This window comes from Spinacia oleracea, chromosome 2, assembly GCF_020520425.1.
Source record: "Spinacia oleracea cultivar Varoflay chromosome 2, BTI_SOV_V1, whole genome shotgun sequence".
NCBI classification, from domain to species: domain Eukaryota; kingdom Viridiplantae; phylum Streptophyta; class Magnoliopsida; order Caryophyllales; family Amaranthaceae; genus Spinacia; species Spinacia oleracea.
The window spans coordinates 53,131,369-53,203,457 of NC_079488.1; the positions used below are offsets into that span (position 1 = coordinate 53,131,369).

Consider the following 72,089-nt stretch of genomic DNA (forward strand, 5'->3'; position numbering starts at 1 on the left):
TCTCCATCAGCCTCATCATCATTGACGGCCCTGGCCATCATCATCATCATGCCCGTGACCGCAAGGGCCCTCTCCATACCCACCTTAGTAGTGAGTGGGTGTGAAGGTGCCCCTAGCTCCCGGGACTCCATATCCCTCTGCCGGATATCCAAACCATGAGGGGTGCTGGGCCTCCTGAGGCACGATACCCTCCCGAGCAAAATGGTCATAGATGGGGAACATGGCCCTCTGGTGATCACTCTCAAAGTGATCAAAACGAATCTCTAGCCTGTCCATGCGCTCCTCCAAAGACCGGTGCTCCCCATGTGGAGCAGGACTACCACTCTGTCTCGCCTCTCTCTCTCTACGCCCGCCCCTACGGAAGTAGGTACGAGGCACAAGCTTGGGCTGGGGCTAGGGTAGGGGTGGTGCCTGCTCACCTATATACAGATAGTGGGGCTGGCCCCTCTCAAAACGGGTGAGCCCTGAAGTGTCAGGTAGAGTGAAGAGGGCGTTCCTATGGAACATCCATGGCATCTGACCAGGACGAAGTGTCCCGTACTCAGAGTGTACCCTGTAAAGACTCCCAAAGTACTCCAAGTCCAGCAGATTGTTTCCCGGGACCACATCATGGTCACTCTCAGCAAAATTTTCCACCGCTACGGCAATGTGGGTGTGAGGGGGTCGAAAAAGCACGAGGCTAATGCATGACCTCGTCCCTTGTGGGTGTGACATCGTCAGATCAAGTGTAGTTAGATTTCCTGTGAGTTTACACCCAATCGACTAGTAATATAGGAGTCGCCATTCAGTTTTTAACGACAATGAGAAAAACTGATAAAACCCGGTTATCGTGACATAAAGGGAGTGCAATTATGTTCGACCACGACGGCCATAGGTTCCCTTGTGATCCCTGGTGTGGGGATTGCTCAACGTACACCCGCAGGGCAGAGATTGAGAGTTCAGGGGACTGTAACTACCGAGAGGAGTGCTCATCGATAACTCCAGAGGAAGGTTATCCTTACTAGCTCAGCATAAATAATTGAAGGGACATGCGTTAACTATTACACTATTCTGAATTGATTTTAGCAATATGCAACACATAATACTAAATCGATCGTGATTATCTTGTTTAGATTGATTTAAGGTACCTAGCATGATAGTTCAATTGTCCAAGATATTATCTTTATTAGGCGTGATAGATCAATCAAATTAATAGTTTAACAATTTTATAAAACGGTGATGAAAGCGATTAAATCATGCGAAGGGACACATTACGACGCACCCTTGAGAGGTGCGTCGCGGTTCTCAGAAAACTAACCACTTGGATTTGCTATTTCTCCTTATATCTAACGAATCTCGGGTTTCTGAGCAGTGTTCCAGTATTTAGGCTTAATTCTTCAGCTACAAGGGACAGGATACGTTTTGTTCGACTTTTGGGTCGATTGTGACAGAACGCGGGATCAATTTCGCAGCGTGAGGCTTAGGCTTAGGGTTGGAGTCAATACTCAGATTATGAATTGTGTGTCCTCTCTTCGTCGATTATGAGGCTGTATTTATAGGGAAAGAGTTGGTGGAAAGATAGAACTTTAGAATCCGAACCCAAAGAGAATGTGGAGACAACACGTCCCAGGTATTTTCAGCGCCCAGGGCTGGGCACCGAAGATTTCGGCGCCCAGACCCAGGCGTTGAAAATAGGGTCTGAGCCGAGCCTTTTGTCAGATTTGGACTTTTAATCACGGAGCTTTTGAGACTTATCCGAATTTCTTAGTGCGTATCAACTTATGACGGAATGCGTCTGGACCCGTTACGAACTCTGGGTTCGTTAGGAATTTAATTAATACGTAACTCTTATTTTCGAATTATAACAGGAATAGAATTCCTTTGCCAATTCTATCTCTTTTAGGACTTTATGTCGGAGTGCAACACTTAATTCTGACAGATTTCTATCTTTTATGTCTTGTCACTTTTAACAACTACTTCTTATGGCAGTTACCATTTTTAGCATGTTTCTATAAATAGCAGTTTTGGCTGAAATGAAGAGGGTGATCGAGATTCGTTATTTTATAGGAGATGCGTTGCCAAGCGGAGATTTATGTTCTTATCATCGAACCTTCCCTTTCGGAAATGGGGACAAAGTAGGTGTCTACAGTTAGCCCCCACTTTGACTGAGTCTTGGAGTAAGACGATGGTCAAAGTGTTAGACGGAGTGCGTCATACAAGCCATGGTGTATGTGACCTGTTTTGCGAAGGTCTCACGAGCCCCCGAGTGATAACATTTGACTTAAAGGTCATCACTTGAAGTGTTAACATATTCCTCACGTGTCATTGGAATTTGTTAAGTATAGGAACTCCCTCACTTTGTCATTGGAAGTACCTACAGATGTATAGAAACTCCCTCACTTTGTCATTGGAAGTATCTACAGACGTTTTTGAAATCAAAGCTATAAAGTGCAACCAGGCCTGGCCAAGCCCGATCACGAGGTAAAAAAAATGTCTTTGAAGATTCTCATTTCCAAGGTTAGCTAAACGAGAAAACCCTCTTTGTTTTTATAAGACGTAAAACGAAGGAAAATCCAGCACATCGCTCTTTTTTGGAAAAGCGGAAAACCAATCCTTTGATTTTTGGAAAAGGGAAACCATCTTTTGATTTTTGGAAAAAGATAAATAGTTATGCCCTGAGCCAGATGCGGGTTTTATTCGTTGGTCGCCGTGACCCCGTCTGGTACCTGGGAGAGCGGGTACGTATGCAGACCGTTGGAGTCTTCTCGGTGCCTCATCCTCCACCTGCGACCATGTTGGCCACCCGTTCGATAGGCGAGGCCTGGAGGGTTCATTCGAGGGCGGGCGTCCCGGCGACGGAGTTGGTGATAGCGGAGCTAGCTACCATCAGTTCATCCTGGATTCTCTTCGTCTCCCGGAGCCTGGCGCTGTAAGTCGCTCTTTTTATTCTCATTATTTTTGCTGTATTCCCACACTCGTGCCCATGTATTCATGTTTCGTGTTTCGTGCAGGAGCATCCTGATCTTTTGTTAGGGGGATGGGTGCCTCCGATGCTCGGATCTCATACATTGGGGAGGGTGGATCCGAGGTTGTGGAGATTATCCTGGAGGGCCGGGTTTTCCCTCCGCTCCCTGAGGGAGTACAGGCGGTATGCACCTTTCATTTATGCATCTTTCTTATTCTCTTTTTGTTTTCTTTTGTTATTGACATTCCCATTTTAGGTCCCGGCCCGTGCGACCAATGCGATGGTGGGGGTGATCAACCGAATGAAGTCTGCATTGGTTCGGGCCCGATCCGCACTTTCTTGCAGGAGCCCCCGCTCTACTCAGGTGATGTGCCTGCTTTTTGTACATTTTCTTTGGTTGTCTTATTCTCGTCACTTATTTTTTCTTTTTGTTTCTACAGACAGAGACAGGGAACGCGGCCCCGAAGAGAGAGAACGGGAACGGCACTCGCCCTTACGGCATCGCCGTACTGACGTGGGGACGAGTACTTCTGGGGCACGACCTGAGCGAGGGCGTGGACGGCGTTCCATGTCAGTGGCTCGCGAGTCTAGCCCCGAGTTGCAGCCGCAGCCTCAGCGTTGGGAAGGTTCAGCCTGGGGGTCCTCGCACCATGGGGGGTGGACGGGATGGACCGGTGAGGCTTGGAGGGGTGAAGCCGAGGACGAGCCTTAGGCTTACTTCCACTTTTGTATTTTATTCATTCTTGTATTTCGCATGTACATATGATTTATTATATATATATACGTTTTTTTTTCTTTTGCGAATCTTTGGTGCAAGAATGTTTGAGCCTTCATTGGGCTTGCTAGGTTGCCTTTATCACATGAGGTCTCAACACGTAGCATTATGACGGTACTAAACTTTCAAACCAACGACAATTTTTGAAAAAAGAAAGTATTCCATATATTGTAAACAAAAATGAGTTCGTACAAGAGTGCACACGTACTAGACTAGCCGACTACTTGGGGGTATTACATATGTATATTTTCTTATGTCTATATTTGGGGTTTTTGTCCTTGTCAACTCGTGTCATACTCCTCTGTTGGGTTTGTGCCTTCATAAGTTTCTTGTGGCTATCATTTTCTATGTATCTTTGGACTTTTAGCTTTGCTCGTGCATGGGTCGGGGTATAGTGCCCTTTGTAATGTCTTTCCCTCTCGATGTGTTTCATGACTTTATTATTCCTTTTTTTTATATTGGACCGCTTCCTTGGTAAGGATTGCCTACGTATCTTTGTCAGAATCAGGTCGTGCGTAGTTCTTACTATATATGCTTTTTTTTTTTTGAAAAGGGTGTTTATTACACGTCTGCTACCCCCCCAAGTGTTCGTGATTCTTTTGGTAATTCGAGAAAGAAGTACGAACACTTGCAGAAGCGGGAGGACTGCTGGCAGAAGAGAATGACGCCCAGGTATGGGCGTTGGAAAAGATCGGCGCCCAGGCCTGGGCGTGACAAATTATGGCGCCCAGCCCTGGGCTTTGAAACTCAATTCTTGCGAGCTTTTCGTTTTCGTTTTTTTTTAATTTTAGTGAGTCTTATGCCGTTTTGCTAGAGTAGTGTGCAGGATGCTTGCTTATGAGTTTAATGTATATTACTAAAATGCCTTAACTCCGGACTGAACTTTATTAAATATTATATTTTTTCAATTGGTCTAAATTCGTGAGGTTAGCGAATTCCGCTCCATATATGTCAGCCAATTGGACTGCACCGCCTGGCAGGATGGTTTTTACCAAGTATGGTCCGGTCCAATTAGGCCGGAATTTTCCTCGGGGGTCCGTGGTAGGTGCACGGACCTCTTTTAACACGAAATCACCTTCTTTGATATTTTGAGGTTTGACTCTTTTATTGAATTGTCTTGCGATACGCTTTTGATACACTTGCACGTGATGTAAAGCTCTCAATCTCCGTTCGTCTAAAAGGACGAGCTCGTCGTACCTAGCTTGGGCCCAATCGGCCTCGGGTATCTTGCTTTCTAGGACGATCCGGAGGGAGGGAATTTCCAACTCGATTGGTTGGACTGCTTCCATTCCGTATACCAGGGAGTAAGGTGTTACCCCAATCACTAGAGGAAAAAACCTTATAAGTTGCTCATCAAAAGTTGCCCTTATACAACAAGAGCAACTTATAATGGTTAAAAAAATCAAAAGTTGCCCTTATCTAACAAGAGCATCTTTTAATTGACAAAAAGTAAAACAAAAAAATTAAAAAGTAAATCTTTTGTACTGAAACTTGATATTTCTCCCCTTTTCTTCTCGCTGCTCCCCTTTCTCACTACTTCTCGGTGTTTGCTCGGTGCTTCTCATACACCACCCCCCAAAAAAACCATTGTTTCTTCTCCACCACCCCCCAACAAACCACCACCGCATCGTGGCTGCTGTATCCCCCCTCCCACCTGCGTTTCTCCCTCCAGCTGTGTGCCTCTCTTGCGTTTCAGAAAGCCGCCCCCGCAACCGCCTCCTCTCTTCTCCTCTCCCGCGCGCACCACCGCTGTTGCTGGCTCCCGTCCCACTGGACACTGCTAGGTTATTTCTGCAATTTTGTTAATTATCACCAATTTTGTTAATTTTGTTTTGCAAATATGTTAATTATCACTAATAAATACTAATGAGTGAATTATAACCACCATATAATTGTGTTAAATTTGTTAATAATTGCAATTTCGTTAGTTATTTTGTGAATTAACATCCAGTTATAATCACCAGTCAATTTTGTTAAATATTTTGTGAATCAACCATCAGTTATTTTGTTAATAATGTTCAAGCATGTTGTTACTCTGGTTGTGTGCTGTTATTATTCCAAATTCATGACCAAAATATCAACCGACACTGTGGGATTTACATTGAACGTAATGGGTAGAGGTACGAATAATGATCAAAGTAGTACAAGATCAATTGTACAAGGTTCATACATATGGAGACAGTGTGATGGGGATCATCACATTATGTGACATGTCCGGTCGTTGTTGTTTATGGAGGGATCAACAGGAAAAGTTTTGTTGCTTAATATGACAGTCTGAGTTCTGGTGAACTACTGTTCATTTGGAACATAAATTTCAAGTCTGGTACTAGTACCTGTAATCCCAGACTTATTCATGCTCAAAGGTATATTAAGAGTCTAGTTCTGCCTTTCCTAACTGAAGATGATGATCGAGGCAATCAAGTAAACCATAACAACTGCTATAAATTCTCTATCATTGTGTTTTTCTAGTATGTCACAGAACCTGAACATGAAAAAATAGTCTGACCGTTTCATTGGTAATGGAATCAAGTTCGGTCAGTCGCTAATCCAACAGCTTGCATATCAGTTTGCTTGTTACATTTTCTAAGTGTTTGTTGAACTATATAGCAACATCTTTTATTCAGTTAACCCTTATTTTCCCCAAGGCTAACCAATTTAGCACCATGAGTATAGTACCATAGTGTATAAGTTGAGAAATCAAGAACCTTCTCTCTGCCGACAATATGGACTCCAAAGTTCTCTACTGTACATGTTCTCTACTACTGTCTGATTTTTTTCAGTTGGTTGGGTTGTTGTTTTCTGTTGGTATGTTGCTTGTTGTTTTTGGCTTATTATGGGTCAACGTGTTGCTGCTGCTCTAGTTGGGAGTTCTTTTGGTTTGTTTTACTTCGTTTAATTTTGTAGTTTGCCTTTCGTTGTGATGGAGTTGGAGGTTTCTTCCTTGTAATTACTTTTGTGCTATTCTTGTTTAGATTGCAGTAGAAAATTTTCACTTGATATAGTAAACAAAGAATTAGCTAATTAACATGCTAACATTTATGATTGATTTTGTCTTAAATATCTTTATAGGGATATGATTCAACTTGGAGCTATTGAGTTGGGCTCTGCTGTGGATTAGTCAGGTACAAAACAACTTACCTTAACAGTTTCTATTTTATAATTAAATTCATGTTTTTATATGATTAAAGGCTCCTCTTCTTTATCTAAAGCGAAGAAAAGTTGGAAAAAACAACTGATTGGTTGTTGTTGCATGTTCCGAGTCACTCGCCACTTGCACTAGCCGGCCAGGTTCAAATTCTTATTACCAGGTGCAGCTATTATTACCAGGTGTGTCTTTTTTCTCATCATCACAGTTATTATTAAAAAAAAAGAATGCCATCGTGAAAGGCCAAGGATTCTCTCCTATCAATGTGGCTTTAGCAGAAGAAACACATCCTCACTATAACACGACGCCAAACACTAAGGTTACACTTCATTTGTAGACCCGATCAGATCTGAAGTGTGCTTGGTTTAGTTCAAATGTATTTTCTTAGTTCCCGCAGTCTTGTAGCAGACTGATCAGAACCTAGAGCTTTGATTTTGTTCAGTGCATCTTTGGTTTCGGGTTAGTTCAGCAAATGGTGAAGGTTAGATGGGTTTTGGAGGCTGCAGTCCAGGGTAATTGAATTCTTAGTGTTGTTTTCCCGTTCTGAGTTGGTTTGTCTTGGTCTAATTGGCTGCCTCATGTAGAAGTTGAAGGCAGAAGTGTGGCCTTGTTTTTCAGGGTAATTCACATGGCATATAATCGGGCAGAAGAATATTGATGCATTAGATTATTACAAGTGCTAGAAAAGACTGTATGGAACTCATAATGGTAATTGTCTAGATTATGATAAATTCAAATATGCAGAGGAAAGTATCAAATAATTCCAATTGTAGAACAACTGGAAATAAATCAAATATTAGATATTCAGAAAATAATACAGAGATTTGAGTAACTTGACTTACGCAAAATGTGATTGTTTATGAGGAGAAATTTCTAAATGAAAATTGTTAATGATAATCAAATTTTGAGATTGTTTCTAAAATTTTATCTGTAATTTGGTGTAATATTTCCTCTTTTTTGGAAATTGAGTTGTGTTTTTGAATTTGAGTTCTGTGAATTGAGTTTCACTCAAGGTTGAATTGGTAAAAAATCTGAATTTGGGCATCAGATTCTGCTGGTAACTGCATGTAAGGTTAAAAAACATTTGCTAGTAACTGTAAGGTTAAAAATCCAGTAGGTTTTAGATGAATTGGGCTCTAATTAAATCTGAATTTGGGGATCAGATTCTAGGAATTACCTGGGAAGTTGGGAGAGTTTTTGAGCTTGAAGGGTTTATTAAGGATTAATGGTTGAGAGTTTTAAGGTATTAGTATAATCTGGATAATGAGAGTATTTTGTCTACTAAGTTACAGGTTGGGGACAGAAACTTCAATACAGTTGTGCTATCACTAGGACTAGGGGATAGGTACAGACAAGTACGGTTTCTAGGTGGACTATCCTCTAGTAGCTACTATACAACAAGTCAACAGCAGTAGCTACTAAAACTTAATGAATCCTTGCACTCGGGAGTAGCTACTATACAACAGCAGCTCCCTACGAAAATGTACATACCTTAGAATTGTTAAACGACCACAACTGCAGATCAGCAGCAGCAGATCAGCTGCTGAACAGATCAGAAACTGATCAGTTCAGCTGTTGATCTGCTGCTGCTGATCTGCAGCTGAACAGATCAGAAACTGATCTGTTTCGCTGCAGATCAGCAGCAGCAGATCAGCTTTTGAACAGATCAGAATCTGATCAGTTCAGCTGTAGATCAGCAGCAGCAGATCAGAAACTGAACAGGTCAGTTTCTGATATGTTCAGCTGCTGATCATATGTCTTGCGCTCGGGAATATATGCTTGGGAATATACATGTTAACTAACATTTCCATGTTTATTTGTTTGTGTAGAACCAATTCCAAATTTTGTCTTTAATCTAGTGCGTCAAACAAGAGGGTGGGGTCGAGTGTGGCTATTACGTGATGAAATTCATGCATGACATATTCAAAAGTTGCAAGGAAGTTCAAGATCTGGAAAAGGTACATAAAATAGCTTATTTATGATGTATTATTAGGCTAGAAATTAGTTAAAAAAACTATTCGCCTATAATTGGCATGAACCGTCGAAAATGCCATTTTGGACCAAATATGACCTATATCGTCCCAAATGAGCCTTATGCGTGCATAAAGAATTTGAAATGAGTCTTATAAACATATAACTAATCATATGAATCATGAAAAAGATTTAGAAAGTGTCCTTAGGTTCATTTGTTAGTAGTTGGGATCGAAAATGCCATTTTTGGCCAAAAATGACCTATATCGACCCAAATGACCCATACACGTTCATAAATATCATGAAATGAGTCTTATAATCATATCATTAATCATATGAATAATGAAAAACGTTTAGAAAATGGAAATAGGTTCGTTTGTTGGTAGTTGGGATCGAAAATGCCATTTTTGGCCATAAATGACCTATATCGACCCAAATGACCCTTAGGCGTGCATAAAGAAGTTGAAATGATTCTTATAATAATATAATTAATCATAAGAATCATGAAAAACATTTAGAATATGGATATAGGTTTGTTTGTTGGTAATTGGGATCGAAAATGCCATTTTTGACCATAAATGACCTATATCAACCCAAATGAACCATAGGCGTGCATAACGAACTAGAAATGAGTCTTATAATCATATAAATAATCATATGAATCATGAAAAACGTTTAGAATATGGAAATAGGTTCGTTTGTTGGTAGTTAGGATCGAAAATGCCATTTTTGACCATAAATGACCTATATCGTCCCAAATGAGCCTTATGTGTGCATAAAGAACTTGAAATGAGTCTTATAAACATATAACTAATCATATGAATCATGAAAAAGATTTAGAAAGTGTCCTTAGGTTTATTTGTTAGTAGTTGGGATCGAAAATGCCATTTTTAGCCAAAAATGACCTATATCGACCCAAATGACCCATAGACGTTCATAAATATCATGAAATGAGTCTTATAATCATATAACTAATCATATGAATAATGAAAAACGTTTAGAATATCGAAATAGGTTCGTTTGTTGGTAGTTGGGATCGAAAATGCCATTTTTGGCCAAAAATTACCTATATCGACCCAAATGACCCTTAGGCGTGCATAACGAAGTTGAAATGAGTCTTATAATAATATAATTAATCATAAGAATCCTGAAAAACATTTAGAATATGGATATAGGTTTGTTTGTTGGTAATTGGGATCGAAAATGCCATTTTTGACCATAAATGACCTATATCGACCCAAATGAACCATAGACGTGCATAACGAACTTTAAATGAGTCTTATAATCATATAACTAATCATATGAATCACGAAAAACGTTTAGAATATGGAAATAGGTTCGTTTGTTGGTGTTTGGGATCGAAAATGCCATTTTTGGCCAAAAATGACCTATATCGACCCAAATGAACCATAGGCGTGCATAACAAACTTGAAATTAGTCTTATAATCATATAAATAATCATATGAATCATGAAAATCGTTTAGAATATAGAAATAGGTTTGTTTGTTGGTAGTTGGAATCGAAAATGCCATTTTTGACCATAAATGACCTATATCGACCCAAATGAACCATAGACGTGCATAACGAACTTGAAATGAGTCTTATAATCATATAACTAATCATATGAATCATGAAAAACGTTTAGAATATGGAAATAGGTTCGTTTGTTGGTAGTTGGGATCGAAAATGCCATTTTTGACCATAAATGACCTATATCGACCCAAATGACCCTTAGGCGTGCATAACGAACTTGAAATGTGTTTCATAAACATATAACTAATCATATGAATCATTAAAAAGGTTTAGAATGTGGATATAGGTTTGTTTGTTGGTAGTTGGGATCGAAAATGCCATTTTTGACCATAAATGACCTATATCGACCCAAATGAACCGTAGGCGTGCATAACGAATTTGAAATAAGTCTTATAATCATATAACTAATCATCTAAATCATGAAAAAGGTTTAGAATGTGGATATAAGTTCGTTTGTTCGTAGTTGGGATCAAAAATGCCATTTTTGGCCATAAATGATCTATATCAACCCAAATGACCAATAGGTATGCATAACGAACTTGAAATGAGTCTTATAATCATCTAACTAATCATATAAATCATGTAAAAGGGTCAGAATGTGGAAAGAGGTTCGTTTGTTGGTAGTTGGGTTCAAAAATGTCATTTTTGGCCAATATAATTGTTTTCGCGACCAACATAATTTTTGTTTTCGCATATGAAACTTAATTTAATTTATTGGTTTGCATGTACGGTGTTCTTTTAAAGGTTTTCAAAACTCCAAGAGAGGGGCCCTTTACCAAAAAGGAGTTGGATGAAGTTCGAGACAAGTGGGCTATTTACTTCAACGATTGTGAACTACCCTCAGTGTAATAAATAGAGAAGACTTGTAGTTATTCGTGACTCTTACATTATTTTGTTATTTATCGAGTTAATTAATTACATTTGAATTATTTTGGTAATATTTTTGGAAATTTGAAATTTATATTATTTTTGAGAATGTCAAGCTGATGTTTGATGAAACAGGAATTATATTGCAAAATCAGAAATTATATTGCAGAATATTAGGAATTATATTGCAGATTTTTTTTTTTTTTAAAAAAAAAAAAAAACTCAAAAGTTGCCCTTGTTTGCAACAAGAGCAACTTGCAGCTTATAAGGTGCCCTTGTTTGCAACAAGGGCAACTTATGTGCAGCTTATAAGGTGCCCTTGTTGCAACAAGGGCACCTTATAAGTTTCACATAAGGTGCCCTTGTTGCAAACAAGGGCACCTTATAAGATTATAAGTTGCCCTTGTTAAGGGCAACTTTTGATAATTTTACAAAAGTGACCCCCCCATTGGTGGCACTTACGAAGGGCAACTTATAAGCCACTTTTAAGAGTAACTTATCAAGTTTTTCCTCTAGTGAATGGAGGTGCGGATTGAGGTTCGATAACCCCATAATGCAAAGTGTAATTTGTTGGGCCAGTCTCTATAGTTTTCGGCCATTTTTTCAATTATGACTTTAATGTTTTTGTTGGCCGCCTCTACCGCGCCGTTCATTTGTGGCCTGTAGGGAGAGGATTTATGATGTTTGACATGATATTTTTCGAGTAGGTCTTGGACTTCGGCCCTAAAGTGGGAACCTTGGTCGCTTATGATTTCGTGTGGAACCCCGTACCGACAGAATATGTTCTTTTCAAGAAAGCGGGCTACATGCTTGGCCGTTAATTTCGCGTAGTAGACTGCCTCTACCCATTTAGTGAAGTAATCAATTGCGACTAAAACGTACTCGTGTCCCCCTACACCTGTGGGTGTTACTTTGCCAATTATGTCTATACCCCAGGTAGAAAAGGGCCATGGGGAAGTGAATGTGTATAGCTTTGAGGGAGGTAAGTGGTTAAGGTTACTGAAAATTTGGCATTTTGGACAGGTTTTCACAAAGTTATGGCAATCGGTTTCCATGGTGGTCCAATAATACCCTGAGCGGGATATTTTTCGGGATAGCATTTTGCCGTTCATATGAGGTCCGCACACGCCGTTATGGTATTCTTCCATTAGTTTTTGAGCTGGGTTTTGGTGAACACAAAGTAGCTTGATTTTATTTGGCGTGTATTTGTACAATTCTCCCAAGATTACGCTATATTGTGATGCGAGGAGGCGTAGGGCCCTTTGTGCTCGCGGGGAGGTGTTTGGGGGGAATTCCCCACTTGTTTTATAACGAAGGATGTCCGTATACCATGGTTCTTCTTCGGTATTTTTAGGTTCGGAGTCTATGGCACAGCAATAAGCCGGCTCTTTTCTTCGTTCGACCCGAAGGATCATTCCGTCCCACTCATTCGGGATGTTGAGCATCGAAGCTAACTTTGCTAGTGCATCCGCGAATTGGTTGTCGTCTCTTGGTAAGCATGTATACTCGATTTTTTCAAATTGCTCGACTATTTTGTCTAAGTGAGCTTGGTATTTTGAGAGACTAGTGCTTCAGACTTTTCATCTTTTGGATATGTGGTTGATTATTAGGGAAGAATCCCCGAAGACTTGTAGATGTTTGACTCCGAGGCTAACCGCGGCCTCTAGCCCGACTATGCAGGCTTCATACTCGGCGGCGTTGTTTGTGGCCTCGAAGTCAAGTTTGACGGAAATTGGTATATGGGCCCCTTCGGGACTGACTAGGAGAACTCCGACTCCGCATCCCTTTTGATTGGATGCTCCATCGAAGTATAGTGTCCAACAGTCGTCTCGTACCATCAAAAGTTCCTCGTCAGGGAGGAGGTAAGCTTCTGTGGTTTCCTCATTTGTAGCATGTTCGGCCAGGAATTCGGCTACCACTCTTCCTTTGATCGTTTTTTCTGGCATGAATTTTAGATCGAATTCTGAGAGCATGACTAGCCATCTGGATAAGCGACCGTTTAGCGCGGGCTTTTTGAACATGTATTTTAAGGGGTCTAGTTGTGACACTATATGAACGGTGTAGGCTAATAGGTAATGTCTGAGTTTTTTGGACGCCCAAACGAGGGTGAGGCAGGTTTTCTCAAGTTCTGTATATCTCGTCTCGTACTGTATGAACTTCTTGCTCAAGTAGTAGATGGCTCGCTCGGATCCATGTACACACTGTGAGAGCATAGCTCCCGCTGCAGTATCGGTGACGGTGAGGTATAGACGTAAAGGAATTCCGGGAAAAGGAGGGGAAAGGACGGGTGGTTTGCTTAGGTATTCTTTGATTTTATCGAAGGCAATTTGGCATTGTTCATCCCATTCGGCTTTTTCTTCTTTTCTTAACTTTTTAAATATTGGCTCGCAAGTCATGGTAAGCTTAGAAATGAACCTACTAATGTATTGCAGCTTTCCTAGGAAACCCCTTATCTGTTTTTTAATTTTGGATGGGTCAATCTCGATTCCCCGTGTACTAACCACATATCCTAGTAACTTTCCGGAGGTTACCCCGAACACACATTTTTGTGGGTTTAGTCTCATGTTATATTTTAGGATTCAGGTGAAGAATTTCCTAAGTGTCGGGAGGTGACCGCGCCGGTCTTTAGATTTGACGATCATGTCGTCTACATAGACCTCGATTTCTTTGTGTATCATGTCATGAAGTAACGTGGTGGCTGTTCTTTGATAGGTGGCCCCCGCGTTTTTCAAACCAAAAGGCATTACAGTGTAGCAATATGTACCCCAAGGGGTAATGAAGGTTGTTTTTTTCCATATCTTCTTCTGGCATAAGTATTTGGTTATATCCTGCGTACCCATCCATAAAGGAGAGAAGCGCATGTTCCACTGTGTTGTCTACTAATATGCCAATGTGAGGTAGAGGGAAGTCATCTTTGGGACTGGCTTTGTTGAGATCTCGAAAATCTACGCACATTCGCACTCGTCCGTCTTTTTTAGCTACGGGGACAATATTGGCCACCCATTCTGGGTAGTTGGAGACTTTTATGAAGCCCGCGTCTAGTTGTTTAGTGACTTCTTCTTTTATTTTCAAGGCTATTTCCGGCTTAAGCCGTCGTAGCTTTTGTTTTACTGGCGTCATTTTCGGATCCAGCGAAATCCTATGCTCAGCGATTTCCCGATCTATTCCGGGCATGTCTTTGTAGGACCAAGCAAACACACCCTCGAATTCCCGTAAAGTGGAGATTAGATCGGTTTTTTCAATGGGAGTTAAGGTGAGGCCGATTTTAATGATTTTAGGATTTTCTTCTGTTCCAATATTTACCGATTCTGTATCCTCAATTATGGGGGTTTTGAGTTCTTGTTCATTTACAGCTTTTATTAATTCGGTATATTCTTCTTCTGGCTCTTTTTCGTGTTCATTAGTGGCGAGGCATTCTGCATTACTACTCGAATTTTTAAGCGGCATATACTCAAAAGTTTTGTTCATCTTATTAAAGTCGTGAAGCATTACATCAAAAAGATCTCCCGGAGTGGATATTTCCGGGTCTAGACTAGTTTTGGTAGGGATTACAATTTTATTAGGTTCAGACTCGGATTCAGACTCGGATTCTTCACACATTAGGCCTTCTCCCGCAGATATCTTGAATTTCATTCCTCGAGCATTAGTCCATTTGAAGGTCTTGCGCCACCCTTGTTTGGTTTGGTCGATCTTTATGGGTGATGGGGCGATCAGTTTAGTGGGATCAAATAATTCATCTTGAAGGGCCAATGCCATGATTTCTGTTTTGCTCCTTGTTCTTTTCTTCTCTAACCCAAACAATAGCCCGAAAGCATGTGTGTTGGGGAAGGCTTTTGGCATTGTGTAGCTCTTTGAGGCGAGTGGCCTTTTAGAACGTAGAGGGTCGTGTCCCAGAGCATGCATCTATTGGGTTTGTGTGACCTCTAGGAGTGGATGTTCAGGATATGCCACTTCCATTGTGATCCTTGATGGCTATCACGACTAGGTATTCAGGGACTCTGATTTAACATTATGGAGTAGGAGACACATTAGTTTATTTTATGAGTTGGTCTTCTAGACACTTTATGACTACCCTTAAGTCGGACTAGTACATTTGGACTATTGTGTGTGCACTCTATATTTTCGAAAATCTTTACCCGTGTGACATTCAAAGTTATTTTAATTAGCTTGCTCGGTTTTGGTGCCGAACATCGCCGTCATAGGAGGCCTAATGACGACATAAAGAGTCGTTTATTTTATAAGTCGTTCTTAGAATCGAGTGCTTTTTCATACGTCCTCGTAGCAAATTTGTTACGAATTTTTTATTGCTACGTATATTTTGTGCGCGGGCACCGAAGCTGCGGTGCCTGGCCAAAAGGCCAAGCAGCAACTTCAGCGCCCAGCGCAGGGCGTGAAAATATTTGGCGCCCAGCCAGGGGCGCTGAAAAAGGCGTCCCTGACTGGTACTCGTATTCTGTTCGCGTATTATTCTTTTGTGCATGCGACTTAATTTTGCGTGCTTGCCTAATAACGTCCTTTACGCGTTGTGCAGTGTTGTGGGATCCGTCACAGGCCATCCTAGGCTTCGCTTATCTTTGTGGCGATAGCCCGGGATTGCGGAACACGTATCTTGGTATAACTCTTTGGCCAATCGGTGTTTATGAATGTTTGGGCAATTTTTAAGGTCGTTGGTTTTCTAGCGTTATTTGTCACACATAATCACAATATAATCACATAATTCGCTACATATAACTAGCATTACAACATGAAGCAAAAATAATATGTCATGTAGTTTATGATAGGCTTCTATGGGTAATATTTGCGCCTGGCTTGGTACCGCTTCTATCGTAGATCCAACACATGCCCCGGTCGAGGTAGTGCATTCAACAGACGAATTTCGTCCCAAGAGGCCAATCACGATGTAAGCCAAGGGGGCATGCACCAATGAGAGGGACCTTGGTGGGCGAGCGATTGGGTTTGGGACAGGTGTACTACTAGCGACAAGTGCCGAGTGGACAACATTCGAAGCATATGCACCCCCCGGTAGGCGATGGGTATCCTTAGTCCCAACTCCCGAGATGAAACATGCCAAGGGAGCAGAGATTCGTTATGCGGTTCTGTCCGTTCACATTAATATGCTGATTTTTAGGTCATCCCAACTTGATAAGGAAATAAACGCGGAGTAGGATCGTTTAACCCTTCGGCTATTTTGATTACCTACGAGCACGAGTATTTCATTAACGTTCCCCAGCAGAGTCGCCACTGTGAGGGGGTCGAAAAAGCACGAGGCTAATGCATGACCTCGTCCCTCGTCGTGACGTCGTTAGATCAAGTGTAGTTAGATTTCCTGTGAGTTTACACCCAATCGACTAGTAATATAGGAGTCGCCATTCAGTTTTTAACGACAATAGAAAAACTGACAAAACCCGGTTATCGTGACATAAAGGGAGTGCAATTATGTTCGACCACGACGGCCATAGGTTCCCTTGTGATCCCTGGTGTGGGGATCGCTCAACGTACACCCGCAGGGCAGAGATTGAGAGTTCGGGGGACTGTAACTACCGAGAGGAGTGCTCATCGATAACTCCAGAGGCTGGTTATTCTTACTAGCTCAGTATAAATAATTGAAGGGACATGCGTTAACTATTACACTATTCTGAATTGATTTTAGCAATATGCAACACATAATACTAAATTGATCGTGATTATCTTGTTTAGATTGATTTCAGGTACCTAGCATGATAGTTCAATTGTCCAAGATATTATCTTTATTAGGCGTGATAGATCAATCAAATTAATAGTTTAACAATTTTATAAAAGGGTGATGAAAGCGATTAAATCATGCGAAGGGACACATTACAACGCACCCTTGAGAGGTACGTCGCGGTTCTCAGAAAACTAACCACTTGGCTTTGCTATTTCTCCTTTTATCTAACGAATCTCGGGTTTCTGAGCAGTGTTCCAGTATTTAGGCTTAATTCTTCAGCTACAAGGGACAAGATGCGTTCTGTTTGACTTTAGGGTCGATTGCGACAGAACGCGGGATCAATTTCGCAGCGTGAGGCTTAGGTTTAGGGTTGGAGTCAATACTTAGATTATGAATTGGGTGTCCTCTCTTCGTCGATTATGAGGCTGTATTTATAGGGAAAGAGTTGGTGGAAAGATAGAACTTTAGAATCCGAACCCAAAGAGAATTCGGAGACAACACGTCCCAGGTATTTTCAGCGCCCAGTGCTGGGCGCCGAAGATTTCGGCGCCCAGACCCTGGCGTTGAAAATAGGGTCTGGCCTAGCCTTTTGTCAGATTTGGACTTTTAATCACGGAGCTTTTGACACTTATCCGAGTTTCTTAGTGCGTATCAACTTATGACGGAATGCGTCTGGGTCCGTTACGAACTCTGGGTTCGTTAGGAATTTAATTAATACGTAACTCTTATTTTCGAATTATAACAGGAATAGAATTCCTTTGCCAATTCTATCTCTTTTAGGACTTTATGTCGGAGTGCAACACCTAATTCTGACAGATTTCTATCTTTTATGTCTTGCCACTTTTAACAACTACTTCTTATGGCATTTACCATTTTTAGCATGTTTCTATAAATAGCAGTTTTGGCTGAAATGAAGAGGGTGATCGAGATTCGTTATTTTATAGGAGATGCGTTGCCAAGCGGAGATTTATGTTCTCATCATCGAACCTTCCCTTTCGGGAATGGGGACAAAAGTAGGTGTCTACAGTGGGTGACTAGGCCCCCAAGGGCGATATCGGTCAGATAGCGGTGGGTGGTAGTAGCAAGGAGGTGGCTGGCCAAATGATGGGCCAAGTTTATCCTATAACCATCATCCCCATCCAACAAGTATCCCCCAAGCACCTCCAGTTCTGTGCTCCTCACATTCTCCTTTTGATCCCTCCCGAATATTGTAAATGATATAAACTGGAAAAAGACAAAGGGGACAGGGTGTTGCACGCTAGAGGCGTGTAAATGCTGCATGCTAGAGGGATTGAATTGCCCCGTCAAATTCCCCCAAACTTGACTATGATTATGCCCCTCCCCGGGGTACCTAGTAGGCTCAACAGAAAAACCAAAAATCGCACCAAAGTCCTTAATCGTCATATCAAAACTCCTATTCATCAACCGAAACGACACCCTAGTAACATCTTTGTATCCATTTCTTTTTACATTAAAAGAGCTCAAGAATTCAAGAGTAAGATTTCTAAATGTCAACCTAATGATGGAATACATATGCTTCATGCCCACCCCATAGAATAATTCTTTAACATCCCTCTCAATCCCCATATCATTTAGAGTTTTCTGACAAATAAATCAGGTAAGGACTACCTTCCGAAGCTTGAGGTGTGCAAGCCGAGCTTGTTGTTCCTCACTAATGAGGACAATGTCCGGGAATGCCGGATCGGGTGCGAATTATGGTGGTGGTGGTGCACGGCTTGTGGAAGCCTCCTCTTTCCTCCTAGATGCTCCCGTGCAAGTCCTCTTTGGCCTAGAACCCATGGTTGATGAATTGTGAGTTTTTGAGGTTTTTTAGTGAAATTTGGGTTTTTTGTAGGGAGTGAGTGAGAGTGGAATTGGTTTGGTGGAGGTTGAAGAGGGTGTTGTGAGGATGATTTTGATATGTGGAGTAATGAATTTGGGTAAGAGATGAGAGAGATATTAAGCTTTGTAGATCTTAGGGTTTGGGGTTTAATGGAGGATGTGAGAGAGTGAAGAAGATGAAGGAAAAGGAAAGTGAAGGAATTGAAGGCTTTCCCGTTTTTGTCGACCTTTCCCCTCTCGCCCGCCGGGCCGACACCCGCCCGTCGGGCCAAATGCTTGAAATCTGCCCGACGGGCACAGGTCCGCCCGCCGGGCAAAAATTGACCCTTTTGATTCCATCAACACGCGCCCGGTCGGGCGGCCTTCACCCGGTGCCCACCGGGCGATTGGCGATTTCTTCCTTCTTTGCCTTAGAACAACTCCATATCAAACCGCCCGCCGGGCATCCTGCTCATTTTCCTCCCGTCGGGCCTATGGCTGCCCGGTGGGCGAGGGAAACTGGGACGCATAATTTTCTCCTTTCGCCCGACGGGCGAAACTCGTCCAGTTTCCACCGGGCGAAATTCTACTTGCTCCGTATGACTTATTTTTGACATCCTCGAACTTGGGAAGCTAAAATCTGCACATCATTAAACATCCAAACAGTAAAATTCCCTTGTCTCACCTCTCCAATGCTAAGAATTATACTAAAAACACACAAAATAAATAAAAGGAAAATTAGATTACACTAAAAAGCGGTAAATGGATAGTTAAGTACTCATCCCCAAGCTAGATTGATGCAATGTCCCCATTACACAACCCCAATTTACGGCGCAAAAACGAAAAGAAGGGACGAGGGTTATGACAACTTATCGAATGGGGGCACTAAAGATGGTGCCATCTATTATCGATTCAGTTGCTTTGGGTGAGCTATGTAGCGCATAAGGGGAAAAGTCGCGACCCTGATCATGAATACGGTGCCCACCGTTGACAGAGTTTTCGGCCTTTTGGGTTACAGGGTCGTCAAGTCTTACCCCTTTTTGAGTCCATGTCAAGGAGTTGATGCTCCGGTCACCTCCACCTGCAAAGCAATTCGAAACATGTACTTTCTCTGAAGAGTCGTTAGAGGTAGTGTGAGTCAGTTTATCATTGAAATAATCATTAGACACATTTGCACCACAACATGACTCCTCTATCATGGGACCCTTCACAACATGGGTTAAATTGAAAGTAACTTTGTCATCCCCCACATTTAAAGCCAGCTTACCATTTTTTACATCAATGACTGCCCCTGGAGTGTGTAGGAAAGGTCTACCTAATATAATGGGAATCTGTCTTTCCTCTTCCATGTCCAACACAACAAAGTCAACAGGTATAAAAAATTTACCAACTCTAACAGGCACATCTTCTAGAACACCTATGGGGTATTTCTCAGATTGGTCAGCCATTTGCAGAGTTATGTTGGTAACTTTTAAATCACCCATGTTCAATTTAGTGCAGACAGATAGAGGCATGACACTAACACTGGCACCTAAATCACGTAAAGCTTTGTCAATAAAAAGATTGCCAATGTTACATGGGATATAGAAACTCCTAGGGTCCTTCAACTTGGATGGAGACTTATTTTGCAGCAAGGCACTGCACTCTTCAGTAAATGCAACAGTTTCCACCTCACTGAATGCTCTCTTTCTAGTCAAGATGTCTTTCATGTATTTAGCATATGCAGGTACTTGAGTAATTAATTCGGTGAAGGGAACTGTTACCTGTAGGTTCTTTACCACTTCTAAGAACTTACCAAATTTCTTGTCTAGCGTGTTCTTAAGCTGGCGGTGAGGGAAGGGAAGTTTGATAGGTGGGACTTGTATCTCAACTTTCTTCTCTACCTTTGTGCTAGCTTCCTTCTCCTAGACCACCTTCTCTCCTTCTTCTAGCACGGCATCACTGACAGATGCTTCAACATTTCCTTCAATAGTCATAGGCGGCCCATCATACTCATATCCACTCCGCAAAGTGATAGCATTTACAGTCTCTCTATTCTCAGGCTGTGAAGGGAGATGACCTTGGGGTCTCCCTGCAAGAGTAGTAGCCATTTGTGCCAACTGTGTATCGATGATCTTATTATGGGCGGTAAGAGCATCAATCTTAGCATCCTTCTCACTCAGAGACTTTTGCATTTGCATCATCATATTTCGCATCTCTACTAACATATAGGATCCGACTGAGCAGCTTGAGGCTGTGATTGTGGATATTGTGTCTGTTGTCTAGAGAACCCAGGTGGTCCACCAAACTGCTGATTATAGTTGGGTCGTGGTTGGTAGGGTTGTGGTGGTGGTGGGTGTTGAACCTGGTGTAGGTTCTGAACATTCATACTCCTATAGGAAAGTGGGGCGTTATTTTTTTACCCCTCATTGTAGGAATTGGAGTATGGATTATTCTGCTTGTACGCCTGAAATGCGTTGCATTGCTCAATGGAGCTTCTACACTCTTGCGCATAATGACCCTGCACCCCCCACAACTATCTTAGAAATTCACAAATTGGGCACTCATTGCAGCGACACTAGCATGTTGGGTGGATTGAGATGATGAAGTTTGCATATTATCAAGTTTGTAATGTAGGGCGGTCAGCTGAGCAGTAAGTTGTTCAATAGAATTCATCTCATTCACAAATTGGGCACTCATTGCAGCGACACTAGCATGTTGGGTGGATTGAGATGATGTAGTTTGCATATTATCAAGTTTATAATGTAGGGCGGTCAGCTGAGCAGTAAGTTGTTCAATAGAATTCATCTCATGCTTACCACCCCTATCAGCAAGGCCTCTAGGATTCCCATATTGGGCATTGTGGATGGCCATCTCCTCAATCATCTCCAAAGCTCTAGATACATGAAGTTGCATAAATCTCCCACTAGCAGCAGAATCTAGAATAAGCCTAGAATCGTTACCCAGACCGTTGTAAAACTGTTGGATCAAGAACCACGGTTGTAGATCATATTGTGGGCATTCTCTTTGTAGATCTTTGAATGTTTCCCAGACTTCAAACAAGCCCTCGTCTGCCTGCTGTGTAATAGAAATCATCTGGCTTCTCAGACGGGTTGTCTTCTCAGGCGGAAAATATTTCACATAGAAAGCAAGAGCCATCCCAGTCAGTGATTTTCATAGCTGCTCGATTGAGCCCGTTAATCCATAGCTTTGCCTCCTGATGAGTGACATTTATGTCACTCATAGGGTAGTAATTTAGGCATTATTTGAATCGATTTTATTCTTAGCGTTTTTAGTCTTTATTTTACTTGATTTCTTATTTCTATTATTTATAGCTTGGTTTAGCGTATTTAGTAATTCTTATTAGTTTTTAGTCTTATTTTCTTTCTTTATTTATTTTCTTTGTTTCAATGATTTTTATTTTAATTATTTTTTATTTTGTTATTATTTTCTATTTCTATTTCTTTTTTCCCTTTTTATTATTATTATTATGATTATTATTATTATTATTATTATTATTATTCTTTGTTGTGAAATAGAGAGAAAGAGAGGGAAAATTTGGAGAGAACAATTGTGTATCTTATTCCATGAACAATGGGGTATATATACATACAATAGAATAGGGTTCGCTTGGGGAACAATAAACCATAAGATCTAGAATATTCCGGAAATATACTAGGGGTATAATGGGCATTCACCCAATATTTCATAACACTCCCCCTTGGATGTCCATTATTAGAGACTATGCCTCGTTAAAACCTTACTAGGAAAACCCTGTGGGATAAAAACCTAGTGAAGGAAAAAATTACATCATTCTTCATAATACGCTTGAGATGTTGCCTCGTTAAAAACCTTACCAGGAAAACCCAGTGGGACAAAACCTTGGTTAAGGGAAAAAGAGTGCAACGCGTATTTCTCCCCCTGATGAATACAATATTTGAGATCTTTAAGTGCAATCAATCCAATATTGTTGAGTAGCTCTTCAAATGCAGCATCATGGAGTTCCATGAAACTCGATTCTCCATAGTTTAACTTGAATCTTCAATTCTCTACTTGAACAGATGAAGTGAATATCTGTATCACCAAATCTTTGAAAACATTACCTGCAAGATCTTGTGTTTTTCTCTATCTCATTCGATACGTTTGTTTTCGAGTTTCCCGATGTATAATATGATAATACTTTAGCTTCACCTGAGATGAATATATTTTCTTATACATGATATTGCAAAACTTATCCATACATATTGAACATATATACCTTCTTCTGGAGGTCATAAATGGTAGTTTTCGATCAATAATGATTAAACTTTCTTTGGTCATATACTTTCATGGTAATACAGGATAAATAACAATATCGTTGTCCAATTTAGAGGTGTAATATATCTAATAATCTTATTTATGGTACTTCTGGACCATAAAATAATATCAATTGGAAGGACAATACATACATTTATCTTAAATTTTAAGATGATTCATAGTTGTACAATAATTCTTTCATGAATAAATTAATATGCGTATTTCATAAATTTCAAGTACTCAAACTACTGGTTGAGACAACATTTCAAAACACTCTTTTAGAGTTTTGATAATATCTTATCAATGTTGTATATTCATGTGCAAAACTTGAAAGGCTAGATGTTTAAGAACATCATGTATAGTTCTTCAGGAACTCTTCTTATTTGCATGATTCATAACATGCTATTAAATCAACATTATATATACTTCTTTCACAACTATTAAGCCAATGGAGTAAGAATCTCCACTTATAAATTTTTCATAAAGTTGCAAATCTATCTCACCATTCTTTGGATGCATAATCATATACGACATAATAATAGTTTTGAAACATGTAATATGAAATTATAATTGGATATAAAAATCATACCATGAAAAAACATAAAACCCTAAATGTATGATAAATGATGCATTTACCTATTAACTACACATGTGTATGAACGCAAGACTCAAATGCAAAACATTGTACAGCGTGGATATTCCAAATCCATAACTTGTTGGACTTCGGGTCCATGAGCTCATTTGATCATTATAATGATGTCTACATCGAAATAGACATAGATTTACGATCCCCTATTCAAAATCCATTATTTCTCGCATATGGATTATATTTCGGTTCCATCATCAACCGGTATCATCAAAATTATTCAACATATATTTTGCATGCTATTCACCAATGATATCTGAATACTTATTCAATAGGTACCATTTATTTTTTCTCATGGGCCATCTATTATTTTCAGATATCTATACCACTTCAAAGTTATTTCATACACTATATAATTAATAGTGTTTTCTTTATTTTCAAAAATATCATCAACTGCATTATCTTGCCATCATTTTCATATAATCACTATGTTGGAACTGTATGTGTGTACGTCTATGGTGTTGATAACGTGTTGTGAAATAGAGAGAAAGAGAGGAAAAATTGGGAGAGAACAATTGTGTATCTTATTCCATGAACAATGGGGTATATATACATACAATAGAATAGGGTTCGCTTGGGGAACAATAAACCCTAAGATCTAGAATATTCCGGAAATATACTAGGGGTTTAATGGGCATTCACCCAATATTTCATAACATTCTTATTATTATTATTATTATTATTATTATTATTATTATTATTATTATTATTATTATTATTATTATTTATCTTTATTTAATTTTTATATTTTTGGTCTCTTTAATTTTCTTTGTCTATCTGTGTAGGTGTATGTTATTCGGGGATCGGAATACAAGCTTCAAGATACGGGTCAAGAAAAGTCAACTCCGGCCTTAAGAACAACAAACCAAGAAGGCAAAGCTTATCCATCACCCCACCATCAGCACTAGGGGTGTGCAAAAATTGGTCCGGACCGAAAAATAGACCGGACCAGACCGACCCAGACCGGACCAGACCGGACCGAAGGCAACCGGTCCAGTCTTCGGGTCGAGAAATATTAATTTCCGGTCTTCGGTCCGGTCCGGTCCGATCCGGTCAAAAACCCGATTTTGGACCGGACCGATTTTTCCTTAATAAAATAAAATATATTCTATTTAAAAATGCAATTCTCTCCTTTAATATGTTGTAAATATTACTATATTGTGATATATTTTATTTTAGATTCCAAAAAAGGCCTTAAACAATTGGCTTTATATATATATTTTTTCTTTTTTACCATAATTTTTAGAAAAAATAAAAAAAATATAGAAATAGGTCTACAACCGGTCCGGTCCGGATTTTGGATCGATTTTTTCAGTCCGTTCCGGGTTCGGTCCAAGCATAATCGGTCCGGTCTTCGGGTCTTGAATTATCAAAATTCGGTCTTCGGTCTGGTCCGGGTCGGTCCGGTCCGGTCCGGGTTTGGACCGATGAACACCCCTAATCAGCACAACCTCCTATGCCACAGCTCCTCCCCTGCAACTCTCCATCCTCCTTCCACCAATGTTGTTCCTGCTTCCTACTACCCACCTTCCCTCACCTCGCAGCAAACAACACCAACATCAACAACTGCAATTTCTCTCCCACCGCAAACACCACCGTCACCCAATCACCATCGTCATCAACAACAACTATGCAACACACAACCAACAATAGCATCAAAATCAATCAAAATTAAATAGAGCAAAAACAGAGTAATTGGTTCGTTCGAACCCGTAAATTGGTTCGGCCGAACCGAAAATTTAGAGTTCCTGATTGTATGAGGTTCGGTCGAACCTCAACGGTGTTCGCCCAAACTAGAATTGGGTTCGCTCGGACCTTTGTCGGGTTCGACCGAACATTTGAGCGCGAATTTCTTTTACGGAATTAATGAATTCCGACGGTTGTGATTTGAAACGTTGATGAAAGGCTGCGATTTGTCGATTACTGATGATGAGGATTAATTGAAGGTGCTGTGTTGATGGATGATGATTGATGATGATGATTTACGGTGGTTGATGGCCGTTGATCGAAATGGAGTAGGAACATATAGATGCATAAAGCGGAATTTCAGGAAACAATTTCCTAACATCTATCACAGGATCACATGCATAACAATAATATAGATCAGATTAAGTCGAAAGAATAATCACCTTTGTAGCGTGTTCTCCCGTTCGTATGCAAGCTTCAAAGATCTTAGAGCCCCACTTGTTTCTCCTCTACTTAGTCCACAAGCACCAATTGAATCCCACGTATGCTAGTACGGAAGAGAACGATCACGATCAATCTCTTGCTTTGTTTGGGAAGAACGACGTTTCAGAGAAATAGAATTAGGGTTTTTGTGTTTTCCTTTTTGTCAGATATTGAATGAACGTGATTTCTAAATCCCTGACATTATAACTATTATAATGTGAGAGTTTTAGGTTAACACAAAACCAAAGCCCAACATTCTTTCCCTTAATAGACCGGTTGCCATCGGGCCTTTTGGGCCCATTCCAATTAGTGCTTATATGTGTGACCTTATAGGATTAAATTATTTTAGTTGTAGGTCCAATCAATATTGTCCTACTAATCACATTTATTCTCTAGCAAGCAAATATGATTACTAAAATAATTAACTTATTATCTTCATAATTAATTCCTATTTGTATTTAGTAATTGCCGAAAATGTCTAAGGACATAATTCCTTCAATCTCCCACTTGTCTGAAGACAAGAAAGCAATGCTAAATTCCTTAAGTTTCTTAATGCCAAAATTTGATAACACACTGTTATTCTCAAATTCTAGTTTCTTGATCGCCGAGTTCGAACTGTTCAAATAAAGATTAACATTTTAATCCATTCCGCATGGCCATGCAATTTTTCAGTTCTCGCTCATCAAGAGGCCCAGACACCATTCCTATCAAATAGGAGGACTTATTCACTCTTGTATGACCATAACTCCCACTCAATTCTTAGCCCACCTGATCACTGCTTTTATAACCTCCTTTTACGGCGCGGCGTTTAACAGAGTCAAGGTTAAACTAATTGTCTCATGGTTATTAAGACATACTCATGTCTAAGGAATCCACTAAATATAGAATTTTGATTCTACATTTAGAATCTAGTTAGGTCAAGTCTCAATGCATCAAGTATACATCCATATAATCAATTAGACATCCCTATGTCTCCATAGCCCATGGAACTGCACTATCAATTAATTACATGCTAGTCTTCTCATAAATCACTTATGTCCAATTTAGTGATTCAGACTAGGGACTTAATAAGTTGTGATTTCAGTTCACTTTATAGGGTTCCATTATCAAAACGTTTTCGATAATCCTATTTGAAAACACAAGTTATTTGGACATTTTATTTAATACTAAACCAAACAATTAAATAAGAATGAACTTTTATTGATAAACATTCAAAACATAATAAATGTCTTTACAATTGTAAACATAAAGTAAACAAACTAAAGCCATTCTCCCATATGCCTAAGCCCCATAGACCTAGTATGACTCTCATGCTTAGGTTGAGCAAGCGGTTTAGTCAGAGGATCAGCCACGTTATCCTCAGTATGAACCTTGCTTACTTTCACATCCCCTCTTTCAACGATCTCTCAAATAAGATGGAATCTCCTGAGCACTGTTTGGATTTTTTGGTGCGATCTGGGTTCCTTGGACTGGGAAATGGCACAATTGTTGTCACAATACAACTCAATGCCATTTTCAATGCTAGGAACTACACCAAGTTCACTAATGAACTTTTTGATCCAAACAGCTTCTTTTGCTGCATCACTTGCTGCAATATACTCAGCCTCTGTTGTAGAATCTGCGATGGTACTCTGCTTAGAACTCTTCCAGCTCACAGCCCCTCCATTGAGACAAAATATGAAACCAGATTGTGATCGAAAATCATCTTTGTCACTTTGGAAGCTTGCATCGGTGTATCCAGTGGCAACCAACTCATTATCTCCACCATAGACCAAGAAATCATCCTTAGTCCTTCTTAAGTACTTAAGGATATTCTTTGCTGCCATCGAGTGCGCCTCTCCTGGGTTTGACTGGTATCTGCTGCACATACTCAAAGCATATGCAACATCCGGTCGAGTGCATACCATGGCATACATAATGGACCCTACTGCAGAGGCATAAGGAACATTACTCATGCGCTTGACCTCATCAGGTGTCGAAGGACACTGAGTCTTGCCAAGTGAAATGCCATGTTGCATGGGAATGAAACCTCTTTTGGAGTTTTCCAGCTTGAACCTTGCAAGAACCTTATCAATATAAGTCTCTTGGCTAAGTCCAATCAGCCTTTTGGATCTATCTATATGGATCCTTATTCCCAAGATGTATTCAGCTTCTCCTAGGTCTTTCATGGAAAAACAACTTTTAAGCCATTCCTTGACTGACTCAAGCATGGTCTTGTCGTTTCCTATGAGAAGTATGTCATCCACATACAAGACTAGGAAAGCAATACTACTCCCACTCAACTTCTTGTATATACAAGATTCCTCTTCATTTCTGAGGAAGCCAAAAGATTTGACTGCCTCATCAAATCTGAGGTTCCAACTCCGGGATGCTTGCTTAAGCCCATAAATGGACTTCTTAAGCTTGCAAACTTTTCTTGGACTGTTTGGATCTTCAAAACCTTGTGGTTGTGTCATGTACACATCCTCTTTCAAGAACCCATTCAAAAAAGCGGTTTTGACGTCCATCTGCCAGATCTCATAGTCATGAAAGGCAGCAATCGCAAGAATTATCCTAATGGATTTCAGCATGGCTACTGGTGAGAAGGTTTCATCATAGTCAATACCATGAATTTGTCTAAAACCTTTTGCCACTAGTCTTGCCTTAAAGACATCAATGTTTCCATCTTTGTCCTTTCTCAGTTTGAAAATCCATTTGCAACCTATGGGTTTAACCCCATCAGGCAAAGCAACCAAGTCCCATACTTGATTTTCAAACATCGAATCCATTTCGGATCTCATGGCTTCAAGCCATTTCTCGGAGTCTTGACTCGTCAAAGCATTTGTGTAGATAATAGGTTCCTCATGTTCTAAAATCTCTATTTCAGAACTTTCAGTCAAAAGGAAATCAATATATCTCTTTGACGGAATGACAGTCCTACTAGACCTACGTTGGGGAACAACAGGAGAAGTTTCCACCTCATTAGGTTGAGGGACTTCGCATGGATTATCTCCAAGTGGGACGGTAGAAGGCGCATGAATGGAATGCACCGCCTCCTGAGAATTTTCATGCTGGGTCGTCTCTGACGAGGTGTGAACCTCATCCATTTGTTGCTCATCTCGAATTTCTTCGAGATATACATTACTCCCACTTGTTTTTCTGGAAATAAACTCCTTTTCCAGAAAGACACCATCGCGAGCAACAAACACTTTGTTTTCGCTTTGGTTGTAGAAGTAGTATCCCTTAGTCTGTTTTGGGTAACCCACAAAAAGACACTTATCGGACTTGGGTGAAAGCTTATCAGAAAGTAAACGTTTTACATAAACTTCACAACCCCATGTCCTTAGAAAAGACAATTTTGGAACTTTTCCAGTCCACATCTCATATGGCGTCTTTTCTACTGCTTTGGACGGAGCTCTGTTGAGTGTGAATGCCGCTGTTTCAAGCGCAAATCCCCAAAATGAGGCAGGAAGGTTAGAAAGACTCATCATGGACCGAACCATATCTAATAGAGTTCGGTTCCTTCTTTCGGAAACCCCATTCAATTGTGGTGTCCCTGGTGGAGTCAATTGCGAAAGTATTCCACAATCTTTCAAATGATCACCAAACTCTTGAGATAAATATTCACCACCACGATCGGATCGCAATGCTTTAATTTTCTTTCCAAGTTGGTTTTGTACTTCATTTTGGAATTTCTTGAACTTTTCAAAGGATTCCGACTTATGTCGCATGAGGTAAACATATCAAATCTGCTCACATCATCAGTAAAAGTAATGAATTACCCGTACCCTCCCCTAGCCAAAGTACTCATAGGTCCGCACACATCAGTATGTATGAGGGCTAAAAGATCATTGGCCCTTTCACTTGAGCCTGTGAAAGGAGATTTTGTCATTTTCCCCATTAAGCAAAACTCACATACTTCAAATGATTCAAAATCAAATGATTTGAGAATTCCATCCTTATGAAGTTTCTCTATGCGCTTTGAGCTTATGTGGCCTAATCGACAATGCCATAGGTAAGTAGGGTTCAAATCATTTGGTTTGTGTTTCTTGTTTTCTATGTGATAGATATGGTTTTGTAAGTCAAGTACATACAAACCATTTGATAATTTAGCAGAGACATAGAACATACCATTCAAATATGCTGAACAACAATTATTCATAATTTGAAATGAAAAACCTTCCGAATCCAAAATCGGAATAGAAATTATGTTCTTGGTAATAACTGGAACGTAATAACAATTATAAAGTTCTAATATTAAACCAGAAGGCAAGCGTAAACTATAATCTCCTACAGCTAAAGCAGCAACTCTTGCTCCATTGCCTACTCGGAGATCCACTTCGCCTTTGCTCAAGCTCCTACTTCTTTTTAGTCCCTGCACATTACCAATAATGTGAGATCCACAAGCGGTATCAAATACCCAAGAAGCAGTTGTAGCTAAATTAACTTCTATGACATAGATACCTGAAGTTAAAGCACCAGTCTTCTTATCCTCCAGATATTTGGGGCAGTTCCTCTTCCAATGACCAATCTTGTGGCAGTGGTAGCACTCATGTTGAGCAGCTACCTTAGCCTTGGGAGTGGCCTTTGGCTTGGTTGAAGAGTTCTCATTGGCAACTACCTTGCCCTTGTTCTTCTTCATGGGAGCCCATTTCTTCTTGAACTGCTTACCTTTACTAACCATTAGAACATCCTTATGTTTAGGTTTACTTGGTAAGTTTCTCTCAGCCTGAATTAGTGAACCATGCAACTCTTGCAGGGTAGCCTCCCCTCCTTGCATGTAGAAGTTCAACTTAAAGTTATGAAAATCTTCAGGCAAGGATCTGATGACTATGTCAGTTGCCAGGTCCTTAGGATAAGGGAAACCCAATTTCTCCATGGTCTGAAAATGTCCAATCAAATCGAACACATGCGGACCAACGGGCTTCCCCTCTTCCAACTTGGAATCCAGAAGTTTGCAGTTTGCTTCAAATCTCTCCAATCTAGCATTTTTCTGAAACAAAGTTTTCAGTTGCTGGATTATGCTGTAGGCATCCAGACCATCAAAACGTTTTTGATACTCTGGTTCCATGCAAGCAAGAATCAAGCATGTTACTTGCAAGGAGTTATCCTCTAGAGTTTGTCTAGCTCGCTTTTGAGCTGCAGTAGCATTTTCTGGCAAGGGTTCAGGTAGAGGATTGTCAAGAACACTTTCTTTTCCTTCCGCTCTGAGAACGATTCTCACAGCCATTTGCCATTGTAGGAAGTTGGTAGCATTCAGTTTGTCTTTTTCAATTAGAGGGCGCAAGTTAAAAGTAGAGTTGTTTGCACCAGACATGATAACTACAATAAAAAGTAAAGCAAGATTCAATATAATGTTTATCAAAAGTAGCAATTAAACAAATTCAATTCACTACTACCCTTTATTCAAAATTAGAAGTCCCCATTGAATAAAGAATTAACCAAGATCCCCTCCCACTACAATCAAACGGACTTTGGCCCTGCTACTTTAATTTATAGTATTCGAGGTAAGTAAACATTTTACTAATTATAACTGATTATAACTCTTGGTAGACAGGTTAACAACTCTTTGTATTTTCCTATCTCTTAGCTTCAAAACCCAAAACTTTGTCTTTTGATAGTTTTGTTGAGTTAAACCAAACATTAACATGTAAGTTTCAAAAACCTACCCTACTATCCCCGGAATTATAAGCAACACCCTGCTTTGGCAGAACCTATTACTCATGATCTAAGGCTTTATAGGTGTTGTATGGAAAAGCACTTAAACTCAATATTATTTTGGGACCTAAGTTTACTATGTTGGTTAATTAAAAGTGAACACATTGCTTTAAATAACCACATACATAAACTCAATAAGCATTTTAAGGCAATATAAAATGCATAAAAATAAATGTGATCCTAGTATGGCCCCTAAAAAATAAGCTCAAATCTTCTTGGGTTTCTGTTCATCTTTCTTGGATCTCCATCCTTGAATTTTTGATTGAACCTTCTTACTTCATCGAACTCATAATACGAACTTTATAATCTAATTTGAACTTTTAAATTAAATTACAACAATACAGAACGATGCGCATATCGTATTTCAAAATTTACAAGAATACAAAACGATACGCAGATCGTATTTTCTATCCTATTTTGGGCCATACTAGTCACTTGCCTGTAACAAAATATCATAATATTCCATACACGCATATAATATTAAAATATATTAGACAAAAATTATTTACTTATTAACTATTAATAAGCAAATAACATTTCCAAAATAATACTAAAAACTTAAACAATTTAAGTTTAACATTATTTTAATTCAATTACTATTTAAATATGGCTAGAATAATCTCATTAATCTAGAATTTGCATTCACTGAAAATTACGAATTATGCTCAAAACGAAGATCTGATTTTCCAATTTAAAAAAAAATAAAAAATAAAATCAAATCAAATTACTCAAACTTTTTGGAAATTAATTGTATTTCCAACTTCCAAAACTGATTTAAAAGAGCTGATACATTCAATTGGACTTTTAATTCAAGTACTCAAACTGATTTTGAAAAATCCCCTTTCTTCTTTTCTCTTATTTTTTTATTTTTTTTTATTTTTTTTTATTTCATTGTTTTAAAGCAAGAGAACAGCAGGCAGGCATGAGACCCGCCCCTGCCTCGCCGGAACGCCGCCCTAATTATCCCTCCACCGTGGCTCCACCGTCGCGGGTGGTGGCCACCCAGCCATGGAGGTTGTTATTTTAATTTGGGTAACAATTACCTAAATTAAATTAATCTTTATTCAACTTTTGTTAAAGATTAACAATTTAATTAGGGTTTAATTATCCGAAAATAATGGCAAAAAAAATTTGAATAAATTAACAATCCTTAAACTGAATTTTAGGGTTGTTAGAAGTTAGATTTCAATTTAAACTCTTTATTAAAATTAAATCTAACAAGAATTCAAAATTTAAGGCATAATTATCTCATTTTATTCAAATAATTCAAGAAAATAACAATTATAATCCGAAAAGTTCGAATTAAATTACCAGGAAGATCTATTGAATTTTCTTAACAAATAAAATCAAAAAAATTTATTGTTATCCTTAAATTTTATGATTAATCGAATTAAACATAAAAATTAACCAAATTAAATAATTAATATACAAAAATTCCGAAAATTAGTTAAAAAATTACCAAAAAATTTCGGCTATTGTATAAAAATTAGGGGATAATCATTAGATTTATTTAACAAATTAAAAATCAAATCTTTAATTGTTAACAAATTATTTCCATGATTAATCTTATTAACCATTAAATAATTTAAAATCTGACGAATTTAATTTTAAAAAATCCGAAATTTTTTATGTGATATTAACTGTTAATTTCGACCCTGTGATAAAAATTTCGGAATTTTATAAATTTATTTTGAGCAAAAATTAATTAAATCACGATTTAATGATTTCAATCAATTAATATCATATATTAATTTTGCAAATTCAAGCCATAAATAAATCTTCCCTTAATTGAATCAAAATAATAATGTTGCATACAATCATGATCATAAAATATTATGCAAGAGGCTAAAACTGATACCACTGTAGGAACATATAGATGCATAAAGCGGAATTTCAGGAAACAATTTCCTAACATCTATCACAGGATCACATGCATAACAATAATATAGATCAGATTAAGTCGAAAGAATAATCACCTTTGTAGCGTGTTCTCCCGTTCGTATGCAAGCTTCAAAGATCTTAGAGCCCCACTTGTTGCTCCTCTACTTAGTCCACAAGCACCAATTGAATCCCACGTATGCTAGTACGGAAGAGAACGATCACGATCAATCTCTTGCTTTGTTTGGGAAGAACGACGTTTCAGAGAAATAGAATTAGGGTTTTTGTGTTTTCCTTTTTGTCAGATATTGAATGAACGTGATTTCTAAATCCCTGACATTATAACTATTATAATGTGAGAGTTTTAGGTTAACACAAAACCAAAGCCCAATATTCTTTCCCTTAATAGACCGGTTGCCATCGGGCCTTTTGGGCCCATTCCAATTAGTGCTTATATGTGTGACCTTATAGGATTAAATTATTTTAGTTGTAGGTCCAATCAATATTGTCCTACTAATCACATTTATTCTCTAGCAAGCAAATATGATTACTAAAATAATTAACTTATTATCTTCATAATTAATTCCTATTTGTATTTAGTAATTGCCGGAAATATCTAAGGACATAATTCCTTCAATGGAGAGGGGAGCAGCGAAGAGGGTGAGCTGCGAAAGAGGGGAATGAAACCCCCGTAATTTTTTGGAACAAAGAACTCGATGAAAAGGACGAAATAAGGGATGGGTCTGATGGTTTTTGGTGGGGGAACCGAACAGGGAAGACGAGGGTGGAGATTTTTGGGGGTTTTTACATTCTTTTTAGTTTTTCCTTTTCTTTTCTTTTCTTTTCTTTTTTCCCTTTTCTTTTTTCCTCTTTTAATTCTTTTTTTTTTCTTTGGATTTTTTCTTTATTTTCTTTTGTCTTATTTTGTTTGTAGCATAAATACTATTTTCTTTCCTTTTAGAACTCACTAACAATGTAAATACTTAGAATATTTTTTAGGGTTTAGGGTTTTAACTTAGGTTTTTAGAGAGAGAGAAAAGTGGAAAATCAATGGAAAATTGGGGCTTTTCAATTTCAAGTGTAACAATTTGTATTGAGCAACCAACAATCAATCAATGAGCATTTCTATCTCTCTCTTCATTTATTTCTTCATTTTTGCTTACTTTATTTATTGTTTTAATTAGTTTAATTATTTTTACTTAGTTTAATGATTCATGTTTAGATTAGTTGTTATTATTGTTTAGAATCATGTTTTTAGTTGTTAATTTCTATAAATTTTGTGTTTTTATGATTATGGAGTAGTTTATTGATTAGGGTTTGGGTGAAAACTCAACATTGATTGGTTTGGGTGTTTGTGATTGGAAATTAGGGATTTTCATGATTAAATTATTACATGTTTAAGCATTTCCAATACATGTTGCATTTAACTTGATCAATTAAGTGTTCCATGATTGTTTGGAGTAGTCTAGTTGGGTTGGAAAGGGATTAAAGACCTAAACTTGACTATTTGGTTGAATTGGGATTTTGATTTACCCCGGGTATGATAGGGTAGAACGGGAGTTCATCCTTGATGCTTAGGGAAATTGTTCGCGCATCAGGAGATGGTTGGAACTATTTGTGAATTCAACGCTTATCATGTAGTGCTTGTGAATCTCCCCCATTTTCAATTCTTTCATGTCCATTCCATGATTTGTTGTTGTTTGACCCATTCCCTAATCTCGTTTACTTTTGATTTCCTAGTTTAGTTTTATTAGTTTTATTCGATTAGTGAATTTCCAAAACCTCGTTCCGACCTAGCTTATCGTTTCGATTAGCATAAATTAGCGCACCTTAGTCCTTGTGGATTCGACCCTTGCTTACCTCTTTACTTGTGTTTAGTGGTTAGTTTAGGTTTTTTTATTTGATTAGGAGAGACTAGTAACGACCTAGTTTTCCCCTTGATCACCTTCCCACTCAGAGAAAATGGAAAGAGCATCTCCATAGTCTGCTCTGGCGTTACATTCTTCTGCTTGACAGTAGAGCAATATTGAATGAAAGACTGGATATGAATATTTGGGTCTTCACCCTTTTCCCCACCGAAATGGTGCCTCTCAATCATATTTATCAATTGAGGTTCAATCTTGAAACTCTCGGCCGCAATAGAAGGCATGATTGCCTTGGGAAGCACAGACAGACTTGGCTTAGAATAGTCTGTAAGCCTCGGTTCTACGGTCTCATCACCCATCTCTGAATCTTTATGAAATAGATCGCCAATCAGATGATCGGATTCAGAGTGAGAATAGTCTCTCAACTGTTCGATGAATCTACGCCGTCTACAGAAGGTCCGTTCAGGTTCAGGATCAAATGGAGTAAGATCACTAGTATCTACAGTCCTGAGCATAAACAAGCAAAACTAGCAAACAGTCGTGAGATCCGATCTCAAGGAACGGGAGTTCCTTGAGAAGTAACAAACAATAATCTAGAATAAACAATTAATAACAGAAAATAAAACAGTGTCCCCGGCAACGGCACCAAAATTTGACAGGCTTAAGTCGTATCACCTAATCAAAGATAAACCTAAAATCACTAGCTAAATAGCAAGGGAAGTCAGGATCGAATCCACAGGGAAACATCGTTCTTTCTATTACTAAGAATAAAGCCTAGACTATTGCGAACAAGAGTTGGGTTGGTTTTGATACTAGAACTACGACAATAATTAAACAAATAAGAATTCAGATATTAAAAGTCTAGGGCATAGGTTCACCAATGAACAACAATCCAGGATGATAAACAATCGATAACAATCAATAAAACAGTTAATTAGACTAGCATGCTCTCTCGAATCGATACTAATCATAGACTTAGAATTAACGGGCTCTCGCTACGTATTAATCCCAATTCTACCTATTGACACAAGCCTAAACATCAAATTGCATCTCTCGAATCTTAACTTGATATTGCTTGACTAATATAATTAAACCTGCACAAATATAATTGCATAGTAAATGAAACCAATCAATAGGAATTAACCACAATACTAATAATCAACAACATTCAATCATCCATTCATATTAATTCATGGATCCCCAAAACCCTAGAAAATAGACTACTCACACATGATTGAAATAACTAAGGCAATATTAATCAATGAAAACATAGTTAAAGAAAAATAATAAATCAAAGTAAGAATCAATACCTAAATGAAGAACAATGAATAATGAAAGCTTGAATTTTGATTGAAATTAAAAACTAAGTGTTGGAACCAATTGAGAGAATAAACTAAGTAAAGGAATTAAACTATATTTTTTGCAACTAGAAAATAAGGTGTCCCACTAAAACATATGGGCTTAGTATTTATAGTTTGGCCAAAAGAAAATTAGAAAACCGGAAACGAATCCGCGAAAAAGCGCTCGGTCGGGCAGACATCTGCCCGCCGGACGAGAAGCTCGAAACCCGCCCGTCGGGCGCAGGTCTGCCCGCCGGGCCAAAAGCGACGTCCCTTGAATTCTTCATCTTTCGGCCGCCGGGCCGACGTTCGCCCATCGGGCGGGCAAAATTCCTTGTTCTCTTCAGTTTTGCTGTCTGCCCGGTAGGCACCGGGTGAAGGGCGCTCGGTCGGGCGCGTGTTGAAAGCACAAATGAGCTCTTTGCTGGCCCGGTTGGTCTCCTTTCACCCACCCTTCAATGGGCGATTGTCTAAAGGCATCATTATTCGCCCATAACACCGAGACTAACTTTCGGGGCTCAACCATAAGCATTTAAGGCTCCCAAAAGTCGACGATAGTCGTCCCGAACTTCCTCGGGATCGTGTAGTGGCCTATATCACCATGAAACGAGCCTAAAAAGGCCAATTTCTTACTAAGTGATCCTGAAACTCAAGGCACACTCAATAACACAGATTAGTACTAAAAACGGCTCCTAAGAGCTCATTTAACGCATAAAAGTACTAAGGGACGGGGGTAAAAACTCTATATAAAATACATATATCAGAAATGTCATTCACCTTCGACGACTCAGATTCAATCGACTCACACCAAGAACATCACGACGGATTCGTGATATCTCTCCCCATCGGAATTCTCTAGTCAAAAGGATATTAATCGACAATGGAAGTTTCGCAAATCTGTTATTTCTCGAAGCTCTGCAAGAAATTGGGCTCGCCTAGCAAAACATAGTCAGGAGATCAACAATTCTGGTAGGATTCAGTGGAGAATCGCTATGCATGGTGGGCGAATATCCCGACCCACCTACGCAGAACGTGTCAACATGATGACTAAGCTCAACGTTGTCGACTTCCCATCAGCACACAACGTCATTTTGGGGAGACCATGGATCCACAAGATGAAAGTTGTTCCATCCACCTACCACCAGTTAATCAAGTTCCCTACTAAATCGGGGATGAAGGAGATCAGAGGATAGCAGCGTGAGGCCAAACGCTGCTACGATACTGCACTGATGCCATCCAAGACATCCATCTAGCAATTACATCAAGGGTCAACATTGAAGGAAATATGTCCTTTACCCAAGGTGCATTAGTCTAATACCAAGGTTCAGATTAATTATGAACAATTAATTCAGTGAGATCAAGTGATCGGACCAACTAGCTGGAGCAATGCTTCCGATCAGTGAGTTCTAATCTATATTAGGCTCACAACTTACTCTTGACTGAACCTATAAGGTCACACCATTGGCATGTAACAGATCACCGGATTAAATGGATCGGAAATTCATTTAATAGCTTTTCGGGAAATTGGTTTGGAAAACAAAATTATACGATTAAACATTGGATCGTGAAATCGTATATCGTATTGTGTATATTCGTAAGCCAGGCGAGACGAATAATCGTATCGTACGATATTAGATCGTCAAGTACAAAATGATTAATAAAGTTATCGAAAGATAATTTATTCGCAATACGAAAGCAACCCACGAGCCGGAGCGCACAAGCGCAAGGCCCATGGGCGCAACGTGCATGGCAATTCAGCGCTGGCCCATATGCCTCGCTGCTGTGTGGCGCACGCGGACAAGGCACAAGGCAAGCAGCAGCTCGCGGCCCGCGGCCCATGTTGTTGTGCGTGCATAATGCCCCTCGTGGGCTTGCTGGCCGGCCCATGGCCTTAGGCCTTGGTCGGTTAGCTAGCTTAAATGTTTAGGTTATTCTAATAACCTAAACACATGTTTTTCTACACACCATTCAGTTTACATTAAACCCTAAGGAGGAGAGAGAAACCCTAATTCTCTCTTAGCCTCCATGGATGTGTTCTTCCCAAAAGCACAAACTCTTGAGTGACGCCTAAGCTACGAATCTCAAGACGGATCTGAACGTGTCGGTGAACCAAGTAGAGGAACGACAATTGGAGTTCTTTGTTCGTGTTCGTGAATCGTTGAACTAGGGAAAACACGCTTCGAAAGTAAGTTTGCTTAATATGTACTTTATACATGCTTCCTAGCTTTGGGGACTGTTCCGCACATGTTATTATGTATTTAGCTGTATTCCCCTACAGTAGTATCAGAGCCTTATATTTTAAAGTATTTTTTAGCATGATTAATATGTTTTTGTGTGCTGTCGAAATTTTTTGGATTTTTTATTGAATTTACGAAATATTTGGATTATTGGATGAATCGCGTAATATGTTCTGAACTTAAAAAGTATCAAATTTCGATTTTTCTAACCATAATCTGATTGAAAACGATTTTCAAAGATCAACTCAAGTGAACAGAATCGCAAAAACAGGCCTCGAAGTTCGAGTTTTTGGGTGTTTTTGTTAATTAACGAATTAAATTAACAATTTCGGAAAGTATTTCAATTAATTGCACAACCTAAACTACTCGGAATTGATTGAAATTTTTCCCTACTGTTCTTGGGTATTTTTTAAATTTATGGTAAATGTTTTGGCCAAAAATGTTAAGTATAAACCCTTATTTTATTTTCTCTAACTTTGTAGTTTTTAGATCGCAAATTGATTTTTAAAATAATTTAGATCTGGAAATTTGGTTAATTGGGAAAGGGAATATAATTTCATGTAAAGTGGAAGTTTTCAAAAATTATTGGATTAAAATTTTCATTAGATTCGTTAATTTTAATCGTCACTTAAACCAAATTGGTAAAAATCTGAAATTTAAATGCTTAGAACGATTTAAAATTTTGGATTAGATTATGAAAAATGTTCAAATTTTTGTTGACATTGTTCGTTCGTTAAATTTGAATATAGTTAGCCAAGATTTAATAAATTTTGCAAAATTGGATTGTTGTAAAAATTAATTAAATCACCCACTTTGTTATTTTTCGAAAATAAAAACGATTAATTTTGTTAAGCCAGAAAAATAACTAATTTAAATATGGTTTCGTGAATTTTTTTTTAATTAGTTGGCTCGTATGGTACGAGCCAAAGGCACGAGACAAGGGGTGTGCAGTGCGTGTGGCTCGGCGTAGCCCATGCGCGTTGCCTCCCCGCAGCATGGCGCAGCGACGCGAGGAAGCCAGCAGCGAGCACGGCGTGCCAGCGCGCGCTGGACACAGCAGCGAGCAAAGCAGTGATGCTTCCTTGGCTTGCGAGCAGCGAGCAAGCAAGCAGCATTGATGCCTTGGCTTGCGAGCAGTGACGAGCACAACGACGGGCCAACAAAAGCGATGGATGCGGTGTGTGTGCGATGGGCTTGCAAGGGAGGGGCTTTGCTCTTCGTGGCCTCGTACGGCCACAACGTACTTGGCAATGTTGGGCTGGGCGCAAGCCTAGCCCGTATTGCACAAAAATTGGCATTTTGTTCGTTTGGGCTTTAAATTTTATATTTGCATGAAATGGCTAACGGTGGATAATTATTTAATATTTTTTTTAACTTGGTGTGAGGGGGTCGAAAAAGCACGAGGCTAATGCGTGACCTCGTCCCTCGTGGGTGTGACGCTTCTTTTTGTCAAATCAAGTTTAATTGGATTTCCTGTGAGTTTACACCCAATTGACTAGTAATATAGGAGTCGCCATTCAGTTTTTAACGACAATGAGAAAAACTGACAAAACTCGGTTATCGTGACATAAAGGGAGTGCAATTATGTTTGACCACGACGGCCGTAGGTTCCCTTGTGATCCCTGGTGGTGGGGATCGCTCAACGTACACCCGCAGGGTAGAGATTGAGGGTTCGGGGGACTGTAACTACCGAGAGGAGTACTCGCTCTTCGATAACTCCAGAGGCAGGATATCCTTACTAGCTCAGCATAAATAATTGAAGGGACATGCGTTAACTATTAAACTAATCTGAGTTGATTTTAACAATATGCAACATATAGTACTAGATCGAACGCGATTATCTGATTTAGATTGTTTTAAGGGACCTAGCATGATAATCCAATTTCCCAAAAATATCATATTTATTAGGCGTGATCGAACAATCAGATTTAGTTAGTTTAACAGTTCATAAAAGGGCGAGGAAAGCAATTAAATCATAGAAAGGGACACATTACGACGCACCCTTGAGAGGTGCGTCACGGTTCTCAGAAAAACTAACCACTTTGACTTTGCTATTTCTCCTTTTATTTAAAGAATCTCAAATTATGGGACGGGATACGTTCTGTTCGATTTATGGATCGATTGCGACAGAACGTGTGATCAGTTTTGCAGCGTGAGTCTTAGGCTTAGGGGTTCAGAGTCAATACTCAGAAATATAATTGTGTGTTGTCGTTTTCACGTCGAACTTAGGGCCTATTTATAGAAAAGAGTTCGTGGAAAGATAGAATTGTAGAACTCTAATCCTCGAGGAATTAGGAAAAAAACACGTCCCAGGTATTTTCAGCGCCCAAGGCTGGGCGTCAAAGATTTCGGCGCCCAGCTCTGGGCGTTGAAAATAGGATCCATGCAATTTCACCGCCCAGGGCTGGGCATTGAAATTGATGTTTGGGCTGTTTTCTTAGTAAGATTCGGATTCCTAGAATCCGGAGTATATGAGACTTAACCAAGCCTTTTAGTGCGTATTAATTTTATGACGGAATGCGTCTGGGCCCGTTACGAACTCTAGGCTCGTTAGGATTTTAATTAATACGTAACTCTTATTTTCGAATCGTATTAGGAATAGTATTCTCTCGCAATTTCTATCTCATTTAGGATTTATGTTGGAGTGCAACACCTAATTCTGACAGGTTTCTATCTTTTATGACTTGCCACTTTTAACAACTACCCATTACGGCAGTTACTATTTTTAGCAGGTTTCCATAAATAGCAGGTTTCTATAAATAGCAGGTTTCGGGTGAAATGAAAAGGGGAATTGAGATTCGTTATTTTATAGGAGATGCGTTTTCAAGTGGAGATTTATGTTCTCATCATCGAACCTTCCCTTTCGGGAATGGGGACAAAAGTAGGTGTCTACAGTTAGCCTCCACTTTGACTGAGTCTTGGAGTAAGACGATGGTCAAAGTATTAGACGGAGTGCGCCACACAAGCCATGGTGACCTGTTTTTTGCGAGGGTCTCACGAGCCCCCGAGTGATAACATTTGACTTAAGGGTCATCACTTGAAGTGTCGACATATCCCTCACGTGTCATTGGGATTTGTCAACGGATAGTATAGAAACTCCCTCACTTTGTCATTGGAAGTATCTAAAGATGCGTAGAAACTCCCTCACTTTGTCATTGGGAGTAGCTACAGATGTTTTCGAAATCAAAGCTATAAAGTGTAATTGGGCCTGGCCAAGCCCAATCACGAGGTAAAAATGTTTTTAAAGATTCTCATTTTCAGGGTTAGCTAAACGAGAAAACCCCCTTGTTTTTATGGGACGTAAAACGAAGGAAAATCCAGAACATCGTTCTTTTTTTTTTTGGAAAAACGGAAAACTAATCCTTTAATTTTTGAAAAAAGGGAAAACTACTCACATCGCTTTTTTGGAAAAACGGAAAACCAAAAGCTACTCACATCGTTCTTTTTTGGGAAAAACGGAAAACCAAAAGCTACTCACATCGTTCTTTTTTTGGAAAAACGGAAAACCAGAAAAGTTATCGCTGCAGCGACTAAGGACCTGCGTGGTTAGTGACGCAGACCCCGCCGGCTAAAGATGGCGAACCTGTCCGCTAAGGGTGGATACCCCGTCCGATAGAAGTGGACGAATCTGTTTTTGAAAATAAGGACCTACGCAGCTTGTGACGTAGACCCCGCCGGCTAAAGATGGCGAACCTGTCCGCTAAGGGTGGACACCCCGTCCGATAAAAGTGGACGAATCTATTTTGAAATTTGTTTGTGCTTTTTGAAAATAAGGACCTACGTGGTTTGTGACGTAGACCCCGCCTGCTAAAGATGGCGAGCCTATTTTGAATTTGAAGATTTTATTTTTCGAAAACTGAGGACCTGCGCGGCTAGTAACGCAGACCCCGCCCGTTGAGGGTGGGCGAGCCCTGTCCGCTGAGGGTGGACGTCCCTGAATTCGTTTTTTTTTCAATTTGGGAACTCGCGTGGTTCGTGACGCAATCTTGCCTACTGAAGATGGGCAAGTTCCCCCCTTTTTTTTGTTCATCGTGATTTCTTTTGAGAATTTCTTTTTATTCATTCTTGCAAGAGCGAATTCTTTCGATTGTGTGCGGTCCATTAATCAGTTTGTTTGAATCATTTTTTTGAGCAATGACTGATTTTGAATAGTTTGCTTAGAAGCTTGATAGGGTTCAGGCCCATTCACGAGGTGGGCTTAAATGTCGTGCCCTTTCGATTGTTCAAACATTTGCTTCGAGAGATTTTTTTTATTTTGCTATGGTTGTTTCGTAGCTTGGAGCCCCCAAGTATGCATGTTGGGATTCTTCCTTTTGGCGTACGATTTTGTAGGTTCTTTTGAGAAAGATGCCTTGGGGTTCCGCTCGTGTAGGTGCGAGCTATCCCTTCCGTGGTAGGTAATGTTGTGCTACCTTTAATCCTTAATGTAGAAGTTGTGCGGCTTGCATTTTGAATTTGGGCGATAAGTAGTTTTTTGCCTCTTTTACACATGCTCTTGGTCGTGCCTACATTAGTGCAATATGCCTCACTCTCCTTTTTTTTAGACTTGTACCGTGGGATGGTTGAACTTATGGTGCGACGTAGGCTTGTGTGGCCTAACCGCATGTATTAGAACATTTCTCCATGTGTTGGGATATCATTATTATTTTTTGCATTGGAGTACTTCATCATGCCTCGTTCAGGTGTTCGAACAAGTGTAGCACCTTCTGCGTGGGTTTGCACGGCTTATTACTTCGTTCGATGCGAGGATTCATAGGTGTTTCTTTCTCTCTTTTTTTTTGTCTGGGCAAAACTTGGCTAGCAGAAAGATTCAACGCTTGGGCCGTTAAAGATATCGACGCCCAGCTTTGGGCGTTGAAAATGATTACTGGGTATATTTTGACAGTTCTTATCCTTGATTTTTTCTTTCGCTTTTGCTTTGGAACGAGGTAGACTGTGTAACGGGCGCTTGTAGGGCGAGCGTTATGTGCAGTAGTTTGATCGGAGTTTTGGTGACTCGCGATTTTCAGTTCCCCTTTTTAGTGGGGTGACTTTATATATTCTAAGTAGCGCTTAGAATTTGGGAGGGGTTGTAGCCATTCTAAGGTTCGTTTTACGCGATCAAAGCTTAGGATTGTGCCGCTATGACATATGTATAGCATTAGCGTCGAGAATTTGCGATGAAATCGTCATTTCGAGCATTTTTAGAGTGTTTTTCTCAAGCCTCCAACTGTAGCTACGGGATTGGCTTGGTGCTATAATGCCTTGCATACGTTTTTGTGCATTCATGGTGACATGGATCATGAATAGTTTGAACCAGACTCGTTTAGTGCGAGGTACGTTCGAGTAGTGATCTGCTACTTCTCTTGTAAATGTCGTATTGTGCGACATTGCCATGGTCAAGGTAGTCACATGTTGAAGTGTGCCTTGACCAAAAGCTAGGTGCCTTTCTTTCCCCATAATCATATTTATAAACATCGAGATAAACGCATACTTTAGATTAAACCAATGACACTTTATTATGTTCGAAAAAGTCTTTGAAAATTATTTGAAATCCGAGTCCTACTGTGTACAATCCGAGGTGTCCTAAGTAAGTTTGACTTATAGAAGGGTTCGTACAGGATTATATGAGTGGATTAAAATACTGTCACGATTTTTGGAATGCTGTCTAAGGATTTGCTGGAAGCCAGGGTGCAGGCGTCAAGATTTTACTTGTGCCCGTGTGGCATATGCTTTAGGCTTTTAGGGCCATCTTTTCCAGAATTGCGGGAATATAAACCGTTTTCAAATTGACTTAGATTTACTTGGTGTATGTCCGTACAAAAGGTCAAGGTATACTTAGTTCTTTCCCTAGCTCTTTCATTTCAATTTTTTAGCCCCCAGTTGTTGTTATGTCTTCCCATTAATGATGCTTTCAGATTTCGATTTTAGATGCCTGTGTCACATGTCTGAGTAGGGTGAGCCTCGGTTAAGTGCCAAGTCCTATTGACAATGTCTTATTTTTTTCCAAAGGGGATTAGAAAGCATTTGAATTACCATGAACGGGTGCCCTGAGTTCGAAGGAACGATGGGGTGATGCCGTAGAACAATCCTTTTTATTGCAAGCTTACTGCCTTTACTACTTGTCGGCGACTATGACTGTGTCTAGGGGTGAAATAAGGTCTTTAAGCGAACGACTATGTCTAGTGGTGAAAGAAGGTCTTTAAGTGAGTTAGTTCGCTTTAGGGAGGGTCAAGTCGAGTATTTTAGAGGTCATGGACGCTTGCGCTAGCCCCCATTCAATTGAGGCAAAGCGGTCTTTTGAGTCTTGGCTAAGTGCCTAGGAGTGTGAGTGCTCCTTCTGGCAAGGGTACGTGCCCTTTATTATTTTTCGATGTGTGTTTATTTTGGCATCTTGATGACTTGGATTCTTCCTTTGACTTAAATTTATCTTTCGACTTGGGTTGCAAGTAATTAAATTTCAATAAGGGACTCTATTTCTTATTCTTGTTATTCTATAGGCTCTAACATTTTTGCAAATTGGTTGGACCGAATCATGGATTGCCTACGTATCCTCCTTAAATAGATTTAATTTGGAATCAGGTCTTGCGTAGTTCTTAGCCTAGAAAATGGTTTCTTAGAATGCCGAATTCGATAAGTATGTTCTGAGGTGGAAACATATTATTTGAAACGGTAGAATAAGTGAAGTTTATTATTATTTTAATCTGCTGCCTTGCCGTAAGCCAAAATTTTGTTTTATATTATTTCTTTTGATTGAGTACATGTATTTCTTTGGTGGTACGTATATTTGAATACGTGCTGTACCCCCCCCCCCCCCCAAGTGTTCGTTATTGTTCCGTGTATGTGCGGATAAAATGACGAGCACTTCTGGACAAATTTTAGCAAGCAGATAGATTCAGCGCCCAGGCTGGGGCGCTAAAGATTTCGGCGCCCATCTCTGGGCGCCGAAAATGATTTCTGGGCGGATCTTTTTTGTTGCGCTAAATGCTTCTTTTTCTTTTTAGATGAACTTTTAAAGGCGCTTTGCAAAGTTTCTTTTGTATTATTTACATTTTTTGTACTTTTCATTTGTCTTCCTTTTTTATTCGTGACTCAAGACAGCTTCAAAGATGGGTTGAATGAGTTGGGATAAGTTGTATAGGTATTGGTCAAGCATGAGGATTACATCAACCAAGGCCAATGAATAGCATGGGGACGGCTCAAGGGTATATCAACAGGATGTATCCAAACAAGTTATATGGTCCTTATGCTAATGGTGGTGTAAGAGCAGGTTTGGGCTTTGGAAATGATGGGCGTGACGCACGTGTCAATGGCAGTGCGTGGTTTGCGGTTGACAACAAGTTCAAGAACAAGAGTCGAGGTAATGGTTTCTTGGGTTATGGAAATGAGAACATGGATGGGTTAAATGAGCTGAACAGGGGCCCCAAAGCGAAAGCGTCTAAGAACATAAGGATTGGAAAGGGTAGACATCGTAGAATTTTATGATTTGGATTGGTTGACTCAATTCTTTTCCTTCGTTTGCTTGGGTAAATTCCGCACTTTGGGAGGTACGGGCTAAGTATGTCATGGCTCGCTCTTTTCGCTCTCCCTTTTCTCTTTCTATTTTTTCCTTTTTGCATGGGATTTCTCCCCAACATAAATCCTTCAAATTTTTCATTTGGGCCTAAAGGTAGATGGTTGTGGTTTTTGAGTCACGAGGCGAGACTGAGTGAGCCTCGTTTGGTTGGCCTATAGCGGACCTTTAATTTTAGTAGGCCTAGGGTGGACCTTTAGCTTTAGTAGGCCTAGGGTGGACCTTTAAATTGTCTTACTTTGCAAGCGTATTTAGTCGTTTCTTAAAATGTGCAAATAGCGTTGATTCAAAATGTTGTTTTTACCTTATTGAAATTTAACGAAAGAATTACATCGAAAATAATTTTTTGCTTCTTTTTCAGATTCCAGTTTCTGGGATTTAATTGGAAGTTGTGATTTACACTCGAACTTTCATTAATCTTTCTGATTATAACCCGTGTATGAATACAAGGAGGTGGCCTAGACTCAAAATAATGACGTGGCGTAAGCCTATAATGCTTGACCAAGCGACTTTCAGACATTAGGCTAATTGGACCATAACTTTCGTTGGTTGACACTTTAGATTTTAACCCTTGGGTGTTCATTTGTCATGCGCCATTTTGCTTAATGTTGGCAAGGTAGTTAGTTGGGGAGATCGAATTTTTATTTTTGCAAGACTAGAATCATTAGTGAGGCTTCTCTCTTAGTGTGTATTGCTTTACCCCAATGGTAGCCTTATGGTATGCCGATTTGGGTATTTTCATGGTTGGTCATGTTGCATTCATGGAAAATCTTTTAGTCCGTACTTAAGAGTATTTAAAGGAGCGAGTGGCTCGAGAGAACTATGATAGTCGTGACCCAATGTGATCTTGAGCCTTGAGGCCATTAATTTTTTTGCTAATGGTATTGACACCTTAGGCTCACTTTGGGGGTTGTGCGACTATGGAGGGATGATTTTCAGAATGTGACTGTTTCCATTTTGCAAATACTTGAATTGTATAATATATTCTTTTTTATTGGTGAGAGAGAGCATGGAGGCCGTAAATTCTTAGCAAGGGATGACAATTACATATGGGTGCTTATTGATTTAAATGTTAGGAAGGGAGACTCAATATGGTTTAACCTTTTAACTTGCAGAACGACACCAAGCATTAGGACCGATTCTATGGATAAGACAACTAAGACTTAGGATTTAGATTGTACTTTGGCATAGCCTAGTCTAGACTCGGATTTACTTTTTATTCGAACATTATTTTTCCTTAAAAACTTCATTTGAACATTATTTTTGAATACTTTGCCCATGTGACATTCATAATTATTAGCATGTTCGGTTTTGATGCCGAGCATTGTCGTCGTAGGAGGCCTAACAACGACGCAAAGAGTTATTCTTTTTTATGAGTCGCTTTTAGAATCGAGTGCTTTTCTTACGCCCTCGCAGCAAATTTTTTACGAACGGTTTTTTTTGCTACGTGTTTTCTTTTTCGCGGGCACCGAGGCTGCTGCGCCTGACCAGAAGGCCAAACAGCAACTTCAGCGCCTGTGAGGGGGTCGAAAAAAGCGCGAGGCCAAACAGATTTTTTGGTTTTGTGCCAAATATTTGTGAATCTTTTTTTTGTGCGCTAAATGTTCTTTTTATTTTTAAACGAATTTTTAAAGGCGCTTTGCAAAGTTCGTTTTTTTATTATTTATTATTTTTTGTACTTTTCATTTGTCTTCTTTTTTATTCGTGACTCAAGACGGTTTGAAAAACGTGTTGAATGAGATAGGATAAGTTGTATAGGTGTTAGTCGAGCACGAGGATTACATCAACCAAGGACAATGAATAGCATGGGGACAGCTCAAGGGTATAGGATGTATCCACACAAGTTATATGGTCATTATGCTAATGGTGGCGTAAGAACAGGTTCGGGCTTTGGAAATAATGGGTATGACGCACGTGTCAATGGCCGTGCGTGGTTTGCGGTTGACAACGAGTTCAAGAACAAGAGTCGAGGTAATGGTTTCTTGGGTCATGGCAATGAGAACACGGATAGGTTAAAATGAGCTGAACAGGGACCCCAGAGCGAAGGCGTCTAAGAGCATAAGGATTGGAAAGGGTAGACATCGTAGAATTTTATGATTTGGATTGGTTGACTCAATTCTTTTCCTTCGTTTACTTAGGTAAATGTTGCACTACGGGATAAGTATTTCCTGGCTTGCTCTTTTCGCTCTCCCTTTTCTCTTTCTATTTTTTCTTTCTTTTTTCCTTGGGATTCCTCCCCAACATGAATTCTTCAATTTTTAATTTGGGCTAAAAGGGAGATGGTTGTAGTCTTTGAGTCACGAGGTGAGACTGAGTGAGCCTCGTTTGGTAGGCCTATAGTGGACCTTTAATTTTAGTAGGCCTAGGGTGGACCTTTAGCTTTAGTGGGCCTAGGGTGGACCTTTTAAATTGTCTTACTTTGCAAGCGTATTTAGTCGTATCTTAAAATGTGCAAATAGCGTTGATTCAAAAATGTTGTTTTTACCTTATTGAAATTTAACGAAAGAATTACATCGAATAATTTTTTTTGCTTCTTTTCAGATTCCAGTTTTCGGGATTTAATTGGAAGTTGTGATTTAGACTCGAATTTTCATTAATTTTTCTGATTATAACCCGTGTATGAATACAAGGAGGTGACCTAGACTCAAAATAATGACGTGGCGTAAGCCTATAACAATTGACCAAGCAACTCTCAGACTTAGGCTAATTGGACCATAACTTTCGTTGGTTGACACTTTAGATTTTAACCCTTGGGTGTTCATTCGTCATGTGCCATTTTGTTTAATGTTGGCAAGGTAGTTAATTGGGGAGATCGAATTTTTATTTTTGCAAGACTAGAATCATTAGTGCGGCTTCTCTCTTAGTGTGTATTGCTTTACCCCAATGGTAGCCCTACTGGTATGCCGATTTGGGTATTTTCATGGTTGGTCATGTTGCATTCATGGAAAATCTTTTAGTCCGTACTTAATAGTATTCCAAGGAGTGAGTGACTCGAGAGGACTATGATAGTCGTGACCCAATGTGATTATAAGCCTTGAGGCCATTAATTTTTCTTGCCAATGGTATTGACACCTTAGGTTCACTTTGGGGTTGTGCGACTATGGGGGATGATTTCCAGAATGTGACTGTTTCCATTTTACAAATACTATAGTATATTCTTTTTATTGGTGAGAGAGTATTGAGGCCGTGGATTCTTAGCAAGGGATGACAATTACATATGGGTGCTTATTGATTTAAATGTTAGGAAGGGAGACTCAATATGGTTTAACCTTTTAATTTGCAGAACGACACCAAGCATTAGGACCGATTCTATGGATAAGACAACTAAGACTTAGGATTCGGATTGTATTTTGGCATAGCCTAGTCTAGACTCGGATTTATTTGAACATTTATTTTTTGAAGACTTTATTCGAACATTTATTTTTTGAATACTTCGCCCATGTGACATTCAAGGTTTAATTAGCATGCTCGGTTTTTAGTGCCGAGCATTGTCGTCGTAGGAGGCCTAACAACAACGCAAAGAGTTATTAATTTTTTACGAGTCGCTTTTGAAATCGAGTGCTTTTCTTACGCCCTCGTAGCAATTTTTTCGAAAAGTCTTTTTTTTGCTAGGTACATATTTTTTTTTATGCGCGGGCACCGAGGCTGTTGTGCCTGACCAAAAGGCCAGGCAGCAACTTCGGCGCCCAGAAGTAGGCGTGAGAAATTTTGGCGCCCAGCCAGGGGCGCTGAAAATGCGTCCCTGACTGGTACTCGTTTTCAGTTTTCGTCTACTTTTGTTTTTGCGACTTTAATTTTGCGTGCTTGCCTTATAACGTCCTTTACGCGTTGTGCAGCGTTTGCGGGATTCGTTACAGGCCATCCCGAGCGTCGCTTATTTTTGTGGCGATCGTTCGGGTTTGTGGAACACGTATTTGGGTATAACTCTTTAGCAAATTGGTTTATGAATGTTTGGGCAATTTTTAAGGTCGTTGGTTTTCTAGGATAGTTTGTCACACAAAATCACATATTTCGCTACACATAACTACATTACAAACATGGATTTGAAAATTAAATATGCCACGTAGTTTATGATAGGTTTCTATGGGTAGTTTATTTGCGCCTGGCTTGGTACCGCTTCTATCGTAGATCCAACACATGCCCCGGTCGAGGTAGTGTCTTCAACAGACGAATTTCGCTCAAGAGGCCAACCCGCAAGTGCAAGCCAAGGGGGCATGCAGGCGAGAGGGACCTAATGGGCGAGCGATTGGGTTCGGGATAGGTGTACTACCTGCACAAGTACCGAGTGGGAAACATGCGCGGCGTATGCATCCCCCTATTGGCGAAAAAGGTATCCTTAGTCCCAACTCCCGAGGGAGCCGAGATTCGTTATGATGTTCTGCCCGTTCACATTAATATGCTGATTTTCAGGTCGTCCCAACTTGATGGGGAAATAAACGCGGGGTAGGATCGTTTCACCCTTCGGCTATTTTGATTACCTACAAGCACGAGTATTTCCTTCACTATCCCCAGTGGAGTCGCCACTGTGAGGGGGTCGGAAAAGCGCGAGGCTAATGTGTGACCTGTCCCTCGTGGGTGTGACGATTCTTTTTATTCAATCAAGTGTAATTGGATTTCCTGTGAGTATACACCCAATTGACTAGTAATATAGGAGTCGCCATTCAGTTTTTAACGACAATGAGAAAAACTGACAAAACCCGGTTATCATGACATAAAGGGAGTGCAATTATGTTTGACCACGATGGCCGTAGGTTCCCTTGTGATCCCTGGTGTGGGGATCTCTCAATATACACCCGCAAGGTAGAGATTGAGGGTTCGGGGGACTGTAACTACCGAGAGGAGTAATTCGCTCGTCGATAACTCCAGAGGCAGGATATCCTTACTAGCTCAGCATAAATAATTGAAGGGACATGTGTTAACTATTAAACTAATCTGAATTGATTTTAGCAATATGCAACATATAATACTAATTCGATCGTGATTATCTGATTTAAATAACATTAAGGGACCTAGCATGATAATCCGATTTCCCAAAGATATTATATTTGTTAGGCGTGGTAGAACAATCATATTAGGTTAGTTTAACAGTTCATAAAAAGGGTGAGGAAAGCGGTTAAATCATCGAAAAGGGACACATTACGACGCACCCTTGAGAGGTGCGTCACGGTTCTCAGAAAACTAACCACTTTGACTTTGCTATTTCTCCTTTTTATTTAACGAATCTCGATTATGAGACAGGATACGTTCTGTTTGATTTATGGATCGATTGCGACAGAACGCGTGAACAGTTTCGCAGCGAGAGGCTTAGGCTAAGGTGTTTAGAGTCAATACTCAGAGCATATTATGTGTTGTTGTGTGTTCTTTCACGTCGAAACTAGGGACCTATTTATAGGGAAGAGTTCGTGGAAAGATAGAATTGCAGAGTTCTAATCCATAAAGAATTAGGAAAAAACACGTCCCAGGTAATTTCGGCGCCCAGCTCTGGGCGTCAAAGATTTCGGCGCCCAGGGCTGGGCGTTGAAAATAGAGATCCATGCAATTTCAGCGCCCAGGGCTGGGCGTCAAAGATTTCGGCGCCCAGCTCTGGGCGTTGAAAGTGATGTCTGGGCCGAATTCTTTGTCAGATTCGGATTCCTGAAATCCGTAGAGTTTGAGATTAATTCGAGTCTTTTAGCGCGTATCAATTTTTATGACGGAATGCGTCTGGGCCCGTTACGAACTCTAGGTTCGTTAGGATTTTAATTAATACGTAACTCTTATTTCCGAATCCCATTAGGAATAGGATTCTCGCGGTTTTCTATCTCATTTAGGATTTATGTTGGAATGCAACACCTAATTCTGACAGGTTTCTATCCTTTATGATTTGCCACTTTTAGAAGCTACCTTTTACGGCAGTTTACTATTTTTAGCAGGTTTCCATAAATAGCAGGTTTCGGGTGAAATGAAATGGGGAATCGAGATTCGTTTATTTTATAGGAGATGCGTTGTCAAGTGGAGTTTTTATGCTTCCATCATCGAACCTTTCCCTTGCGGGAATGGGGACAAAAGTAGGTGTCTACAGCGCCCAGCGTCGGGCGTGAGAAATTCTGGCGCCCAGCCAGGGGCGTTGAAAATGCGTCCCTGGCTGGTTCTCGTTTTCTGTTTGCGTCTACTTTTGTTTATGCGACTTCGATTTTGCGTGCTTGCCTAATAACGTCCTTTACGCGTTGTGCAGCGTTTGTGGGATTCGTTACAGGACATCCCGAGCGTCGCTTATTTTTGTGGCGATCGTTCGGGTTTGTAGAACACGTATTTCGGTATAACTCTTTGGCAAATTGGTTTATGAATGTTTGGGCAATTTTTAAGGTTGTTGGTTTTTCTAGGATAGCTTGTCACACGCAATCATATATTTCGCTACACATAACTAACATTCCATCATGAGGCAATAATAATATGTCATGTAGTTTATGATAGGCTTCTATGGGTAGTTATTTGCGCCTGGCTTGGTACCGCTTCTATCGCATATCCACCACATGCCCCGGTCGGGGTAGTGCTTTCAACAGACGAATTTCGTCCCAGAAGGCCAACCCGCAAGTGCAAGTCAAGGGGGCGTGCAGGCGAGAGGGACCTAGTGGGCGAGCGATTGGGTTTGGGACGGGTGTACTACTAGAGAAAGTGTCGAGTGGACAACATTCGAAGCGTATGCACCCCCCGGTTGGCGATGGGTATCCTTAGTCCCAACTCCCGAGATGAAACGCCAAGGGAGCCAAGATTCGTTATGCGGTTCTGCCCGTTCACATTAATATGCTGATTTTCAGGTCGTCCCAACTTGATGGGGAAATAAACGCGGGGTAGGATCGTTTCACCCTTCGGCTATTTTGATTACCTACAAGCACGAGTATTTCCTTCACTATCCCCAGCGGAGTCGCCACTGTGAGGGGGTCGAAAAAGCACGAGGCTAATGCGTGACCTCGTCCCTCGTGGGTGTGACGCTTCTTTTTGTCAAATCAAGTGTAATTGGATTTCCTGTGAGTTTACACCCAATTGACTAGTAATATAGGAGTCGCCATTCAGTTTTTAACGACAATGAGAAAAACTGACAAAACCCGGTTATCGTGACATAAAGGGAGTGCAATTATGTTTGACCACGACGGCCGTAGGTTCCCTTGTGATCCCTGGTGGTGGGGATCGCTCAACGTACACCCGCAGGGTAGAGATTGAGGGTTCGGGGGACTGTAACTACCAAGAGGAGTACTCTCTCTTCGATAATTCCAGAGGCAGGATATCCTTACTAGCTCAGCATAAATAATTGAAGGGACATGCGTTAACTATTAAACTAATCTGAGTTGATTTTAACAATATGCAACATATAGTACTAGATCGAACGCGATTATCTGATTTAGATTGTTTTAAGGGACCTAGCATGATAATCCAATTTCCCAAAAATATCATATTTATTAGGCGTGATCGAACAATCAGATTTAGTTAGTTTAACAGTTCATAAAAGGGCGAGGAAAGCAATTAAATCATAGAAAAGGGACACATTACGACGCACCCTTGAGAGGTGTGTCACGGTTCTCAGAAAAACTAACCACTTTGACTTTGCTATTTCTCCTTTTATTTAACGAATCTCAAATTATGGGACGGGATACGTTCTGTTCGATTTATGGATCGATTGCGACAGAACGCGTGATCAGTTTTGCAGCGTGAGGCTTACGCTTAGGGGTTTAGAGTCAATACTCAGAAATATAATTGTGTGTTGTCGTTTTCACGTCGAACTTAGGGGCCTATTTATAGAAAAGAGTTCGTGGAAAGATAGAATTGTAGAACTCTAATCCTCGAGGAATTAGGAAAAAACACGTCCCAGGTATTTTCAGCGCACAAGGCTGGGCGTCAAAGATTACGACGCCCAGCTCTGGGCGTTGAAAATAGGATCCATGCAATTTCAGCGCCCAGGGCTGGGCGTTGAAATTGATGTTTGGGCTGTTTTCTTAGTCAGATTCGGATTCCTAGAATCCGAAGTGTATGAGACTTAATCGAGTCTTTTAGTGCTTATTAATTTTATGACGGAATGCGTCTGGGCCCGTTACGAACTCTAGGCTCGTTAGGATTTTAATTAATACGTAACTCTTATTTTCGAATCGTATTAGGAATAGGATTCTCTCGCAATTTCTATCTCATTTAGGATTTATGTTGGAGTGTAACACCTAATTCTGACAGGTTTCTATCTTTTATGACTTGCCACTTTTAACAACTACCCATTACGGCAGTTACTATTTTTAGCAGGTTTCCATAAATAGCAGGTTTCTATAAATAGCGGGTTTCGGGTGAAATGAAAAGGGGAATTGAGATTCGTTATTTTATAGGAGATGCGTTGTCAAGTGGAGATTTATGTTCTCATCATCGAACCTTCCCTTTCGGGAATGGGGACAAAAGTAGGTGTCTACACTTGGGCCGAGCCATGAGTTAAATTAAATATTTGTAATTAAATTATCCGAAATGAAATATTGGTTTGAGTGGGAGCCGCTTAATGAAATTAAAATGAAATAATTATTTTAATTATTTTCGTAGCGAAATATTATTTTAATTAAATTAAATTTTGATTAGAATAAATTCTAAGGATTAATAATTCGGAATTGTTTAATCTTTTAGGACGCGTTTTAGGTGAACGTGATTTTTAAATAAATCACGTAAATACTTGCGTATTTATTTGGGCCATTCATTTTAGGATACGAATGGATGAATGCATAGAATGTATATTTTATGTAATGCAGGTACTCAAGTGACTAGTATGGCCAATCTATGATAGTTAAATACGGTCTGCGAACCGTTTTATCTTTGAATGTAAAGTTTTAAATATGGTCTGCGTACCATTGAAATTTTGATGTAATTTTTAATTATTTCAAGTATTTCTAGTTTAGAACTTTAAGTTAGCATATTGAATGAAGTTCAAGACGATGCCAAGCTAACAAGGTGAAGAAGATGGAATGCTTCAAGACAAAGTTTTAGGCCATACTAGTTCACCAAAGTTTATTTAAGCACTATATATATTGTGAATGAATGTATTTTATGCATGGATGTTGTTTGTATGCTCGATTAGATTTAGTTCACTAAATAATCGAACCAACATAGAAACAACTAGGTCCAAAGTAATATTGAGTTTATAATTGCCTTACAAATCAAGCACTTACAAAAATCTAAGGATCTAAGGTAGTAGGTTTCCGCCAAAGCGAGGTGCTATTTTAGTTGACTTAGATGGTAAGGTATCCCAAAGGAACACGTTGATTGGGGTTGTAACTCAAACAACAATGGCATATGTTGTGGCAATGGGATAAATTATGGTATTAATTTATTAACCAAGAGTAATTTGGAGATTACTAGCAATAGGTTTTGCTTACCTAGAATCTTAAAAGACTTAAGACATGCCAAAGCTGCTTAAGGATTTAGGACTTTTAGGGTCTTGGAATCGTTTCATTCATAATGGAACATGTTTTATTTTTTGCATGAATGAAATGTTTAATAGATTTAATGATTGCGTGAATGTTTTTATTCAAGTTATTAAAGTATGATAAATGTTTTCTTTGCTAGTTCATTTTGTAGAATCGTAAATCTTCAACTTTATTGCGTTCGGATAATAGAACTGCGATATTTCCTCGATCGATTAGTAACTAATTTTGAGAGATATTCTCAAAGAAAAGGAGAATGAGAGAGTATCTTGAATGCTATTTTCTTATAGTGATCTTCATTGTTGTTTTCAAACTAAAATTTGAATGGTAGACCAATTGGACCTCATATATTCAGAATACTTGGTAGTTTTGGAATAATGAAGTATTGAGTTAAAGACTCATGTATAACCAATGGTTAACAACCAATTTTCTTTTGATTCGATAAATGAACTAGACTCATTGGATGTTATCATTCAAAGTGAATAAAAGAAAGGGACTTTTTAGGCATAACAAAGTGAGAAGATCAAGCAAAGAGTAAAATCTTTTGGACTATAAGAAAACGTGCAAGAAAGAATAGGAAACGGGAACAAAAGAAATGAATTCAAGATTCAATTTCTACCTAAAAGTTTAAGTTAAAGAGAAACGACTTAGAAAATAAACTCCTATAGTATTAGATTACCGCTTGAGGTTGTTACTCTTGTTAAGAACTCAAATTCCGGAAGCTAAGTCTAGTTATTGACCTACAAGTGAAAAATGAAACAAAGTTGTGCTACATTAATTGTAGAGTCATCATGTTTGTTTTAAAGTCCTTCTAAAGGCTGGAATTTAATGGTATTATGTTTCATTAATCATCATAAATAATTTCTGTTTGGACAACAGAAAGACTCGCATTCAAAGTAAACAAAAACATTCGTTGAGTGTTTATTTGAATGAAATGGTCATTTAAGGGTTGAGTCATATGATTGATTAATAAACAAACAAATCTCTTCACATTCAAATTTCAGAAGGTTCAAATCAAATATTTTGATTTGTGTTCCACATATCTTTGGCAATGTCATACGACCATATCAACAAGACAACATTCTAAGATTCCATGGCATGGATTTCTGAAAGTTGGTTAATTTAAGACACGTGGGTCTTGCTTGTTGAACATGACATCGAAATGGACTATTATTAGAAGATTCTAGACAATTATGTTCATGGGCCAAAGATGGATTTTATGACTTATCTATTTCACAAGGACTTGAGAAAATATGGCTATATTTACTCAAAGTGAAATATGTGAAATGCTTCAATGCGATTCACAAAAGGGTATAAAATCAACTTGGCAAGAATTTTGGAACATCTAGACAGAATCAAAGTGATGTTTGCATGAGCCAAAAGATTATCTAGATTGCTTATATGGCATTATAACAATCAAAGCTCCAAAAGAATATGGTATGTCCAAATGGAGGAATCGAAATCTGCTTGATTAACGATAATCACGACTACTTTCCTATATAGTTTCTAAATGATACTCTCAAGTGACTATCACACTAAACAAAGTTGTCATAGCTAGGGGTGCAAACGAGCCGAGCCGAGCCGAGATTTACCCTGTTCATATTCGTGTTCATTTAACTTATGCGAGCCCGAGCCCGATCCCGAGCTTTTAACCGAGCTCAAAAATCTGTTCAAGCTCGGTTCATTTAAAAGATTTCGTGTTCGCAAACAGTTCGCGAACGACTTATTTATTAATTGAGCCGAGTTTATAAACGAGCTTTTTTCATGAACGAGCTTTCTTAAACGAGCTTTAGAGTATAACCACTTGAAAATCTAACAAATTATAATCATATCTAATAATAAATATTAAAGTACATTACTTTATTTGATAAACAAATTAAAAGTTTAGAAAGAGTCAAAGAGCACTAATTTAGCAATTCAAATTTTATTTCAAAATATTTTTATTCTATTATAGATTTCAAAAGTCAAAAACATGGTTTTTATTTATACTTGAAAAACGTATATATGGTAAAATATGATACATAACATAACTAGACGAACTTGGTCACAAACATAAATGAACGAGTTGTTCATGAACATAAATGAACGAGTTGTTCATGAACATAAATGAACGAGTTGTTCATGAACTTAAATGAACGATCATACCTATGTTCATGTTCAAGCTCGTTTATTAAGCGAGCTTCAAAAGTTGTTCAAGCTCGGCTCATTTAATAAATGAACGAACATGAACGAGCTTTAAATGAGCCCGAGCCCGAGTAGTTTATTGACTGGCTCGGCTCATTTGCACCGCTAGTCACAGCTAAGGATAAGATGTCATAAGGATTGAACTTTGGTTTAGTACATCTTGTCAGTATATATATCTAGGGTTGTCAAACCCAGTGGGAGTTAGTGTTTACATCAAACAAACTCAAGAATAGATATATGTTTCTTTATGAGCGACTCATAGAAACAAAAGGTATTGATTCTACCACAAATCTGAGAACATATGGTTGTTGCTCTAGATGATGTCTTTTAGGAAACCATTATATTTCCAAAGGGAAAGTGAGAGAAAAATGACATCGAAGTGACCGCAAAAGAACTTTGAGTCAAGCAACAAACAAAGTAGGATACTTAGGAGTCTTTGGAAAAGCTCCGTACTTAGAAGCCTTTGGAAGAGCTTCAGGAAGACTTTGGAAGTGCTTCAAGAGAATCCTAATACTCAAAGGACTTGAGTGATGTCTTTATAGACACTAATGTTTGATGTTCAATACCTATGTAAATCGTATAAGGATAGAATTTAACCAAGATAGATACATAGATATCTTGAGGAATGAAAACTATGAAAACTATGAAGACTTTGGAAGTGCTTCAAGAACATACGACTTACAAGTTAGCTACGACTAATTAAAATTCCCAAGTATGGTTTGAGGCCATCAGAAACATAAGTATGGTTCGAGGCCATATAAAATGGTTTGAGGCCATTTTATCCGAAATAACTTCATCTTAAAGAATCAAATCTATGATTTAGTTGATTTGCATAAAGGGTTCACTCCCATTAGTTGCAACCATGTTTTCTAAACATATAACGTTGATTTTCATAAAGGATTCACTCCCATTGGTTGCAAGCATGTTTTCAAAACATACAAAGATGATATTGTATACACATACAAAAGAAAAGCTAGATTGGTGGTTAACGATTATAAACAACTTCACGGCATTGATAATGTTGAAATCCTTTTCACCAAGTCGGAATGCTTGACCTATTTTGGATAAATCTAGCAATAATTGCATATGGCAATATAGCAATTGGAAAACGAAACACCTTCCTCAATTGGACTTGTAGAAAGGAATTGTGTACATCACACAATGTAAAAGTTTTGGATGCTAGATAAAAGAGCAAGCTTAAGAAATCTATTCGTAGATTAAAACATGCAAGTGGGAATTGGAACATATTTTTCAACAAGGCTATTGAGCAATCATGGCTCTATGAAAATATGGATCATCTTGTAGATGAGGAGTTTAGTGGGAGCTAAGTCAAGTTTATTGGTTCTATAAATATGAGACACATATCTCTCTATTTAAAATGACATTCAAATTCTAAATGGTTAAATTTGAAAGTATTTTTCAATATTAGAACCATGGCGAAACTTAGAACATACTAGGTTAAAGATCAATTGGATAGGATCTAAAGCGTTGTTTGGATTATGTAGAAGTAATTACTAAATCAAACACAATTGAGAAACTCAAAAGAGACTCTCAACCCATATGAGTAAGTCTAAGTAATGAATGCTTTAAATAAGTATAAATCTAGGTTGTTATTACTAAAGTTAAGCATGAAGGACCTTAAAGAGGTGCCTTCACCTTATAACACATGGCAATGCCAAGATTTTAGCAAGATTCAGTATCTCTTGAAACAGAATAAAGCTAAAAGTTACATGGATAGATTTTAAAATGCGAATAGTTTTTGCATGACAATCAATCATGTATGATGTGATATATAGATAGCCAAGATAACTCGTGAACGTTGGATCGTGACGAGTTTATACCAATCTCTATTGATCTAGATCAAAGATCATTAGAAAAATATCAAGAATATCCGATACATTTGGATATGTAGGATGAGCACTTGATAAGAGGAAGTGAAGATGAACTAAAGTTTTGATGCTACATGCATTTGCCTAAGCAAAAGTTGAATCTTATTGTTAGGCAAACCACAAACATACAAGGGCAATTAGACGTCGTGATTAAAAGGTGGTAACATAGGTTCTAAACCATATGTGATGCATGGGAAACTGAATCAATGATTAGTTTCTAAGTTCTTAGTTGAAAGATGTATCTCCCACATCTCTGTGAACTGGTTAGAGTATTCCAAAAGGGAAGCATCATTTGAAATTCTATATAATTGAAATGAATTCATTATTGCCTAAGACGCAATAAAAGGGAATTGTTTTAGTGGGAGTTCTTCCATGAACGTAACTCAGGTTGATCACAAGTCTGCTATCTGGATGATTTTCTATTTTAAACATGATTATCATTCTAAACAGCAGTGAAAGACTAGATCATTCTATAAACACATTCAAAGATATTTTCATCTTAATTCGAAAGGCTTTCGATAGAAAAGATGCTAAGAATAGCAAAGTATGATAAACTAGACCTCTGAATCGAATGAGATACAACACTCATATGCAGAAATAGAATCAAGTTTTAGTTCCATGAATGTTTTAAGTATTGGGTGAAAGGCCTATATTTGTAAAACATTAAATGCTTGATTTTGGGTTAGAGGCCCACAAATTGGTAAGCATTTGGTTTAAACATTTATCATTTGTGAAATTGTATTTCATATTCATTTAATCTTGGTTTAGTATTAAATGAGAAAGTCCAAGTGATTCAAACCATTCAAATGGGATGTCAAGATGGATTCTTTGACAAAGAAACACCCATAAGTGAACTTGAATATTGAAGTCACAAAAGGATCCCTAATCTAGGTCATTGAAAGGTTGGACGACCAATGACTAATGAAGATTAGATTGCAAGTTGATTTATAGTTCAGTTTCTTGAACTAGATGGACTGGATGTCAGAAATCATTTGCATAGATACTTATTGGATCTTGTATCGGATTGACCATGAGAACACTCTAAGAGATTAAAGTCATGTCATAAGTAGTTCTCATTAATGGTGATTGGAACCTATTCCTCGGAACCTGAGTAGTTATGGCTGCTTGTTTGAGAATTAGTTCGCTTTGATGCTCGCTAAACGTCGCACCGTAAAAGGAGACTATAAAAGCAGTTATTAGGAGTACTACGAATTAAAGTAAGTTGTTCATAAGTTACAAGAAGGGATTGTCCTCCTATCTTTGATAGAATATGGTGTTGTTGTTGTACAAGGCCTCTCGAAGAGTTAGATACTGTGAAAATGCATGGCCGTGCTCAGAATGGTTAAGGCTTAACCTTCTGTAAAAGTTTAACAGTTGAACTCAGTAATTCGAGAAACACTTCTGGACCTAATAAGGATGGCTAGTATCTTACCTTATGTTCAGTAAGTAACACCAAGAGACAAAGGAATCGGAATGCACACTTGTCTGAATGACAAGTGGGAGACTGAAGGAAATATGTCCTTCACCCAAGGTGCACACTAAGGTTCAGATTAATTACGAACAATTAAGTTAGTGAGATCAAGTGATCGGAACAGCTACCTGGAGCAATGCTTCCGATCAGTGAGTTCTAATCTATATTAGGCTCACAGCTTACTCTTGGTTGGACCTATATGGTCACACCATTGGCATGTAACAGACCACCGGATTAAATGAATAGGAAATTCATTTAATAGCTTTTCGGGAAATTGGTTTGGAAAACATAATTATACAATTAAACATTGGATCGTGAAATCGTATATCGTATTGCGTTCGTAAGATAGGCGAGACGAAAAATCGTATCGTACGGCATTAGATCGTCAAGTACGAAACCATTAATAAAGTTATCGAAAGATAATTCATTCGTAATACGAAAGAAACCCACGAGCCGGAGCGCACAAGCGCAAGGCCAATGGGCGCAGCGTGCATGGCAATGCAGCGCTGGCCCATAGGCCTCGCTGTTGTGTGGCGCGCGCGGACAAGGCACAAGGCAAGCAGCAGCTCGCGGCCCGCAGCCCATGTTGTTGTGCGTGCATAATGCCCCTCGTGGGCTTGCTGGTCGGCCCATGGCCTTAGGCCTTGGTCGGTTAGCTAGCTTAAATGTTTAGGTTATTCTAATAACCTGAACACATGTTTTTCTACACACAATTCAGTTTACATCAAACCCTAAGGAGGAGAGAGAAACCTTAATTCTCTCTTAGCCTCCATGGATGTGTTCTTCCCAAAAGCACAAACTCTTGGGTGACGTCTAACCTACGGATCTCAAGACGGATCTGAACGTGTCGGTGAACCAACTAGAGGAACGACAATTAGAGTTCTTTGCTCGTGTTCGTGAATCGTTAAACTTGGGAAAACACGCTTCGAAAGTAAGTTTGCTTAATCTGCACTTTATACATGCTTCCTGGCTTTGGGGATTATTCCGCACATGTTAATATGTATTTAGCTCTATTCCCCTGCAAACATCAGACGAGCCGGATGGCCAACAGATCGATGAAATTGTTTTGGACCCAGCTAAGTTAGACCAGGACGTAAGGATTGAGGCGTCACTCCCTGACGACATGAGAAGTCAGATAGTGCATTCCTTACAGAAAACTTGGATTACTTCGCTTGGTCGCATGAAGATATGACAGGAACCAGCCCAGGAGTCATCACTCATAAGCTCAACGTCGACCCCAACTTCAAGCCAATCAAAGAGGAGCGACGAAAGTTTGCACCTGAAAGAAACAAGATCATAGATGAAGAGGTCCAGAAGCTGATCGAAACAGGGATAATTTGAGAAATCAAGTACCCGGATTGGTTAGAAAATGTGGTCGTCATCAGCAAAAAGAATGGCTAATGGAGGTTGTGCATAGACTTCATTGATATCAACAAAGCATGCCCTAAGGATCCTTTTCCCTTGCCGCACATAGACGCTATGGTGGACGCCACAGCCGGTTACGAGTTGCTAGCATTTATGGATGCTTATTCTTGATATAACCAGATCCTCATGCACCCCGAGGGTCAAGAAAAAACAACTTTGTAACAGATAGTGGAATATATTGTTATAAAGTCATGCCTTTTGTTCTTAAGAATACAGGTGCAACATACCAGCGAATAGTCAACAAGATGTACAAGGTGAAGGAAATAATGCCCTTGGTCCAAGTATGCATTCAATGCTAAGTCTAATAAATGCGGTTCAGTATTAATTAATTATGCAAGTTAATCATTCAGTGAGATCAAGTGAGTTGTATGCCTAGCTAGAGGCCACTTCAGTTCGAGTGGAATTAATAATATTAATCCACAACTTACTCTTGACTGAACCCGTAGGGTCACACAAATAGTACGTGAACAGATCAAGTATTTAAGTGAATTAAATACTCTATTTATGAACATTCGGAAACGACGGATATCGGTTCCAGTGGGAGTTGAAATCGTCAAAAGGCAAAATAAAGAATACTCTGGAAATAATGATATTGCCGGAAACGGAAATATGGATCGTGACGGAGGAAATATAAATATTATCCAAGTCGTAGATGTTGCCGGAAATGGAAACATGGTACGTATCGGAAAATATTATCGGAAATAGAAATATTATCGGAAATATAAATATTGCCGGAATCGGAAATATTACCGGAATCGGAAATATTGTCGAAATCGGAAATATTAAATATTTGTTCGAATCGGAAATAAGTTCCGGAATCGGAAATATTAAATATTGTTCGAATCAGAAATGAATTCCGGAATCGGAAAACGAATCGAAAGCGCGACGTACGAAACGATCGACGGACGAGCTTGCTAGACGCAAGGCCCAGCGCCCAGCAAGCCCGTGCGCGCGCCGAGCAGCTGGGCCGAGCAGCAAGCCAGCGAGCAGCAAGCCAACCATGTGGGCTTGCGAGCAGCAAGCTGCGGGCTGGCACGGCAGCGTGGGCACAAGGGCCACGCGTTGCCTTGTCCGGCTAGGTTACTTCCTTGAGAAGTAAATCTCGTTTTCTTAATTCTACTCAAATTAGATAATTTGTTAAATCTGAAATACATTAGTGTTTGATTAAACATTAAATTCTAATAATATAATTTAACTAGAATCCTAATGGATTTAGTTATTGGAATCCTAGTAGAATTCTAATTCCGTTATTTCCACCCTATAAATACATGGTTCATAATCACAATTTATAACACAATTCAATAAGTATTCACATAGATTAAGTTCAAGAAAGAATTTAATAATTTGCCTAAATTAATAATTAAGCTTTCCGAATAAACATAAAACCTTAGATAATATTCAAGTTAATTGAATCTAAGGTGGATCCGAACGTGATGTGGACTATCTACGGATGGGCGACATTTGGAGTCCTAAAACTTGTTCTTGTTCGGTTCGGGAGCAGTTAGGCAAGGCACGCATCACAATGTATGTATCCTAATTATGCTAATTGACTATGTGGCAATTAATTTGGATTCATGGCTTTATGGTTTTTCCGCATGAAATATATTCTTTATATTTGTCATAACCTAACACAAGGACCATCTTGGATACACGATGGATGTTTACATTGACCACATGTTGGTGAAAACGAAGAAGCAGGCGACCGCGTGGAGCACCTACGACAATCCTTTGAAATATTAAGGAAAATTAAACCCTACTAAGTGCTCTTTTGGAGTGTCTGCAGGAAAGTTCTTGGGCTACATCGTCACCCAACGAGGAATCGAAGCAAGTCCAGACCAAGTCCGAGCGATCATCAACATACAATCACCTAGAAACATCAAAGAGGTACAACGCTTGACAAGAAGAGTGGTGGCATTAAATTGATTCATCTCGAGGCCGTCAGACAAATGTCGGCTATTTTATGACGTCTTACGGAAAAAACTAAGGGTTCGACTGGTCCGACGACCACGAGGAAGCTTTGCAAAATTTAAAAAATACTTGATGTCGCCACCCGTCCTGTCTAAGCCCAAGGAAGTTGAAGTCTTACAACTTTGCCTTGTCGTCAGTCCTGTAGCAGTCAGCGCGGTGCTAGCCCCAGAAGACGAGACACAACAGTTACCCATCTACTACATCAGTTAGTCTCTGTTAGACGCAGAGACCAGGTAAGCTTCTCTAGAAAAACTTGTTTTAGCACTCGTCATTGCTGCCAAAAAGTTAAGGCATTATTTCGAAATCAACAAAATAGTGGTGATGGCTAACTATTCTATTAAGTATGTAATGCGTAGGCCAAAACTTACAGGTCGCATGGAGAAATGGACAATGGCGTTAGGAGGGTTCGACGTCAAATACCAGCGAAGGGCGGCAGTGAAGTCGCAAGCCCTAGCTGACTTTGTGGTCGAGTTCAGCCCCGACTTGGAGAGGTAGGAAACAACGAAGTGGATCACATAAACAACGTAGATAAAGGCGGAACGTGGACACTAATCGTCGACGGATCTTTCAACTTCCGAGGTGCAGGATTAGGCGTCATGCCGAAGTCACCATAAGGGGACATGATAGCACAAGCCATTTGCTGCAACTTTAGGGCAACAAACAACGAAGCAGAATACAAGGCGTTGATCATTGGAATGACGCTAGCAGAGGACCTGGGAGCAACAGGACTCAACATTTTCAGCAACTCCCAATTGATCGTCAACCAAATTAATGGAGATTACGAAGCTAAAGACCTCAAAATGACCTTTTAACTCGAAGCAGCCAAAAAGAAAACCACAATTCAACTCATTCTCCATCAAACAAGTCCCACGAGACCAAAATACACAAGCTTACGCACTCACAATCCTAGGATCAGCACTCAGAAAATAACCCTTCTCAACCATACCTCTAGTACACTTACTGTCACCCACAATCGACAAAGATATTTCATAAGACGGCAACCTCGTCATGACAACCACAAACACAGACAGTTGGACAAAACCAATCCTTGACTACCACATCCATGAAACCCTTCCAGACGATAAACTCAAAGCCCGAAAAATACTTTTAAAAGCATCACGATATGTTATTGTGCATGGTGTTTTGTTCAAGAAGTCAGCAGACGGAACGATGATGAGATGTGCACACAAGACATAATGGGAAGGATTCTCTTGCAATACCACGACGGAGAATGTGGTGGCCATGCAGGCGGACGGAGCTTGTCATCCAAAATCAAAAGGAACATGTGCTACTTGCCGACGATGTTCAAAGACGTCATGAGGTACGTCGCCAAGTGCGATAAATGCCAAAAGCACACAGGTATGCCACATAAACCATCTGAGTTATTACATCCTACTTTGACGCCTTGGCCTTTCATCAAATAGGGCATGGACATCGTTAGAAAATTTCTTGTCGCCCCATGTTAAAATGTCTTTATGTTAGCACTAACAGACTATTTCTCTAAGTGGATAGAAGAGGGTGTGTTCCAACAAGTAAGAGACAAAGAAGTATGTTATTTTATAATACGCCGGTTTGGCGTACCATCAAAAATAATATGCAACAACGGATCACAATTCATAAGCGACAAGACGAGATCTTTCTGCGCGACATGGAACATAGAGCTAAAGACGTCAACACCAAGGCACCCCTAAGTTAACGGTCAAGCAGAATCAAGCAACAAGACAGTCATTGGATCACTAAAGAAGCGACTAAACGCGAAAAAGGACATTGGGTAGAAGAATTTTCTTCCATCCTATCAATAGGACGATGCATAGGACGGCGACGGGGCAGACACCCTTCTCCTCGTCTATGGGTGTGAAGTTGTACTGCCTCCAGAAGTGAAACTGCCCAGCTCAAGATACCGATTGATGACACAAGAATAGAACGTAGTGGAATTGAGCGAGAACCTCGATGAGACCGAACAACTCAGAGAAGCAGCATTAATCAAGATGGCATCCCAACAACGGGTCGTGGCAAGAAACTTCAACAAGAATGTCAAGGCTAAGATCGATCTTCAACTAAGGCGAGTGGGTGCTGCGCAAAGTGTTTCAAAACACAAAGGAGTTAGATGCAGGTAAATTGGCACCAACTTGGGAAGGACCATACTTGATTGATAAAATAATTGCCAAAGGAGAATTCAGACTTGCCACTAAGGACGGAAAGTTGGTTCCTCAGAGTTGGAACGCCACCTATCTCAAACTATATCATTTTTAAACCCTCGTCGTTCAAAATTTTATCAGATTTCATTTCTTTTCTTTTTCTTTACACATTTTATCACTTTCGGTTTTTCTCTCACCCCTTACTAACTTAGGAATTGAAGGGTCGTTGCCATCCCCAATGGCCTATTCCCCTAGTGACATTGTTCTTCTTGTAGGTACCTCACCCCCCAACGATGCTTGGAATCAGACGACATCAGCAGGCAACGACCCCCAGGATGACATCACGTCGCCACGGTCATGACCCTTAAACTATTGGATCCAACCGCGACGCATTACCACAACGCGTGACGCCTCATTACACATGTACTATCTTTATGTGCACATACTTCGCTTTTTGAGTACCCTACAGGTGACATCGATCTATAACACTGCGTACGACAACGACATCATGCCAACATCAATATCCCTAAACACTTTGCCAAAAACACAAAACAGAAATAAGTAGACAAAACACATTTTCATAAACACACCAAAATGCGTGACCTCTAGGGCCCCTACTTTAAATCCAATCACTCGCCGCCATTCCATACGACGACATCACACAAAAACAAATAAAATATCCATGCACCTCATCGTCGCCTTCGACGACGAGTAAAAACATTCACAAAAACAAGAAAATCATTGTTACTTAAAATAAAAGCCAATAAAACTAAACTAATCAGGCAGAAGGACCCTTCACATTTTCCTCCTGATGCTCACCACCAATAGGCTCCTCGACCTTACTATCCTCCTGGGCAGTGGGGGAATTTAAACGACGTCGTCGGCAGTCGATTGGTCCGCGACTGCTTAGTCATGTCCTCTTCACCTACCTTCTCTTCCTCGACGTCGTCTTCCTCTTCCACCGACGATGAATTCCCAACAAGTTCCTCTCGCAAATTATTTTTCCTCTTTCTTGTCAACTGATCAGCCTCATCTTCTTGCTCGACCTCCTCCTCAATATATGTTGTCCTCTCACCTTCCGAATCTTCGGAGTGGCTCACATTATGACTGCAGCAAAATACTTTAGAAACATTTCCGTCTGTGCGAGTCGACGTTCAGATCCACCAGCGAGACGTTAGAAGCTGCAAAGCAACACAAAGTAAGACGACGTTAAGTAAGCTTAAGTCCATTCTTTTACCATACAGTCACCTGCTTCCCCTAACGACTTCTTTTCCACGAAGATAAACCTAGACTTCCATCCCCTATCATTCACTCTCAGACCAGTCACCAAGTTCTTCTTCTTTGACTTCGTCACCAGCGTATACCGACACAAGTCCATCACCTTCAAATCATATGTATACAACAGATCCGCCAAATCAAACCCAGCTTCCTAATCAAAAGTAACACAATCTATCACCGAGAAGATCCGCCAAATCTGGGGCATCAGTAGTTGCTCTTGACTCAGAATCAGAACCTCCATAAAGGACTGCACCAAAGGAAAAAAGGGATGTCGCAACCCAATTGTAAATTGGTACTCGTAAAGAACCACGTATCCGTGATAATCGCCGATGAAGGTAAGTTGAACGTCACCAGCAGCTTCCCCCCTGCTCCACCGTGAAATCATTGGAGATCGGATTGTTCGAAGCGCCGGTAATCCGCCTAGGTTTGGTTTTCTCTCTCTCTTTTTCCTTAGGAGCTAATTGCTTAGATTTAGCCATAGCACGAAAGAATTCGGCAAAAAAGCAGCTAAAATCGTAGAAAGTTAGCACGAAGTACCTAAAGCATATCGAAAAACACTCAGGAAATTGGTTCGCCCTCTCTCTCTCCTCTAATTTTCAGATCTAGAATTTATGAAGTGTTTTGTTGAGTTATGTTATGATTTTTCCGGTATATATTATTGTTGCAGTTATTGAAATCGGAATGGTTGCACGGTTCTTTTCTTTTTCAGAAATCATTTTAATTGTAAATGTGCTCAAAGTATTTTTGCAAAATCACAATTGGGGGTAATTTGTTATGCTAATTTTTGTGCTAACATCGTAACTGATCATGTCGTATCACCAGATATAATCTTGTCCACGGATAAAGGGCTTACCTGGTAAAAAATATATATATATCCGGGAGTTTCAACAAAAGTGGAAATCTGCCAGGAAAAGGGCTTACCTGGTAATTAATTTTAATTCCACAATACCAGGTTAGACGTATAGTTTACTAACTCAGAAAGCACGCTTTGATAGAATTGAAATTCATCTTAGTCCCTCAAAATTAATGTGTGGGAATCTATATTTAAAAACTACAAGTCGCAAAGGAGACAAAGCAATGATCATCTAAAGTAATCTGGATCAAGGACGATAGTATTCTAAATCTCATATCACAATAAGCATAGTAGTAGCAAACTAAAAACATTTCATCAACAGAACAAAATCCCATAGGAAACCAACAGGTAAAAAAAAACATCTGGCTTATCAAGAAGTAAAAACAAAAATTAATCAGTCCCCTAACAGGAACTCCTCAACCCTCCAAGTTTTACTATGAAAGAAGAAGCGCCCTTCTACTTGCTGGTGGCCAACTGAGACTCAGGCTGCAGATATCCATTTTCAAAACAATTGTGAGTAATCAGTATAAACATTAGCAAATAGTATAGGAGCAAATAACACGTAATGCAGTGTCAAGGGCTAAGTAGCAAGAAATACTATTGTCTTATCTGTTTCTTGATTCTCAAATTGCTTTGGTGGGAAATCCAAATTTCGTTATCATTACGTGCTATATTCCCTAGGTTTTACCTTCGATGGTGTCTATACTAATACTAGGGTTGGTATATTAAAGGTATAGCACTTGCTATTAACACACGTGAACCCTTGCTACAACAAAACCTTTCAACAAGCATTCAGGTTCTTGACAAACAATTTTCACAGAAACTCTCTTGAAAATTGAAATAAATAGAGGCTTATTTGTTTTCATACGAGTCTTAATACAAGTTTAAAAATGTTTACCTCTTTCCTCACTGCTTCTTCCTTTTCTGACAAGGTTAGCTCAATATGGCATGGATGTGACATGTAAGCTGACAAAGAAAACACATCAGTTCCATCGCTTAACTTGGGCAAATTAACACATGAATATCATCAGACAAGTGATCACTCACGATTGATTCTTCCATGAGCACGGTATGTGCGGCGTCTCTGCTTTTGAGCTTGGTTCACCTGAATGTGTGAGATGTAGAGGGAATCGACTTCTAGACCTTTCATCTACAAAATTTCATATTAGTAACATGATGAGAAGACATTAGTAAATATGGACCCTAGAGTTTAGAAGAACCGAGTTCCTTACTTCAGCGTTACTCTCAGCATTTTTCAGCAAGTCCAAAACAAAGTTGGCAGACTTAACAGGCCAACGTCCTTGTCCATTTGAATGACGGTTTTTTGCCTGAGCAGTTCGCCCAACTCCTCTACAAAAACGACGGAATGGGATTGCTTGCTTGTGGGCAAGGACATCCTCCAAGTACCTTTTAGCTTTGCCTAGAGGCATTTTCCGGAGTGCAAAGGCAGTTTCTCTTGTATTCTGTAAGAAGGGAATGCACAGTGTACAAGACACAATCTCAGTACCACAACCGTAATCATTTCATTTACAAAAACCATACAATTGTACATCCAAACCAGATCAATCACAAACAGTTTAGTAGATTATCAACATATCAACAACTCCACCCTACAATGAAAGATAAAAACATTTATGACGAGCCTACCAAATAAAGAAATTTCGTGAAGGTGAATACAACTTGGCCAGGTAACTCCTGTAACTTAAACATTATTATCATTGCAAGATTTTGGTTTTTGAAAAAACTACTTGTTGAGGAAGTTGTCAGTTTGTTCACTATACTGAGGTACTTTTCTAAATTCTATCTTACAAACATCAATCAGTTACTATAGTCTATAGAAGTAACATCACATCTAGTACCACTACCTAGCGCTGTTCCCATAGCAAGCTCTGTAAAAAATACTCACACATGATATGAACCAGAATCACTCACTCATCTTTTATTCACCATGTGTCTCCGGAATAAACACAAATTACGAAAGGTATACATTACAGCATCAATCAAATAAATATATAAATTGATGCACAAAAAACCCTACTATTGGATAATGAAAGCAAAATAACTGGTATAAAAAAACATGTAAATCAAGGTTAGTAGGTTACTACGAAAAAATGCAAAGTTCTAGGCCTGATATTCACTGAAAACGGCAACAAGAAGGTGGCCAACTCGTTCAACTAAAAGCTATGCAAAAATCACCCATGTCGTGTAAAGTAGCTGACTGATTGATAGGTTAAATTCAAAAAAGAAGAAAGAAAAAAACATCCTGCTCCGTGAACTGCTAATGGATCATCACACAAAACTCTCATACTCTCAAGTTCTCAACTAATAGTTACAACTACAAAACAATTGTAGCATAAGCTCCGGAATTCAGATAATGCCAAGAGTACAAAAACTAAGTCCATGTTACTCTTAATTCTAGTAAATTTATCTATGAAAGTAAACTTTAAATCATCATGAACAAATGAATGAATTCCAACATTTAAAACCACATTACATAATCAACAAATCCCAGAAAATAATCCGAAATTACCTTGAAATGACATCTGAGATCCGAGCCTCTCGCCTTGCAAGCTGCAAAATTCATACAATTTCAGACACAAAAAATCATAACCAACAAATTATTTTACCAAATAGATCAACAAACAAAGAGAAAACGATACAGCAGAAGCTTACACTTGGTGGGGTTTACTGGTTCTTGTGAATACTTCCCCTGCAAAATTACAAATAACCCAAAATTATATGGACATAATTATTAATATGAGAGTAGAAAACTAGAAAGGAGGTTGGAATGAAGGAGAAGAGAGAGAAATACAGACCATTGTTGGTTCTTGATGCGGCGGCGTTAATGGGAGTATTGTCCCAGAAAACTAACGGAGGGTGCGATAGAAATGACCGAATGAAGGGAGTTCAGTATCTCATGAATTCGTAAAACCCTAATTTCATGATTTTCTTTGAAACATGGGCTGGGCCTTTACAGTCTACGCTAGTATAGTACGGAGTAGTAGCCATATGTACACCTGACAAACGGGCTGATTGGGTCAAGTTTGAGTTTGAGTC

General features: G+C 39.4%; 1 protein-coding gene, 1 long non-coding RNA gene and 1 other non-coding gene across 3 annotated transcripts; 2 read left to right on the forward strand and 1 right to left on the reverse strand.

Moving 5' to 3' along the window:
* The first annotated feature begins 5,304 nt into the window (after positions 1-5,304).
* Positions 5,305-11,240, forward strand: LOC110780332 (uncharacterized). The gene is made up of 5 exons (XR_008927092.1): positions 5,305-5,503; positions 6,789-6,841; positions 6,929-7,046; positions 8,694-8,822; positions 11,113-11,240. It is a non-coding gene; the product is annotated as an uncharacterized lncRNA (long non-coding RNA).
* A 10,486-nt stretch (positions 11,241-21,726) lies between these two features.
* On the forward strand, positions 21,727-21,832 carry LOC130468329 (small nucleolar RNA R71). The gene has a single exon (XR_008928720.1). It is a non-coding gene; the product is annotated as a small nucleolar RNA R71 (small nucleolar RNA).
* A 47,425-nt stretch (positions 21,833-69,257) lies between these two features.
* On the reverse strand, positions 69,258-71,968 carry LOC130467856 (60S ribosomal protein L17-2-like). The gene is made up of 7 exons (XM_056836811.1): positions 71,849-71,968; positions 71,706-71,742; positions 71,563-71,603; positions 70,265-70,495; positions 70,080-70,182; positions 69,931-69,998; positions 69,258-69,518 (listed from the first exon to the last, which is right to left on the reverse strand). The coding sequence occupies exons 1-7, from the start codon at positions 71,849-71,851 to the stop codon at positions 69,489-69,491; spliced, it is 513 nt and encodes a 170-aa protein (XP_056692789.1). The 5' UTR covers positions 71,852-71,968; the 3' UTR covers positions 69,258-69,488.
* Between the last annotated feature and the right edge of the window lie 121 nt (positions 71,969-72,089).

Coding starts and splice junctions, on each gene's coding strand:
- LOC130467856 (XM_056836811.1), bottom strand. Junction 70,496..71,562: donor ATCTCAGATGTCATTTCAAG/GTAATTTCGGAT, acceptor CCCTTCTTACAG/AATACAAGAGAAACTGCCTT. Junction 70,183..70,264: donor ATGCTGAGAGTAACGCTGAA/GTAAGGAACTCG, acceptor GAAATTTTGTAG/ATGAAAGGTCTAGAAGTCGA.